This window comes from Salmo salar, chromosome ssa02 (genome assembly GCF_905237065.1).
Source record: "Salmo salar chromosome ssa02, Ssal_v3.1, whole genome shotgun sequence".
Classification (NCBI taxonomy): Eukaryota; Metazoa; Chordata; class Actinopteri; order Salmoniformes; family Salmonidae; genus Salmo; species Salmo salar.
Window position 1 is genome coordinate 21,776,837 of NC_059443.1, and position 70,438 is coordinate 21,847,274.

A 70,438-nucleotide genomic window follows, 5' to 3' on the forward strand; every position below is an offset into this window, starting at 1 on the left:
AGAAATTATAGATAAAACGTATCGGTGCTCATCGGCCATTGGACATAAACATTACACAACAAGTTGGAAATCTCAAATTCAACATTGAGTGGTTTTGAAGGAATAAGTGATAATGGCTGTGTGGTCCCAAATCTGGGATTAAGGGGCTATTTTCAAGTTTAAAATGATAAACATTCAACATTGGCCATGCTGTCAATGAAGCATGATTTCAATTGATTAACAACTGTTAACTCGGAGTCAGGAATAAACGAGCTCTGACTGGGAAAATATGTTTTGAACGGTCATCCAACTCAGAATTGTAAATTCGCCCTCTTTCTAGAGCTACGACCTGAAGATCAATGACGTCATCATGATTCAACCTTGTTTTTTTCCAAGTTCCCAGTTGTTTTGAAAGCACCATAAATCCAGAGAATGGCAGACTTTGATGACAAAATTTGCCCACAAAGGACCGCCGCGCCACCTTCCTGTTTAAGTGAGCACAGCACACCAAGTTGAGTCCAAAAATGTATTGCATGCTGCTGCATAAATGATGTAATATGCCATGGAGATATGTATACTGTAGCTAAGAAAGTAATACTAAGTGTATGTTGTGTAGTAAGATGTTATTAGTCCATGTGCCTCACCCTAATAATTTGGTATATTTACCTCTCTTAATTTCACCTGCTGTTCTGACTTGGTGGTGCACATGTAGCCTATAACCTGTTTTATAGAAATGGAATCATCAAATATTGTAAGAGATTTCATTGTCTGCTTATATGCTCCCTGTATTTATCCTACGGTTCTGACTTGGTGTACAGGGAGAACACTATAAGAACGGCCCATGTTCTGAATTCTGTCACTGTACATTTCAAAAGTGCTAAACAAATAGTTATATTGACTACGTACTTTCTAGCTCGCTCATTAATGTCTTAATAGAATTTACGTATTGCCTCTTATCCACTCGTCATCCTCTTATGCCATAGTTTGTACATCTCAATTGTCATTAGAAACCACATTTGTTTAAGCAAGTCAGCCATATCAGCTCTGAAAAGTACCCAATCGTCATACAGGAGTAAAAGTCAAGATACAATAATAGAAAATTACTCAAGTAAAAGTGAAAGTCACCCAGTAAAATACTACTTGAGAAAAAGTCTACAAGTATTTTGTTTTAAATATACTTAAGTATCGAAAGTAAAAGTATAAATAATTTCAAATCCCTTATATTTGTCACGTCCTGGCCAGTATAAGGGTTAATTGTTATTGTAGTTTGGTCAGGACGTGGCAGAGGGTATTTGTTTTATGTGGTTAGGGGTGGTGTTTTAGTAGAAGGGCGTTTGATTTATTATTTCCGGGGTTTTGGTTTATGGTCTATGTTTATGTATTTCTAGGTGTAGTCTGGTTTGTGTATTTCTATGTTAGGTTGATTGGGGTTTGGGACTCTCAATTGGAGGCAGGTGCTTCCTCGTTGCCTCTGATTGAGAGTCCTATATATGGGTAATTGTTTGGTGTAGGTTTTGTGGGAGATTGTTCCTTGTCTAGCGTGTATGAGCATGAGAAGACTGTTTGGTGATTGTGAGTTTGTTTTGTTGTTTTTTGTGTTCATTTTGAGTTAATAAATGTTCAAAATGAACAAACACAGTCCTGCTGCATTTTGGTCCCCCTTTACCGACGATAACCGTGACAATATTAAGCAAACCAGACGGCATCATTTAAAAAAAAAAACATTTTTACGGATAGCCAAGGGCACACTCCAACACTCAGACATAATTTACAAACAAAGCATGCCAGATCAGAGGAAGGGATGTTCTCTTGATAAGTGAGTGAATTGGATCATTTTCCTGTCCTGCTAAGCATTCAAAATGTAACGAGTACTTTTGGGTGTCAGGGAAAATGTATGGAGTAAAAAGTACATTATTTTCTTCAGGAATGTAAAAGTAAAAGTTGTCAAAAATAAAAATTGTTAAGTAAAGTACAGACACCCCCAAAAATGACTTAAGTAGTACTTTAAAGTATTTTTATTTAACACCACTGATTGTAACAGTGTATTCTCGATTATTCACTACTTGTTCTAATTCCTATTTTACATCAAATGCTCTCAGCCCTCATAAGTTTGTTTCATTCTACAGTATATATATATATATATATACATTTTAATAGTAAAAAATTGTATTGTATTTTTTACTATTAAAATGTTTCTTTATTATTCAAAGTATTTTAGAATAAAAAATAGATTTTGGGGGGCATGTAGGCATGTTTTATTTTATTTCTTAATTTTTTATTTAACCTTTCTTTAACTAGGCAAGTCAGTTAAGAACAAATTATTATTTTCAATGACAGCCTACCAAAAGCCAAAAGGCCTCCTGTGGGGACGGGGGCTGGGATTAAAAATACAAATAAATTAAATTAAAATATAGGATGTGGCGGATGAATCAGAATTAGTTGGGTAACATAGATAATTAAGATGTTTTATTTGCATAATATGCTTATTTGAGATACTTGTCATTAGAATGTATCCCTTTGGACTTTGGTGTTGGCAGTTGTACTTTTCCCTTAGCTGGGGCTCAGTTACTTGGGGCCCAGAGAGGGGAGAGGTCAGAATGGAACATTGTCTTCTTATGTGAATGTGTCTTTACCTATTCTTAAACCATGTGAAGGGATAGCGTGATTAATGGGGAACCAATTACTTGTCTCCACAATGTCTGTGCGCAAGTCACTCCCTCCTTTTCCATTTTGTGGGGAGGTGTGTGGCAGTGTCTGGAACCATGTATGTGTGTGTCCTCTTTTAGATCTTGCACTTATCCTGGGATAGTGTATGACCTAGAGGCTCACTCCCCTCAGTGAGCTTGTCCAGGAGTGGGGTCAAGAGGGGGTTTGCTTGAGATGGGAGTATCTAGAGTTGACTATTGATATATGCCATTGGATGAGTTGGTGTTTTTGTACAATGAAGTACCAGGAACGACATTAGAACCTCGTCAAGGGGACCAAACTGAATGATAATATATAGCGAATGCTATCTGGCTGTGGATACTCCTCTCTCAAGTAAAAGTCTTTCTTTGTGAACAGTCCCTAAATACCTGTGGTTTGTCGTGTCAAAGGGGGGTGGATCTTTGCTATTAAAGATCTCAGTTGCCATTGTGTTGACACTCTCAACGGTTCATTAGTAATGGTGAATCGTTGAAAGTCAAGTGCTAATGCAAAGCTCTTATAATTAAAGATGTAGTTTAAGTATAACTCTGACTGGTGTGTGAAGTTTGTCTCTCCTCATTTGGTAATACAGAAATTAGCAACCACAAGGACAATACACACATTACGACAAGAGAGACAACACTACATAAAGAGGGACCTAAGACCTAACAGACCTAAGACAACAAATGTTAAACCATTGACAGCCATTACAAATAACTATCACACAATAGGGAAGTGGGAGCGAAAGGTTCATGTTGAATGACAACAAAGAGTTTATTGAAGAATCCTTACTGTTGACCAATCACAAATGAAAGGGCGTAAACTTTGGCTCCGGACTTCAGCTTGCCTTCAGAAATGTTTGGTGTGCCCGAACAGCTAAAAATAAACTCACCGAAGTCCAAAACTCACTGTTCAAATAAACCTACCATTAAAATTATAGACTGATAATTTCTTTGTCAGCTGGCAAATGTACAAAATCAGCAGGGGATCAAATACTTTTTTCCCCCACTGTATGGAATCATGTAGTAACCAATATACTGTTAAACATATCAAAATATATTTTATATTTGAGATTCTTCAAAGTAGCCACCCTTTGCCTTGATGACAGCTTTGCACACTCTTGGCATTCTCTTCAAAGTAACCACCCTAGCGGTAAGCCCTTGGCATTAGTAGCCTGTAGTCAGTTGGAATACCAGGTCTGCATCTTACATCATGGTTCCCTGTTTTCAAAAACTGAATCTAAGGCTTTATTTAGAATGATTAAGACAGAAGCTTATACTATATTAATAAAACAAGTGATTTGAACAACAGTGCAGAAAGTGTGGTTTCACATAAATAAAACTATTTTCTAAGTAGTGTGCCTACAACAGGATTCAACCTCATACCCTCCCACCATGAATAGTTAGTTAGTTAGTTCCCTACTCTACTTGCTAAGCTACCGATCAGGTGAACATTTTGGTACAAAATCCTAACTATATTTGTAAGTACGGTGTCCAGAAGAGGTCAGTGTTTGAAAGCAGCTTAGAATCGAAGAAAGCGTCCAAACCACTGAGAAATCAGTGTGATCACGCATTTTGCAACACAAGGTTTGAAAAAGCAAGTGACCAAACAAAGCTTTGGGCGTCATTGATGAAGTATTTCTGATAAAGTGATACAAGCATAAGCACACCGCTTTGAAGGTAGCTGCTTAGCGATTTTGATGCATCCCTCAGAGCTCCAGTTTTAAACGTAACATCACTACTTACCAGTACCACCCATGACTGCGTTTGCAAGTGACCGAGACGTGGTTGTTGCATTCATTCATGTTCAGTTCTGTGGCCTTCACTAAGTGAATATGTTGTCATTGTTTAAGAAAATACATTACATATTTCATAAGGCCTGAAGCTCACATTATGCTGGCTTGCAAAGGGATGTGTAATTCCTATTGAAACCCAGCCAGATGGGGATATACAACAACTGGAATATTTTAGTCACCCACAACCTGCATTCAGAATGACTGACAGTGCTAGGGTTGGGAAGACTAAGATTTGAGACTACCTTAAACATCTAAACTGGAACAACCATTTCAGTAATGGGTGCAATAAGTCCAAGTAACAGATTAGAATAGTTTAGAAAAATGTATGTTATTTATATTTGAGTAGCATAAGATTAATTAATCAATCAATGTACATGAAAAACATACATTTTGAAAAAACTATTAAAATAAAATCCACCTTCAATAGAGCATGCTGGAAAATATGATAATGATGGGCGTGGTTATGGTTCAACTCTGGTTATTAACACCAACACTGGGGCTCTTTTACACCACTGAGTGTTAATTTAACTCTCTACAGTGTTCATTTAACTTTAGAATCAACACTACAAATGTTACACTGAACAATCAACACTAGTTAACACTGGCCAATTTGCTGTGTGCTATGAAAGGGACACATCTGCAAGTTTCCATACATTTCAAGAACCTTTTAGAATTCTGAAGAACTGTAGATGCCATGTCAAGAACGCCACACTTAACTCAAAGGTTCTTTATCAGGCAAAAGTTATCTAAGGAACCTTCAGAGCTAAAGAAGAACCATTTAAGAACCTTTATTTTTTTTCAGTGTAGATTGAACTAGATCACAGCCAGTCTAAACTAGTTTCTATAGACCTGACAGGTAAGGTGTCCATAGGATCATACAGCTGAAACAGCAGATATATGTTCAGGTAGACAAGCTCACCTCAATATGTGGTTTTTGATTACATACCAGCATTGAGACAATTGAAAGGTAGACGACTTTCGAACCAGTTATCTGAACGGTTCACTGAGAATAAAGACCAAAAAGTGTTGACTGTCATGATGTTGACATTTTTGACATGGGGGTGATGCAGGGGCTAAAAATGAGCCAAGGGGAGACCTATGGACCGTGGACCAGTCTCAGGACATCTGCCAGGTAAACTGAGTGTGGTGGTCAAGTGCAAGGCCAGAGCACTCTTTAGTGTTCGAGACGTTTTAGCAAAATGTCAAACAACCTTGGTTTACTGCTGTAAATTATTCCAATAAAATGATGGATCTTTCCAAAAGATAATGCTCAATTTAACTACTACTCCTTTCCACCATTTGGCCCCTCCCTCTCTCCTCCCTCCTCTCTCTGACATCTATCCTCCTCTTGACCTCCTCCCCTCCTCTTGACCTTCTCTCCATATATATAGATCCCCACCTGTGAATCCTCCTTCTCTTTCTCAAATCAGCTTGGTGTTACATGTTGTTGTTGTACCTGACTGTCAATTAGGAGTAAAGGACTAACTGTTTTCTACTGTAAAAGGTAAGTGGGTCGTTCCACCAATTCGGTGCCTTTTGAGAAGTGTAACTTGATAAAAAAATATATATTTCACAAAATGTTAACATTCTGTCATAATATTTTTTTCCCCATCTCAGGTGGTAAAATTAAATAAAAAATAATATACTAAGTGCCAAATAAAGTAACAGGGTTGACGATTTTATCTTAAATCAGCCATGAATCCCCTTGTGACAGGCAGAATTGAAGCTTGTTGTTTGCAACAGGGAGTGGCAATTGAATACAATAAAAGTGTAATTGTTAAAACATTTCTAGCCTGTCTACCTATGGGTAATAGTGTTGGCGTGTTGAGCTTGACCCGCTTAGTTTTCCACCACAAAACAACATAAAATGGCCAAAAAGAGTAGAACCAGCTCACCTGCTTTTACACTATGATTTGACTATTAGATGTTAAATGTTTCTTCAGAAAAAAAATATTTTAAAAGGAACAGTTACCAATTTTGAATTGAGAGTTCAGTTCACACAACAGGGTTGACCTTAAAATGAGGGACAGACATGAAATAAATAATAATTTTCAGAAATTACTTTGTCATGACTACAGTCAAGGCGAAAACTTAGAGAAATGTTTGGGTTAAGTGGGTGCACAGAGGGACATGTCAAAACACTGAATTTGGGCACTTTAGCAAGTCTTTATTCAAATAAAAAAATCTGATTTATTGACTTCTCCATGTGGTATGTATTAAAGCAATAAGAGAAGGAGAGAATGGCCTTTCTAAGGCTGTGTCCCAGATGGCACCCTATTCCCTGTTAAAGAGCACCATTTTAGACCAGGGGCTGTAGGGCTCTGGTCAGGAGTCATGTATTAAACAATCTATGGGGTGACATTTGGGACACAATCTTGGATATGTGAGCGGTTGTTTTCTGGAAGTGTATCAGTTCATTTTGTGTGTTGCTCAGTTGGTAGTACATGGTAGCCTTCCAACGTCAGGGTTGCTGTGGGTTTGATTCCCATGGGGGAATTCAGTACAAAATGTATGCACTGACTACTTTAATTTGCTCTGGTTAAGAGTGTCTGCTAAAACAAATAAAATGTTACAAATATTTTTTAAATGTCAAAGGCACTTCATTTACTATAACAGCCTCTTAAAATTCAATATTGGTGCACAATTTCTACTTGAAATATTGAAGGGATGCAAAAGGCACTCTTTTTGTGTAACGATAAGTATTTACCTTTTACATTTTACAGAACTGTTTAGAATAGGATAGAATAGAGAAAAACAACATTATTGTGGACATGACTGGAATGAGAAGGTCTGTATCTGGTTCAGCTCTGGTCTGTGGGATGGTGCTGACCTGAACGATCTGTCAGTTAGTTTGCTGACAGCTCTCACATTCTAGATTTGATTTGAGTCCCTAGTACATGAGGATAAAAATGTATTTCTTTATGAGTTAAGTCTGATGGTAGAACATCTCTCTGTTTCTGACAATCAATTTCTCTCTCCTCCCAGCCGTTTCAAATAGACTCACCATATGAAAGGATGGCCCCACCCTTGGCAAGATCTGCTCCAGGTGAGCTCAACCATTGGTGGAGCCAGCTTAGGTTCCGCCTCCAGAACAGGAAGGGGTGGAAAGAGACGCTGGATGAAACTTTTTTGCTGCAGAACAAAAGGTGAGTTTCCTATTGGTGAGTTTCCTATTGGTTCCACTTCATTTCAACCCAATAAATCTATGTGATGACATTGAATCCACATGGAAAACTTATTGGATTTGGAAAATGTCATCAACATAAGGGCATTTCGTCTTTTAACCTAAATCCAATGACATGGCGACATTTTTTGTTGATTTCCTGTTGAATTCACAATAGTTGACAACTCAACCAAATGTAAATCAAAATTAGACGTTGAACTGATGTCTGTGCCCACTGGAATGTGACATCAGAGCTCAGCATGTGGGAGAAGTCTGAGCTCAGAGATGATAGACAGTTTCCCACTAGTAATTACCAGCTGAAGGGGCGTTCAATTGGATTTTTCCCAGTCGTATGCTGATAATTACGACGTTATGAATGCAGTGTTTGAATTCTAACTGGCAAACACACTCTCTCTCCCATAGGACAAATGACATCCCTCTCTTCTTTGCGGCCAAAGAGAACAGTGCAGGTTGCATTAAGAAACTTCTGGACTGTGCATCCACTAACATCTTTGAGAGAGGTGCTCTGGGGGAGACCGCGCTGCATGTGGCAGTTCTGAATGATAACATGGATGCTGCTTTAGTTCTGATGGACGGAGCACCTGAACTCATCAATGAGCCCATGACCTCTGACCTCTTCCTTGGTACATATACTCTCACACACAATGAACAAACACATACTATAATATCATAAAACTCACACAGATATTAAATCACACAATAATATATTCTCTCTCTGTCGCGCTCAATCAGGCATGACACCTCTCCACATTGCCGTGGTGAATCAGAACGTTAACCTGGTCCGCAGTCTGATTGGTCGTGGGGCAGATGTGGCCACGTCCAGAGTCACAGGCCTGTACTTCAGGAAGAGAAGAGGAGGGCTGCTCTACTATGGTAAGATGACTGTTTGTGGTCTGTAAGGAGAAGAACAATGCATTTTGGGAAATGTGGTTATTTGATTCCGTTTGCTTTACTTTAGGTGAGCACATCCTGGCATTTGCGGCCTGTGTGGGGAATCAGGACATCATCTCCATGGTGATCAACGCAGGAGCCAGCACCAGGGCCCAGGACTCCACTGGTATGAAATGTTCCTCTTTCTTCTCCTCGTCCTCCCCCTCTTCTCTCTTCTCCCTTTTTCAGCAGTTTAATATCTACCTCTCTTCCCCCTAGGTAACACAGTGCTCCACATCCTGGTCCTGCAGCCCAATAAGACTTTAGCATGCCTGGCGTTGGATCTGCTGTTGGTACGTGACGTTGAGCAGGACCAGGCTGTGCCACTGGACATGGTGACCAACTACAATGGCTTAACGCCCTTCAAACTGGCTGCCCAGGAGGGCAACCTGGTGGTGAGGACAAATAGAGGGATAGAAAGAAAGGGACAGTGGGAGACATGGGAACAGTAAAAAAATAAAAAAAATAATACTTTCTCTCTCCCAGGCTTTCCAGCACCTGGTCAATCGGAGGCGAGTCGTCCAGTGGAACCTGGGACCACTGACCTCTAACCTCTATGACCTCACAGAGATCGACTCCTTGGTCGCCGACGACAACTGCTCTGTGCTGGAGCTCATCGTGGGCAGCCAGAGGAGAGAGGTACAGTACATTACAGTACATTACAGAACACAGTAATATACACTACAGGGAAACTGATGATGAGGATGATCTCTTCCCTCAGGCAAGAAGGATACTGGAAGTGACTCCTGTTAGGCAATTGGTCAGTCTCAAGTGGAACCTCTATGGAAAACACTACTTTAGGTAACAACACATACAGTGGATCATGTTCTGATGTTGTGTTTGAGATGCTGTCATTTGTTTATGTCTAATGTTGTAATGTAATTATTGTATTGTGTACAGGTTGTTGCTGCTGCTGTACCTCCTGTACATTGGGACCTTCACACTGTGTTGTGTGTATCGCCCCCTAAAGGACGCTCCAGAGAATTACACTGTATCTGACATGGACAAAACCATCCGCGTGCAGAAAACTCTGAAGGTGGGGGAGACATGAAGGCGTCTTCATATGACAGCCTGTGCGCAAACCTCAATCAGAGGTGTTCATATGAACCCTTTTTGATCCACGTGCCCTGTTCTCTGTCCCTGTAGGAGAGTTATGTGACCTATGGGGACAACTTGCGTCTGGCAGGAGAGATGATCAGTGTCCTGGGTGCCCTGGTTATTCTGCTACTGGAGGTAAAACATACATCACCCAATAGTTTTACATGTCACTTATATTTACACTGTAGATTAGATCACATTATTGGCTGTCAATATAATCTGTGTTATTCCCAATCCCTAAGATCCCAGATATGCTGAGAGTGGGGGCCAAGCAGTATTTTGGACAGACGGCCCTGGGGGGACCATTCCATGTCATTCTGTAAGTAAACCTTGGTGCCTATGTAGCCTTTATTACCTACCTAGTGATGTTGTTGTGTTTTGTCATGACTATGTAGTATTTATAACCTGTTTCCTCCCCAGTATTGCCTATGCGATCCTGGTGGTGCTGCTGTGTGTGTTCAGGGTCAGTGGGGTACAGGGGGAGACAGTTGTCATGGCTGTGTGTCTGGTGCTGGGCTGGTGCAACGTCATGTTCTTCGCCCGAGGCTTTCAGATGCTGGGGCCTTACGTCATCATGATACAGAAGGTATGTAAGGGAAGCAGACACACACAAGCATTAGCATGACGTTACTGTAGAACATATGGTTTTGCTGTTTTAATTCCCATATTAGACTGTTGTGGTGTTTTGTCTCATTTCGTCCTAGATTATATTTGGAGACCTGACCAAGTTCATGTGGCTGAGCTTCATCGTGCTCATAGGGTTTTCCACCTGTAAGTACATTCTGTTTAAGAGAAACTGTATTAGCAAATCTTGACATTTCAAATAAGCAAATTGCCAACAATTGTATAACATTTTTTAATAAAAATATTTTTATACCCTGGTTATTGTTATCCCTCCCTCCCTCCCTCCCTCCCTCCTCCCTCCCTCCCTCCCTCCCTCCCTCCCTCCCTCCCTCCCTCCCTCCCTCCCTCCCTCCCTCCCTCCCTCCCTCCCTCCCAGCCCTGTGGATGGTGTACATGACTCAGGACCCAGACTCTCTACCTGCGTACCGCTCCTTCCCCATCACTCTGTTCTCCCAGTTTGAGCTGAGTGTGGGTCTGATAGACATGCCAGTGGACCACACCATCACAACGCCCCCCATTGTCCGTGTGCTGCAGTGCACCTTTTCTGTGGCCTACCTACTGCTGCTCAGCCTGCTCACAGCCATGATGAGTGATACACAACGGAGAGTTGCCCAGGAGAGGGACGAGCTCTGGAGGACACAGGTGTGCCACACACACACACATTTTGACACACACACATGCACACACACGCTCAGGCACACACACTCATAGTCTCTCCTACATCAAATCAAATGTTTACATACTCCATCAAAAAAGCTAATAACCATGATGAAAGTATATACAGCATCCCAATCAGTGCCATTCTAATGATCCTTATGTCCTTTGTCCCTGCTCACTGTGTGTAGGTGGTGGCCACTACCCTGATGTTGGAGAGGAGGTTGCCCCGCTGCCTGTGGCCCCGCCTGGGGGTGTGTGGCCTGCTCTATGGCCTGGGGGAGCGGTGGTACCTCCGGTAAGACAACAACACTTCATCTAACTGGCCTATTACTGTACTCTCTGTCTTAGGTATGGTGGTGTTAACAGTGTTTCCCCATCCCCATCATATACAGGCTTTATATTATAATGACTCTCTTAATGTCTCCATTGCAGGGTTGAGAATCGCAACGACCCACTGGTGCAAAAGGTGCGTCGCTACGTGCAAGACTTCTCTAAGGATGAGGACCAGAGCAAGGAGCGGGAGGAGACAGAGAACACTGACACGTCAAAAGGACCTGGAAACAGGAAGTCCCTGGCATTCTGGCAGATGATTCGCCACAGCGCTCTGGGTTTAGACATGGAACAGGAAGAGGATGACCAGGAAGTAAGATAGATCTGAGGTTTAAGACAGCAAAACAGATCATTATATTGTTATTATATAATATATGTGTTATGCAAGCATGAATGCAAAGGCGTCATACCCATACGGAGCACACACACATTTTGACACACACACATGCAAACACACACTCAGGCACACACATATAGTCTCTCCTACATACTCCATAAAAATACCTGAAAACCATGATGAAATTGTATACAGCATCCTAATCAGTGCCCCCTCCCCCCATATTCTTCTAGTAAGTGGTTCCTTCCTAGGTGAACCACTGAGCAAAGACATGTGTGAAGACAGTATCATGAGTGGAGGAGGAGAGAGAGTGTCTAGTGACACAGAGTTTCATCTGATTTTAGCTGCCGGTGATGGGCAGGACTGTTGTAAATTAACATTGTTGATTCCTTCTTGACGAATAAATAAAACAAGCATTAAAGAAGTGCACCTTCAGAGGGGATGCTGATGACACTGACGAAGGCTGAAACGTTTGTCTATCTACCCACCCTTGAATGAAATAAATACTGAAAATAAACCTTGAATCTCTTTTTTTAGTGCGGACCAGCTAAACAATTTAGGAATTATATTACATTTTCCTACCGGAACCTGTTCTGAGTGCAGTGGTCTCAATAAGTTTCTCTGTCATACTAGCCACCTAGCAATTTTATAAAGTTTGTTTTAGCTAGCCAGCTAGATGGGTTCCCAATCTCACAACCTCGTAACCTGCTACCCTGTCATTTCAGGCTATCAATTAAGTTAGAATTGCTTTTCTAACTAGCTTAGCTGGCATGCCAGCTGGCAAGGTTGCTAGACTTTAGAAAATAAAAAATTGCTTTAATTCTTGTCTTATGATACAATACACACCACATGGCCAAAAGTATATGGACACCCCTTCAAATTAGTGGATTCGACTATTCCAGCCACACCCGTTGCTGACAGGTTTATAAAATCGAGCACACAGACATACAATCTCCATAGACACAAATTGGCAGTAGAATGGCACGTACTGAAGAGCTCAGTGACATTCAATGTGGCACCATCAGAGGATGCCACCTTTTCCAACAAGTCAGTTCATCAAATGTCTGCCCTGCTAGAGCTGCCCTGGTCAAGGGGAACACTACCTGCCAGAATGCATAGTGCCCACTGTAAAGTTTGGTGGAAGAGGAATAATGGTCTGGGGCTTGTTTTTCATGGTTCAGGCTAGGCCCCTTAGTTCCAGTGAAGGGAAATCTTAACGCTACAGCATACAATGACATTCTAGATGATTCTGTGCTTCCAACTTTGTGGCAACAGTTTGGGGAAGTCCCTTTCCTGTTTCCGCAAGACAATGCCCTGTGCACAAATCGAGGTTCACACAGAAATGGTTTGTCGAGATGGTGTGGAAGAACTTGACTGGCCTGCACAGAGCCCTGACCTCAACCCCATCGAACACCTTTGGGATGAATTGGAACGCCGACTACGAGCCAGACCTAATCGCCCAACATCAGTGCACGACCTCACTAAAGCTCTTGTGGCTGAATGGAAGCAAGTCCCTGCAGCAATGTTCCAACATCTACTGGAAAACCTTCCCAGCAGCAAAGGAGGGACCAACTCTAAATGAATGCCCCTGATTTTGGAATGAGATGTTCGACGAGCAGGTGTCCACATATTTTAGGTCATGTAGTGTACCAGTGTAGCAGTTGTACTAAACTCCTTAAGCATAAAAGTTCTTAAATAATCAATGTGCATCATTAATTAAAATGACAATTTAACAGGTAAAGAGGCATAATAATTATGGCTCTAGATTGCAGGAAAGAGCTGTTTCTGGTGTTAAAAAAAACGTCATTCTCCGACTTCCGGAGGGGGTTGACCCCCCACCCCTGCATCCTCACGTACTTCTTGCCCCTTCTAAAATAATGGGTGCATGGCGTCACTACATTTACAGTACCAGTCAAAAGTTTGGACACACCTACTCATTCAAGGGTTTTTATATATTTTTGCTATTTTCTACATTGTATAATTATAGTGAAGACATTAAAAATATGAAATAACACATATGTAAACATGCAGTAAGCAAAAAAGTGTTGGTGACTATCTCATGAAGCTGGATGAGGACTATCTCATGAAGCTGGATGAGAGAATGACAAGAGTGTGCAAAGCTGTCATCAAGGCAAAGGGTGAATACTTTAAATAATCTCAAATAAACAGATATTTTGATTTGTTTAACGCTTTTTAGGTTACTACATGATTCCATATGTGTTATTTCATAGTTTTGACGTCTTCTCTACTATTCTACAATGTAGAAAATAGTCAAAATAAAGAAAAACCCTTGGATGAGTAGGTGTGTCCAAACTTTTGACAGGTACTGTATATATGCAGTTACATGTCAAAAACAAAATATTTGTACATGGGTAAGACTGGGTTGAAATGTAGACTAGATTCATTTTAAATTTTCTTGGACCATGTATGTTACTTTATCATTCCAAGTAAAGCACATGAACAATTTTTAAGAGAAGATTTGACGAGACAGTATAATAACTGATTCTTTATTACAGGGACAAATTATATTAAACTTTTGTTTCTTTCAGGATTGTGAATCAGTACTTAAAACTTAATGATTGGTTAATGCACATAATCATTATCACATTCAAAGGCATTAAGAAAACATATAGAAAACATCTCAGCAGAACAAGCAAATGAGTGCAATATACAGTGTTAATCTTTTACATTAGTGCAAATTCTAACTGAAACTGGCAGGCCAACTTGATTGTTCTTCACAAGGCATAACTAACTGTAATGTGATTATATTTACCATCATTGGTTATACCTGGATGTCTAATGAATTATAACAGACTTAGGTCATACAGTGTATAATAATGGTTTAAAAAGGCTATTGATAGAGATGCGTAATCGTGGAATAAAAGGCTATGGAATAGGAGTGAAAGATAGATGGAAGTCTAAAGAGAATCCGTATTGACAGATTTCTTAGTTGGAATATGGCAGTGGCCACCAACCCTGCTGACCTACATGGTGTACAACACTTAAATGATTCAGCTAATCAAGGTGATTCATTGACTAGCTAAATCATGTGTCTTACTGCTGGGCTGTAACAAAAGCATGTACATCGTATAGATCTCCAGGACCAGGGTTGGTGACTACTGGCAGATGGTGAAGTCTGTCCTTTAGTGCCCCCTCTGGCAGATGTAGAAGCTGTACTGGTCACATGATGAGGAGCTCCAGCTTCTCTCAGGAGGATCTCTTCCTGTCAGTAAACCACAATCCCCTTGTCTGTGGGATCCTGACCAGTAACTACCAATGAGAGGAAAGGGAACAGCTCAGTACTGTCCATACTAAAACATTACAATTGTTTTCATTTCTGCCGTCTTGAAGGCCAATAATCATCATCATCATCGGTTGTCTCACCTCTGTCCCAGTGCAGTGTTGTTGACCCAAACCCAGTTCCTGGTTCTCTGTCTCAGGCCGATCCAGTACATCAGGTTTCCCTTCTTCGTTAGAAAGGTCTGGGAGAATACACCGTTTTTATTGGACTATTAGTAACCTTCGTCAATCCAACTGCTGTGCATGATTGTCATACAATTACTGTTGCTTTGCTATCATCATTACATGGTCACTGTTATACAAAGAAGAGAAACAAGAGGTAGAGAGGAGTAACAATTGTAGTAGAACCACCTGCACTGTTTTGTTTGTTATGACGGCCAGATCTGCCCCTCTCTTCTTACACTCGTCCCTGCTCTCGTCCCAGTTCATTCTGTCTCTGGAGAGGAAGTAGCAGGAGCTCTCAAAGTGCAGCCAGCCTTCATCACACATGTGGCAGGCAGGGACTGAAGGAAAGGAAGGAAATTACTCTTCAAGTACAACATGTAGTTCAGTTAATACATGATGTAGGTTCAATTCTTATTATTAGCGTGGTATGAAGTCAAAGAGAAAACACTGTAGTGGTACAATACATCTCAAAGCATTAGATCGATACATTGACAATATGTAGAGCGATATAGTTGAATAGGTTACATTAGACTAACACACTAAGGTAGTGGACTCACCCTGGCTCTGTTGTTGGAAGTATTGTGCTTGGCATGTCTGCAGGCTGCACACCTCAGTGGACTGGAACCTCTCCTCTTTAGCCTCAATCCCTTTTTCAGTCACTCTCCCCTTCTCTTTAGCCTCAATCCCTTTTTCAGTCACACTCCCCTTCTCTTTAGCCTCAAACCCTTTTTCAGTCCCATGACAGACTTGAGGCTGGAATGGAACTAGAGAATAATGAAGAAAGAAAGAATAAGAGAATGGAATCATATTACACATTTGTTTTGTTCTTTCTTGCATAGAAGGCTATCTAAACCAACATGCTGGATATTCTATCAAAATAAAATAATTTCATTTTACCAGGCAAGTCAGTTAAGAACAAATTCTTATTTACAATGACGGCCTAGGAACAATGGGTTAACTGCCTTGTTCAAGGGCAGAACGACAGATTTTTACCTTGCCAACTCAGGGATTTGATCTAGCAAGCTTTCGGTTACTGGCCCAACGCTCTAACCACTAGGCTACCTGCCGCCCCTAAAAGGAGTATTGCCTGTTTCTAAATCACTATTCTAGAATAGAATGTCTATGATACTCACATTTGACACAGAGGATGATGATGACGAGCAGTAGAACCAGACAGATGACAGACAGTAGTAAACACACTGTGCGGTACAGACCAACGTTCCCCAGGACCTGCAGGTCTAGACAAGGAAAGAATAGTCTTAAGGGCCATCCACACCAAAGACGAAAACAATAACATTATACACTGAGTGTACAAAGCATTAGGAACACCTTCCTAATATTGAGTTGGACCCCCTTTTGCCCTCAGAACAGCCTGAATTCGTCGGGACATGGACTCTACAAGGCGTTGAAAACATTCTACTGGGATGCTGGCCCATGTTGACTCCAACGCTTCCTACAGTTGTGTCAAGTTGGCTGGATGTCCTTTGGGTGCTGGACCATTCTTGACACACACAGGAAACTGTTGAGCGTGAAAAACCCAGCAGCGTTACAGTTCCAGACACACTCAAACTGGGACGCCTGGCACCTACTACCTACCATACCCCGATCAAAGACACTTAAATGTTTTGACTTCCCCATTCACCCTCTGAATGGCACACATACACAATCAATGTCTCAATTGTCTCAAAGCTTAAAAAACGTTCATAGCTGACAGCCGTTTTGCACGGTTTCCCTGTGGTTTTAGTCATCAATCTAGCAAGAGGTCAATATTTTATTAATGTAATAGTGTTTCCCCCCTAGAAAGCTATGACCTTTGGCAATTCAACCATGAAGGCCTGATTCATGCAGTGTCCTCTGAACAGTTGATGTTGAGATGTGTCTGTTGAACTCTGTGAAGCATTTATTTGGGCTGCAATCTAGGTGCAGTTAACGCTAATGAACGTATCCTCTGCAGCAGAGGTAACTCTGGGTCTTCCTTTCCTGTGGCGGTCCTCATGAGAGCCAGCTCCATCATGGTTTTTGCAACTGCACTTAAAGAAACTTTCAAAGCTCTTGAAATGTTCAGTATTGACTAACCTCCATGTCTTAAAGTAATGATGGACTGTCGTTTCTCTTTGCTTATTTGAGCTGTTTTTGCAATAATTTGGACTTGGTCTTTTACCAAATAGGGCTATCTGCTGTATACCACCCCTACCTTGTCACAACACAATTGATTGGTTCAAACGCATTAAGAAGGAAAGAAATGTATTCCAGGTGACTATCTCATGTCTCCTTGTTCGGGCGGCGTTCGGCGGTCGATGTCACCGGCTTTCTAACCATCGCCGCTCCATTTTTCATTGTTCCATTTGTTTTGTCTTGTTCCCTGCACACCTGGTTTTCATTCCCCAATCACACTACATGTATTTATTCCTCTGTTCCCCCTCATGTCTTTGTGTGAAATTGTTTTGTGTTACGTGTCAGTTTTGACACGCTAGACTGGTGTTCGTTTATTCCGTGTTTTATTCACGAGGTATGTTTATTTGTTTGAACATAATTATTGTGACTGTTTACACGTTTTGCACTTTTGCCATTTGGCTGGAGGTTGACGCAGTGGCGTCCGTCTGTTGGTTTCTCCTGCCTTAATAAAGTGTGCGCCTGTTCACAACTCTCTGCTCTCCTGCACCTGACTCCGCTCCCAGTACGCACACCATTGACAAACACAGCTGATTGGCTCAAAAGCATTCAAAAGGAAAGAAATTCCAAAAATGTACTTTTAACAAGGCACACCTGTTAATTGAAATGCATTCCAGGTGACTACCTCATGAAGCTGGCTGAGAGAATGCCAAGAGTGTGCAAAGCTGTCATCAAGGCAAAGGGTGGCTACTTTGAAGAATCTCAAATATAAAATATATTTAGATTTTTTTTAAACCTTTTTTGGTTACTACATGATTCCATATGTGTTATTTCATAGCTGATGTCTTCACTATTATTCTACAATGTAGAAAATAGTCAAACATAAAGAAAAACCCTTGAATGAGTAGGTGTGTCCAAACTTTTGACTGGTACTGTACTATAGGAAAATATGACCTTATACTGATATGCGCTGTTTGTCATTGATCATCATTCTCCCAAGTCGTCCTATATCAGCAGTGGTGAAAAAAGTACTCAAATATCATACTTGAGTAAAAGTAAAGATACCTTAATAGAAAATGACTATATTAAAAGTGAAAGTTAATCCAGTAAAATACTACCTGAGTAAAAGTCGAAGAGTATTTGGTTATTATTATACTTAAGTATCAAAAGTAAAATAATTAATAATGTCTATTTCCTTATATTATGCAAACCAGACGGCACAATTTGTATTACATTTTTTATTTATGGGTAGCCAGCGGCACACTCCAACATGAATTTACAAATGATGCATTTGTGTTTAGGTAGTCCGCCAGATCAGAGGCAGTAGGGATGACCAGGGATGTTCTCTTGATAAGTGCTTGACTTGGACCATTTTCCTGTCAAAATGTAACAAGTACTTTTGGGTGTCTGAAGTAAAAAGTACATTATTTTCTTTAGGCAAGTTTACTGTGCCCTCCTCTATGAGCAGCCTCTCGCAGCTAGAACCAAGAACGCCTTTTTGATTGTTTGTTGATGTTTTATCGTCGGAGGGACAGGGGAAAAATCGCTCTGAAAGTGACCGCAAACGATAGATAAATCTCGTTATCCACTGTTTTTGTAGTTATCGTTGTAGTGTGAACGCTCCTGATCACTTGAATTAGAATGATTTCAATTGTTTGATGTAATAGTTCGTTATAGGTATCGTTCTTGGACGGCCCTGGCTTTGTTATGTGGCATATGGCACAATCAGACATTTTATAAGCAATCACTACGAGCAACAATTGAAATCCTGCTTACCTTTCCCTTGCTGCTCCTTCACTTCAACCGATAACTTTGCGTTTGCCTCATCTGGTAATTTGGCATTCCCTCCACTTCCTACAATACGGCAAAACTTGATATACATTGCTGCTGTTCCTGACCCACCGACTGCGACTGTAAAGTACTGTGAAGGCTAAATGCACTGTGGTTTTAAAAAACCTCCCTCTCCGTCTCTATAGCAACGTGCCCCTTTTAGATTTATAATTAATTCCTGTAACACAATACTCAGTCTGTCCCAAAATCCTTTTGCTGCAGCTGCTACTCTCTATCTCTGCTGTGTGTGTGATAGAGACAGAGTTCTGAACAACAGTCTGGAGAGATATCTAGTCCTTGGAGAGATATCTAGTCCTTGGAGAGATGTCTAGTCCTTGGAGAGATGTCCATTCAGCCTTGCTGTGTTTCTCAACAATCGATTGGGCTTCCGCTTGGAGGTCTGCTATTGTCATGTCTCAGCCTTGATTGTGAGACAGACAAACAGGTCCTGCCCTGCCAGATGGCTTTCATTATGTTACAAGCTAGATAATATTCTCCCCTAAAATTTGACATTTTGGATCATTGACATTCTGTTTTTGTTATAACAATCTCACCTGTAACATGCAAACTGCAAGCTGCACACCACACACAAGATTAATAGTAGGCTAGACCAAGGAAATGTGTCGTAATCAAAATTCGGAAATGGGAAAACTGTACATTCACTGTAGTACTGACCACTATTTTTCTCACTCACACACGCTCTTTTAGTCTCTCTATATTCCTCTTTTTCCGCTATTCTTCCTCTCTTGCCTATTACATTTAGAAATAATGTTTTTTCCTGTGGCTCAGTTGGTAGATCATGGTGTTTGCAACGCCAGCATGGTGTGTGCAACGCCAGGGTTGTGGGTTCGATTCCCACGGGGGGCCAGTACAAAAACAAAATGCATGAAATGAAATGTATTTATTCACTACTGTAAGTCGCTCTGGATAAGAGCGTCTGCTAAATGACTAAAATGTAAAAATGTAAAATGTTTACATTAATAGGTTATTTTAGACCTCCATTTATTTAGGATTAGTTAGACATATGTAATAATCATGTAATAATATTATAATTATAATCATATTTGGGGTTTAGGCCAGGTATCTGTAAAGCACTTTGTGACATTTGCTTATGTAAAAAGGGATTTATAAAATATATTTAATTGATCAAATTTGATGAATATTATAATAACTGTGCTGTAGCCACCTGTACCTGATGTACCTGGTCTGTCTCTGGCACAGGGCTGGCCAGGAGAAGCTTCAGCATAAATGTCCTCTGATGAACTCTTCAGTTTGGAGTAGACTGTAGATTCAGCTTCCTCGACTGACAGACATGCAGACACAAATAGGTTATGTGGAAGCTTAGGACCAAATTAATCATCTCAGAACACAACAAAAAATAGCATATAGCCTAAGACATTTTTTTTTTTAAGGGATTGAACCTACAGTAAGAGAAATGTAAATATGCTAATGTATTCCGAGGAAAGCGGTGCAAATTTACCCCAGTAGCTCAAGTTTGGTGATGAAGATGTTCCCTTTCTTTACCTGAGGTCTCCAGCATTCTCTGACTCTCATCCACTTCCACCACTTTCCTCCTCTCTGGGGATTTCTTGCATCTCCATGATTCTCTCGTTTTCTGTCTGGGTCTCGAACTTTCTATTTCCCTGGAAAGCCTATAAGCCTGTTCAGCAAAAACTCCAGAAAGTTACTTGTGTAGCAAGTCTCCCATGCACAAACCAAAGATGTCTATTTAAATGATCTCCCTTACGTCTCTGTAGCTAGTGTCACTTGAATGCAAAATAAACAATGTGCAAAGTGATCCCTCCTGTCATTTACAAGTTACAACAAATTTACAACTTCCTCACTGATTTAACTTTGGCTCAATCAATCTTTTTTTTTTTATATAAAAGACGATTCGTCATTCCCACTCGCCATTACTGAGTGTCAGCAATTTATTTGAATTGGGATATTTATGGGAAATGAGACTGACAAAATGAATTGCACAGCATATCCAAATGGAACATCTTAGAACTTCTGCAAAAGACAAATACATGTCTTACATTCACAACTTGAGATGGGATGAGGACAGTTTGTGATGTGACAACACACATGCACACACAAATTTGCTCAAATACAACTTTTTTTTTAAATGACAAACTGCAGAACTAGCAAACCATGCATTTTGAATTTTATTTTCCACAAAAATTAATGATATTAATTTACAAAAAAAATACAATTTGCATTAAATACAAATGACTGGCTGAGAAACAAAATATGGAAATCAAGAGCTTTCCCCTTAACACTCTTCTTTTACTGAAATCTCTTTTTCATTCCCCCTATTTCCAACTACCCCATTATTTTTCCAATTCAGAATGGTTGAGAGTATACTGACACAGAATATGATCACCCCCAAAATACTGAGAAAACTTATACAAATCTTACCAACTAACTCTCCACCCCACCCTCTCTCCTCCCCACAGCCATCTCCTAAATACTTAATAAAGAATAATAGTGGTGAAATATTACAAAGAGCTCTCTCCCATCTCCTGTCTTTCTCTCTCTTTCCTCCTTTTTGTCCCGTCTCAGGCACCGTAGACGCTCTCATTACTGTAGGTCATGTATAGGAACAGGTCCTCTTCATGATGCTCCTGTGAGGGACCAGGGAGGACAGGGACAGGGAGGGAAATAAGGATTTAAAATGGCAAAAGCAGAACTGTTGATAATAACTGAAGTATGTACACTGAATAAAACATGATATTTTAATTGTAATTATTTATAACATAGGCAAAACCCACACAACACAATCTCAATGTAATGGAGTTGTGTCACTGATAGTGAGAGAATTCCTGGCATCTGGATCTGGCGTTAGGGGGTCATGGGGGTAGGATAAAAGGTTGTGTCAGTGTGCGTGTGTGTTTACCTCATAGACAGCAGAGAGAGGAGAACTGGATGGGGGAAGGGAGTTGTTGACGAAAAAGAAGAGAGCCTCCTCAGGTCTCATAGACACACGCTGTCGGATCAGGAAGCACAGTTGACCCACTGAGAGAGAAAAATAGAGAAATGCTCAGGCAGAGACTTACAGAACAAAACTAACACATTATCTAGACTTTCATTTCAAAAGAAGAGGAAGAGTGGCAGAATAGTGGAGAAAATAGGGAAGGTAGAGAGAAGGAAGAGAGGGAAGGGAAGAGGGTGAGAACAAGGTCATGAGTTGGGAGAGAGTTAATAATTGTGAGAAAGACAGACATCTCATCAGTTTTACCTGTGAGGTCAGAGGGCACGAGGTACTTCTTCTTGTCCAGGTCAGGAGCTCTCGACCTGGCAGCCCTCTCCACAATGATCTGGTTTAGGAGGTAACACAGTACTTGGTCAGTAATTACACACTGCACCATCATGTCCCATGCAACTGGAGCCAAGAAACTTGGCATGCAAGGCTAACATCCATGTATTGAACCCTATCTGATCTTAATAACACCTTACTAGCTTCCTTTCCCTTCATCCCTTGCCAGGATCACTTATCAGCTGATAAAAGCGATGGATAGGGTTTTTAGGCCCTGAAAATTCATTCACAATCATATGAGTGTGATGTCCTTTCAGATCAGTGGCCAATGGTCCTTGGAGAAAGGGGTTAAGGAGAGGAAGCTATCCAACACTGGCATTTATTCTGTTCACACTCACCGGTATCTTGTCGGGATGCTTGGCTCGCACCCTCTCACCCTCTGCCCTCCTCACCTCCAGTGGTACAGAGCGCTGGTACTGACTGTCCATCTACAGAGACACACAGGGACGGGCCAACAGTGGTTAACATTTGATAATACATCATATATGGATGCACCGTTGTCATTGCAACACCACTGTATCTGTATATTGTTGTTATTTGCAGTTGTGCATATAATAATGCAAGATAAAATATGTTATTTGATGTTCTTCAAACAACACCTATTCTTATGTGTATAGTCAATTTAAAAATCAAATATACCCTAGCCAGCTCTGACTGTATGTGTGAAGACTGGAGCCACTTATCAGCTGTAAACACCACCCTGTCTTGATATCAAGGTACACATGACCATGATGACATAATGGATCAGGTACACAAAAGCAAACTCGTCAGGGAAAGTCAGGTAGGCTATTTTATGAGGTCTTGACAACTCAATCATTTAAATCATGTAATGTATGTAGACGGGCCTACAATGTTTATAACGTTTCTCTATATTCTTTCAACTTTATAAACGTGATATCCATATATAGTCTTATATTTGCACTTGTTGGTAAACTAAATATTGAGATTGGATATAAAAATGTACAACATAGCCTACATTGCGTGAACACACTGGCTTGCTTTCTAGTGGATACATTAATTAGCTACACAGCTTATTTACAAACATCGTGAGATAGCCACGGTAACGTTAGCTAAAATGTATGATCATAATAGCTACAGGTTGAATTCTGCATAGCCCTGTTTAAATCACAGCCAACTACTGTAGCCTATTGTTGTTGTTTTTCAGACAATGGCAAAGTGGCCACGTCATTATTTGCAGTTTTGGGCTTGGTCAGCTGAGTAGGCGAAGGTTAACGTTAGCTACCTCCAGTAGCTAGTTTACGTTGCAAGCGGATGTTATGGCGAATCCTTATCGCTGGATGAAAAACGTATTCACATGGCATCCAAATGAGAGCAAATACCTGCCAACAAATCTTTCAAAGCCAATGAGCTATTACTGATATTTTTGCGAGATTGAGGAATATGCTGCACGATGTCGAAGCGAAGACAATGAATATTAAACTGTCAGACACTCACCTTCTTTGGAAACACGTAATAAAAACAAATACAAGTGAAAATTCCACGCCAATCGTTCCCACCGACTCTTCACGTAACCAACGCTATCATATAATGAGCACGACGAACAGTAATTTTGTATTAAATTATTTAAACGAAATGTATTCTTAAATAGCCGACTGTTCTAACTAGCTAGCTACTTCTTGCCCCAGAAACAACAACAAATACAGTCACGCCCAATTTGAGTGATTTAGACCAACGAACGTCCTTCGCGCTGATGGACAATATTTTTAACCACTCGGGCAGAGTTGGGAGACGGAGTTTCAGGTTATTTACAATGCTCCCATTGGAGTAATAGTGCTGTTTCCCGCCCCCCTGACTCGGTTTTTGCTTGAATGACGTTTTAGTCAACCAATTCAATTGGTGAAAAACTGGGCCAGGAGCTGTTTCCTCTACGTGCCAGACGTTGCATACAATTTGTCCTGTAAAAAGTACACCTTAAGTCAGGGCTGTAAACGGATCGAAGCGAAAGCAACGCGAACTCTTTCAGTGGAAATTGAGTCCCTAGAGAAAGCAAGAACAAGATGGTTGTCAGGAGTAGTGCAGTATTATCATAAGGAGACGTATACTTGGAAAACAGCGGAGGAATGGAGGGAAAAGAGAGGGAGAGGAGGGTGAGCTTGAGTCGGATAAAAATGGTGGAAAAAAGGGAGATGGTTTGTTAAAGAATGGTAGAAAGTGTAAGCAGAGGGAGCTGAAGACAGCAGGAGAAATGGAAGTGAATGAGGGTGAAGTTATCAGAGACCGAGGTATGCACCAAGGATCAGGAGAAAGAGGAGTTTGTGACAGGAGTGAAGTTTATGGAAAAAGTGGACTCTTGCCTTTTGGCTAATCCATTTGTGGTTTAACAGTGGTTGAAAAAATAATTGGGTAATGTTGAATCGGTGATGGTAACCAGAAGTGGTCTAGTGATAATTGTTTGTGTTTCTGTTGTTCAGAGGGAAAATGCTCTCCGAATAAAACGAATGGGAGCAAGAAAAGTGAATTGTTTCACTCTCAAGAAAAGGGCACCAATGAAAGGAGTGATTCCTGGGGTAGCAGTAAATATAAAAGTTGACCAGCTGAGGGGAAAGGTTTCCGGTGTATGTGATGCACGTCATTTGATGCGTCGCAGACAGGGTGGCAAGAGTGGGGAAACCGAGTCATTGTCTGTTCTTTAGAGTTTTGAAGATGAGTCTGCTCGACAAAGTGAAGTTAGTTATCCTGTGCGAGCGTATGTACCTAATACATTACGATGTTATAGGTGTCAAGCTTATGGGCATGTGGCAGCAGTGTGTAGGACGGAGGGTCCAAGGTGGGAAAAATGAGCCGAAGGGCATGAGACAAAGGAATGTGTAGCATTGGGGAAAGTAGTGGTATGTGTTAATTGTAGGGGTGCCCATGGGGCTGGGGATCAGAAATGTCCCGTGCGAGAGAGGCAGGTTGTGCTTTCCAGGGTTAGAGTAGTGCAGAAGGTGTCATATGCTGAGGCAGTGAAGAAAGTAGAGGAAGATTGATTTTAGGCCTAAAGTCCGTGGCGTAGGCCAAGTTCTCCTGCTGTTCCAATTTCACTATTTGCTATCAAAAACAAAAGTCAGAAAAGGAAAAAAGCATTTCACATAGGCCTACATTGATTTACAGGTGGAGGACAAGTAATATTCATGAGTATCGTCATTTATTTCCAAAGCATACTTTCTCAGTCTCCTCAACACAGACAGAACAGCTTATTTTGATCATTGCACCTCTTTTGCCATAAAATCTAATTGTGTAGGCTACATGCACAGTCCTGGAAATATATTGCACTTACAGCCCTTTCAACTTTCTTAACAATGTGCATGCAACCCCTCTCTTTATCTCATAGTCTTCTGTATCTCAAAAGGGATTAAGTATCCTTGCCTGGCTACTCAAACTCCTTGCTCCAGCCAAATGCTACGCCATGCCCACAGACATTAGTTTCTTCTCCGGATCTGAATCTGAGTACCTCCCTGGCGATTTCTAGAAAGCAAACCCATTCTAACCGTTCTGATTGGTCCCAGAAACCGATGGGTTGGGCCAGATCCAGAGCACACGTTGGTAAAGGGGCGAATAAAACGTTTGTCATTGGCTTTGATACTCTGATTGGTTAAAGATGATCAAATCGCTGATTACTTTGTTTTGTACAACACCCCTCATTTAGACGTCCCCACAAACGACTTCAACGATGGCAGTCTCAGACTGAAGTATGTAGTGAACATAGAGCAGCAGAAGTATTCAATTTGAGCCATCAGCCAATAACTACCCACCATAAAAGTAATTTATGAAAATCTTTGTAATATACACAAATAACACATTGCCCTGAATATATAGAAACATTTTGTTCAAAGACAATAACCTCTATTGCGAAACACTGCCATGGTGTATCATACCATGTCATTTTTTAATATATTTTTTTACCTTTTTACCCCTTTTTCGTGATATCCAATTGGTAGTTACAGTGTTGTCTCATTGCTTCAACTCCAGTACGGTCTCGGGAGAGGCGAAGGTCGAGAGCCAGGCGTCTTCCGAAACTGCTTGCTTAACCCAGAAGCCAGCCAATGTGGAGGAAACACCGTACAATTGGCAAACGAAGGCAGCGTGCAGGAGTCACTAGAGCATGATGGGACAAGGACATCCCGGCCGGCCAAACCCTCCCCTAACCCGGACGACGCTGGGCCAATTGTATGCTGTCTCTTGGGTCTCCCGGGTCGCGGCCGGCTGCAACAGAGCCTGGGATCGAACCCGGGTCTGTAGTGAAGCCTCGAAGCCTTAGACCGCTGCGCCAATAGGGAGGCCCCATACCATGTCTTTAAAGTCCCCAAGTTAAGTAGTTATAGATAAACTGCTTTCCTTCTCCGGGGCCACAGGACCTCAATCCACTGATGTTCTTAGATGGCTGATTTCCAATACATCCTGTAACAGTCCATCGACATTCATTGCCAGGGTTTGATTTACAAGGCTACCCTAGACACTCCCAGGCACCTCCAAAACCCTTCCAATAATTTACGTTGACACTCCTGTAAGTGTTAAAGGTATTCATGTCAGTCCAGTGCCTCTCTCTAAGGCACCCCCGTCTAAGGCACCCCTCTAAAGCCATTCATCCCCTTGCCGTTCATCCCCAATAAGCAGGCTGAGGCCGGGAGTGACAACTCCAGTCTGAAACACTATGTTTCATCCACTGTCCAAATCCACAGGTCCACAGTAACTCCACCACATTGATACACAGTGACTAGGATTCCCCCAGCACAGTCAGGCAGTGGATGGTTTGTCATACTGCAGCCGTGGCTGTGGTAATTTTTAGAGCGTCCAGCAGGTTGCGCTGCCGGACCCTGAGGCTGGCTATGGTTTCCAAATGGGACTCAGGAGTCCATCCTCTGTGTCTGTCTGACAGCCTGGTCCCCTCCACCCAACCTGAGGAATGACAGATAGAGGGAGAGAGAAGCAGGGAGGGGAGAGGAAAGAGGATGGACAGAAGGGAAAGAGTTTTAACAAAAAGCAACTAGAAAAGCAACACATTTTAAGCACTCAATAACACTGAGGTATGGAGATGTTGTGTCTTCCCACAACCAATCAGGAAGTGGGTGGTTCTGTCCTCATTACCGTCGCTGCTCTGCTGGTGGACGAGAATCACCTCAGCCTTCTCCAGGGACAGCTCGTCTGGTTGGTGGGCAACGAAGGCTCGGATGCACTGCATCTGTGTGAAGTCTGTGAGTGGGAGAGAACGTCAGAGGTCAAATATAGCAGGGTCAAGATGTCCTCATTGTCTGACCATGCTATGCTGAATGGCAATATAGCAATTTTCAACCCACCTTGTGCTGTAGAGTAGTCAATAACAGGATGGGGCCTGGAGACAGCAGAGATCCATCGCAGTTTATCACCTCTGAAAGATCACAAGAAAACACACTTTTTATACACAATCACACACACCTGTGGATTACTCTACTCTTTGTAACACTGTCATTCTTTGTAACACACACACAGTCACACACACACAACCCTCTCTGTCTTACTGTGTGTTGGTGCAAAGTAGCAGGGCTTTCTTGTTAAGGTGGAGGCGGAAAAGGTTCTTCTCTAGAGAGTGCAGTTTGACCCGACAGTTCTCAGCTCGCAGTTCTGACACTGGAGCATGGTCTATCACCGTGAACCTGCCCCCTCTAGAACGAGGGAGGAGAAGAGGAGAGGAGTAGAGCGTTAATAAAGCCCAATGATGAGAACATTGAAAAACTTGTCAATAAAAAATAATATCGGTCTGGATTTCCTAATGCTTGGTTTGCTTTGGTTGTTGTGTGAGTGTGTTTGTCTGAAGGGACTCACTCTTTGTTCAGCGACAGCAGCAGGTAGTCATTGAAGAGGTGAAGGTAGACACTCCTCTCTGTCTCCTTCAGAGAGAAATCCATAATCTCAGTCACCGGTCCCTCTCTCACCAGCCTACGAGACTGACTGACCAGGGGGAGAGTCTACAACACACACACATAGGTTAAACTCAGTTAAAGTTTGCTGCTGTACTTGTATTGTAACTTGTAATTGTGATCAGTTCAACACATATGTTCAAGGGACAGCATGTAATGCAGGGATCATGGGAGAGGTAGTTTATTACACACCCTGCATTCAAAGTCCACTCTGGCACTGAGAGAGACCAGCGACTCAATGCTCTTCATCTGAGTAATACTGTCATTGCTCTCCTGGATCAACTGAAAGACAGAGGGAGAGAAGAGAGATGGTTAACAGTTATCTCTTGGCTACATCATGTAACAGTGCACCACCGGGAGGGAATGGGGGTGTAACATACTCTCTCCAGTAGCTTCATAGCTTTGATGGCCTGGACCTCCTCCTCTGTGCCTTGGGCTGTTCTCTTCACGATGTTCTGAGGCAAAAATACAGAGACAAATGGGGAGAATGAGAGAGATTGAGAAGGGGAGAGTGAGACCGAGACGAAGAGAGGATTATAAGGAATCGCATACTTAGATTGTGCACTTAAAACATACACACACACAGCCACATAAACAGACCTGCACAAGGAGTTTAATTCGTGTGATCCTCTGGAAGGGAAGGATGAGGAAGGAGCGAAGAGGAAGGCGCTGACACACTGGACTGCGTTCCAATTTCTCCACTACCCGCCTGAACCCATGGTTCTCATCCCTGCAAGGCAGACAGAAAGAGAGAGAAAGAAGGTGCTGTTTGTAAGTCAAGGTAAACACATATAAACGTGCAGTAATACAAAGAGTCTGTCCAATCAGTGAACCCTGGGGGAGGACTCACATGAGTCTCTGGTAAGTGGCATCCTGATATGATTGGTTGGTGAGGTAGGGCACGTAGACCTTCTTGAAGCGTTGACAGTGGCGAGCAATGATGTCACACACGGTGAAGTGCATCATATCAGATTCCACCCTCTCTTCCAGCTTCGACAGAAAACTACGAGAACAACAAATACAGAGAAAGACTATGAGGTAAACGTTGACAGAAAAAAAGATAAAGAGGGGCACAGAGACTCCCCGTGACAATCAGCCTGTGGGTTTGCTTGATTGAGGAACGAACAAATAAGTCCCAGTCCTCTCACCTGTGGCTGATGGCTCGGACATCAGCCAGCCTGGAGAACAGCCAGCTCCTGTCCTGAGTAGTCAACAGCTCCCCGAGCTGCTTAGACTTGACAAAGTGATCCACCACAATGTCCAGACTACGACAGTACGACGCTTCCGAAGTTACAACCTCAAACTGCACCTGACAGGAAGAAGAAAGGAAGAGGAGAGGGGGAGATTACAGGCACTGTTCCAACTACCCCAAGGACCCATAAATCCAGGCTCCAGAAAATCAACATTAGCTACTAGATCACTGGCAAATGTCATCATCGACATCGCTGGTTGAAGGGTCAACTGTTTGTTTTTGTTTACCTCCTGCAGGCGTCTCTGGTCGTCAGTCAGCTCCCCAAACTCAGCACTGTTCCTGACCTCAGGGATCTCCTGCCACAGGCTGGGGGACTGGGTGAGGGAGATGGAGAGGCGGGGAGAGGAAGGCCTGGCTGGGGGGGCCTGGGGCGGCTGTGGTATGGGTAGGAACTTGGCACTGGTGCCACTGGAGGTAGAGCCAGAGTGGGACAGAGAGTGGGGGTGGATGACTGGGGGGAGACGGGGTAAGGGTCTGCGGGCAGGAGGGAGCGAGGGGGCCAGGGAGGAGGGTACGGGGGACAGGGGGACAGGGAGCTCCTCGTAGATGGAGAGGGCGTCAGAGCAAGACTGACTGAGGATCTCCCTGTTCTGAGCTGTCTCACTGTACTCCTGGTAGAGCTGGGAATCTGAGAGGGGGTGAGGGAGAGGGAAGAGAGAGAACGGAGGAGAGGTGGAGGGAAGGCAAAGAGAGGTAATGAGAGAGTTGAGTAGAGAAAGAGAAAAGTTAGACAGGGACAGAATGGGTATAGATGAAGAGGACAAGTGAGAGAGAGGCAGAGAAAGAGAGCAAAGGAGAAAGTGGAAGACAGTAAGAGTACAGTGAGAAGAAAAACGGAGTTAGGGGGAGAAATATCAAGAGAGGGAAAAGTAGAGAGAGACAGAGAAGTGGGTTAGCCAGAGTGTATGGTTTGCATTTTACACTTCTTGGAATGCTATGCTGTAGCAGCAACAGTTGGTTTTAATTGGCGTTAAGAGATATGAATACCTGCACAAACCTGCCTGTGGCCCTGGAGTGCACGCACACACACACACACACACACACACACACACACACACACACACACACACACACACGACTTTCCCATTTCATAGAATTTCACCATGACTCATAGACCTGCAAACCTGCTGCCATTTTGGTATGTTTAAACGATTGGGTTGGAAAGTAGAACTGAAAATGGAAGAAACCTACAACATGTTTGAGCTGGAAAACAATCTAGGAAGATACAAAAAGGGATCAAGCACACACTGTATACATGAGTAAGCCATTCACAGGAAGAAGTCTGTCTTGGGACTCACAGTACACTGCTATACAGTCATATCTAGTCCCAGTTTCAATCTGTCTGTGGACATGTTTGTTTAACAGTACCTTTACTGGCAGATGATATCTGTCTGTGGAAGTATCTTGTTTGATTTTACTGACTTTTTCATTTCAAATTACAAGGAGCATAGTTAACCTAGAAATACATGTGCCTTCACAGATTCCATACCTACATAGCCATAAACACAGACTAGCTCTCTCTGCTCATTGAAGCATAAAAGGTGCTATTGAACTAACATTATTATCATATTATTACATATAAAATACATTTCAGAGAAGTGGATGTGTGAAAGTGGAGTGCCTCAGGGATGAAGGGGAGAAATGAGAGGCAGAGCAGTAGAGGTAGAGCAGTAGAGGTAGAGCAGTAGAAGTAGTGCAGTAGAGCAGTAGAGGTAGAGCAGTAGAGGTAGAGCAGTAGAGGCAGAGCATTAGAAGTAGAGCAGTAGAAGTAGTGCCATAGAGGTAGAGCAGTAGAGGTAGAGCAGTAGAGGCAGAGCAGTAGAGGTAGAGCAGTAGAGGTAGTGCAGTAGAGGTAGAGCAGTAGAGGTAGAGCAGTAGAGGCAGAGCAGTAGAGGTAGAGCAGTAGAGGTAGAGCAGTAGAGGTAGAGCAGTAGAGGTATAGCAGTAGAAGTTGAGCAGTAGAAGTAGTGCAGTAGGGGTAGAGCAGTAGAGGTATAGCAGTAGAGGTTGAGCAGTAGAAGTAGTGCAGTAGAGGTAGAGCAGTAGAGGTATAGCAGTAGAAGTTGAGCAGTAGAAGTAGTGCAGTAGGGGTAGAGCAGTAGAGGTAGAGCAGTAGAAGTTGAGCAGTAGAAGTAGTGCAGTAGGGGTAGAGCAGTAGGGGTAGAGCAGTAGAGGTATAGCAGTAGAGGTTGAGCAGTAGAAGTAGTGCAGTAGGGGTAGAGCAGTAGGGGTAGAGCAGTAGAGGTATAGCAGTAGTGGTTGAGCAGTAGAAGTAGTGCAGTAGGGGTAGAGCAGTAGCGGTATAGCAGTAGAGGTTGAGCAGTAAAAGTAGTGCAGTAGGGGTAGAGCAGTAGAGGTAAAGCAGAGATACTCACTGTAAAATTTGGAGTTCCTCCTAGCCATTCTGATGGTATCCGTGACATTCCTGGACAGAGGGAGAGGCAGGAGTCAGGTCAGGGAATCGTCCACACTTCATCTACAGAAGTAGTGTGGTACATTTTATCTCTACTATTTTAACTCAGGCACTAACACAGCCTAGTGTTAGGGTTAAATTGCAGGCAACAGATCTAACTGTACTTATTGCATGCATGACATCAAAAGACTGACTCTATACATGGCAAGTGGCCATAAAATATGACAATGTAATAAAAACACACAGTCACTGTGGTAGCCCAGTGCACTAACATTACATATGCCCCCTCCCTCCCCACTGCTATCTTCTACTCACCTCAGGTCCACGTCTCCCCAGTTGAAGCACACCTCCTCCTCCTCATCATCTGGAAGCAGAACATATTGGTTCCAGTGTAGTCCAGAGAGATGGAGCAACATAACCCAATAATGTAATATACTGTGGCTGAGAACAGCTCAGCCCAATATGGCCTACAGAACAGAACAGTCAGAGCTGTTTTGGTTACAGAAACAAGGATTGGTTTGTTTGCAAAACTCCCCTGGCTGTGTTCCTCTCTAGGTGGTGTGCTCTAAACAGAACTACTGAACTGAAAACAGAGCTGGGATAGAATGGATAGAAGAGTAATGGAGAAGGAATGAGTTCTGGTTCCAGACAGTTTAACCCTGCCTATTTATTGTGAGATTCTGGGATTGCCACACTGTCCCCACCTCCACTGTCGTCCTCCCTTTCCCCCGCCTCCTTCCCCATTTCAGTGACTCAGCTGATGGCAGTTTCTTGTAAGTCTCCGCATAAAATCACTTCAATGAACTAATGATGAAATTCATACCTCAAGATAAGGAAATTTAAACAGCAAAACAGAATTCCACAGTTGTGGTAAGGTTGGGTTAGTTAGCATCAGAGGTTGGATCTCATTAAAAGTTTTGTGAGATCCCACATGAAAAAATACTACAGTTCACTATAGAATACTACAATACTTACTATAGAATGTTGTAACATACTGTAGAATACTATAGTAAATACTACAGTATTATCCAGAAGAAAAACACTGTAGTAAATACTACAGTAATGTCCACAAAAACACTACAGTCAGCAAAAACACTCCAGTAAATACTACAGTATATTACAATTTGCAAAAACACTACATTAATTTTGTACATACTACAGTTATTTTACTACAGTATTTATACTATAGTTAACTGTAAATAATACAGTATACTACAGTAAATACTACAGTATTCCAGTATTCTGCAAAAACACTACAGTGAATACTATAGTAAAGTCTGCACAAACCCTACAGAGAATACTTAAGCAAACAGGCCAGATGGGTAGTGGTATTGTCACGTCCTGACCCTTGTAAGAGGTCATTTTCTATAGTAGATGGGTCAGGGCATGACAGGGGATGGTTGCTTGGTTTTCTTGTTTTCTATTTCTAGGTTTTGTGTTCTAGGTTTTCTATTTCTATGTTGTTGTTTTTTTGGGTTGATCTCCAATTGGAGGCAGCTGGTCCTCGTTGCCTCTGATTGGAGATCATATTTAAGTAGGGGGTTTTGCCTTTTGGGTTTGTGGGTTGTTAATTTTGAGTAGTGTGTTTTCCTCACTTCGTCACGTTTTGTTGTTTTTTTGTATTTCTAGTATTTGGTGTATTGCAACGTTTCACTATAAATAAAAAAATGTGGAACTACAACCATGCTGCGCGTTGGTCCGATCATTCTGACAGTCGCGACAGAACAACCCACCACAAAAGGACCAAGCAGCATGGTAAGGAGTATCTGGATGAATGGACTTGGGAGGAAAGTTTGGATGGAAAAGGACCTTGGAGGCAGGCTGGGGAGTATCGACGCCCGAAGGAGGAAATTGAAGAAGCAAAGGGAGCGACGATACTACGAGGCGCTATATCCAACAATAGGCAAGGCGGAGAGGCACATTTTATTTGGGGGGGGGCATACGGGGAGTTTGGCAACATCAGGGGGGAGACCTGATCTAACTTCCCGTATCGGAGAGAGCCGTGGAGCAGACAGGAGCCAGTCAGGGAGTCAAGCGCGGAGCTCGACGCAAGATTACGAAGAGAGGTACTGGCAGAAAGAGCAATACGGAGCGGGCGTGCTGAGGAGCGAGTGGATGAAAGAGCAATGGGTTATGGTGTGATGCGCAATATATCTCCCATACGCATTCACAGCCCGGTGCGCTCGGTGCCAGCTCCTCACCGGTGTAGGGCAAGGATGATCATTCAGCCAGAAAGGAGTAGGCCTGCTCAGCATGCCCGGTCTCCAGTTTGCCTCCATAGCCCGGTACGTCCTGTTCCTGCTCCCTGCACTTATCCTGAGGTGCGTGTTACCAGTCTGGCGCCACCTAGGCCAGTTCCACGCATCAGACCTCCAGTGCGCATGCCCAGTTCAGAGTGTCCTGCTCCTGCTCCCTGCATTCGTCCTGAGGTGCGTGTTACCAGTCTGGCGCCACCTAAGCCCAGCCATGCCAGTACCACACATCAGGATTCCAGTTCACATTCCCAGTCCAGAGCTTCCGGCGACAGTTCCCCATCCAGAGCTTCCGGCGACAGTTGCCCGTCCAGAGCTTCCGGCGACAGTTGCCCGTCCAGAGCTTCCGGCGACAGTTGCCCGTCCAGAGCTTCCGGCAACAGTTCCCCGTCCGGAGCTTCCGGCACCAGTTCCCCGTCCGGAGCTCCCGGCGCCAGTTCCCCGTCCGGAGCTTCCGGCAACAGTTCCCAGTCCGGAGCTTCCAGCAACGTTTTTCAGTCCGGAACCTACTGAGACGGCCTACAGTCTGGAACCTACTGAGACGGTCTTCAGTCCGGAACCTACTGAGACGGCCTACAGTCCGGAACCTACTGAGACGGCCTACAGTCCGGAACCTACTGAGATGGCCTAAAGTCCGGAACCTACTGAGACGGCCTACAGTCCGGAACCTACTGAGACGGCCTACAGTCCGGAATCTACTGAGACGGCCTACAGTCCGGAACCTACTGAGACGGCCTACAGTCCGGAACCTACTGAGACGGCCTACAGTCCGGAACCTACTGAGACGGCCTACAGTCCGGAACCTACTGACATGGCCTACAGTCCGGAACCTACTGACACGGCCTACAGTCCGGAACCTACTGAGACGGCCCTCAGCCCGGATCCTACTGAGACGGACCTCAGCCCGGAGAATCCAGTGACGCTCCTCAGCTCGGAGCCTCCAGCGACGCTCCTCAGCCCGAAGCCTCCAGCGACACCTCCCAGTCCGGAGCCTCCAGCGATGCTCCCAAGTCCGGAGCCTCCAGCGGCGGTCTGCAACCCAGAGCCTTCAGCGGCGGCCAGCAGCCCAGAGCCTTCAGCGGCGGCCAGCAGCCCAGAGCCTTCAGCGGCGGCCAGCAGCCCAGAACCTTCAGCGGCGGCCAGCAGCCCAGAGCTTCTGGTAATGAACCTCCAGCGGCGGTCTGCAGCACAGAGCTTCTGGTAATGATCTACAGTCCGATTCTTCTAATAATGATCCACAGGTCGGTGTTACAGAAGGGGAGGGATCTGCGGGCAGAACGGGGGTTACGCCCGGAGCTGGAGCCACCTCCGTTGCTGGAGGATCGGAGGGATAGGAAGGTTCTGGGTTTAGCACCAGAGCCGCCATAGACTTTTGTCCCCCTCCCTACCCTCCCCTTGTGTTTTTGGTTGTTTTGTTGTTTTTTTGTGTGCAGTCGGGGTCTGCACCTTTGGGGGGGGGGGGTCACGTCCTGACCAGTCTAAGAGGTAATTTTCTATAGTAGATGGGTCAGGGCGTGACAGGGGGTGTTTGGTTGGTTTTCTTGTATTCTATTTCTATGTTTTGTGTTCTAGGTTTTCTATTTCTATGTTGTTGTTTTTTGGGGTTGATCTCCAATTGGAGGCAGCTGGTCCTCGTTGCCTCTGATTGGAGATCATATTTAAGTAGGGGGTTTTTCCTTTTCGGTTTGTGGGTTGTTAATTTTGAGTAGTGTGTGTTTCCTCTCTTCGTCATGGTTTGTTGTTTTTTTGTATTTCTAGTATTTGGTGTATTGCAACGTTTCACTATAAATAAAAAGATGTGGAACTACAACCATGCTGCACGTTGGTCCGATCATTCTGACAGTCGTAACAGGTATATGGCTAATATAGCATAGCTAAGGGTTGTTCTTATACACGACGTATCGAGGAGTGCCTGGATTTTTTGTATTTTTTTTTTTGTATTGACCCTATGGGCAAATCATATCCAGCCATCTCCTCTCTGGATGAACTGTAGCCCTGTATCTGTGGTGGTCTATTAGTCTTGTGTCACTTCCTGTTTCCGGTCACAACTTGCAGACTTGTTTACGTGCTGCTGTGCGTTTTGTTGCCGATCTTACTTTGCTACCTGACTACTTCACGGTTTTTACTTTTTCATTACCGTATATTTTTAGTTTTTCCCTCACTCAACTTTTTTCATTCAACTTTTTCACCCCGGAGGTTTTATCTGGACATGGTTCGTCAGGACTTCAAACAGCCGAAGCTAAGTAACATTAACATGATGCCTTCTAATTGCAGTCGTTGTACTTATAATATACAGGAGAACGATCGCCTTACGGCGAGGATAGCTGTGCTGCAAGCCCAGCTTCAGACGCAATCGTTAGGCAAGGGTAATTTCAGTGTAGGAAAAGATGAAACAGCGTCTGTGCCACCAGTAAGAACAGATAGTAACGTTAGTATAAACCCCTTCGCACGGTCCTCGCAGCCGGACAACTATCTCATGGCTTCTGGAGGGAAACGCTGTAGGAATGCTCAACCGGTGTCGCTTCTTCAGCCGACAGAAACTTTCAACCGGTTCTCCCCATTAAGCGAGTCGGAGTCGGAGGCCGAAACTTCTCTGGTCTCTACTCCTCCCGTTACGGGGTCTGAGCCGCCAAAGCCTTCCACCATTAGCTCTGACAAATTGAAAACCCTAGTCATTGGCGACTCCATTACCCGCAGTATTAGACTAAAAACTAATCATCCAGCGATCATACACTGTTTACCAGGGGGCAGGGCTACCGACGTTAAGGCTAATCTAAAGACGGTGCTGGCTAAAGCTAAAACTGGCGAGTGTAGAGAGTATAGAGATATTGTTATCCACGTCGGCACCAACGATGTTAGGATGAAACAGTCAGAGGTCACCAAGCGCAACATAGCTTCAGCGTGTAAATCAGCTAGAAAGATGTGTCGGCATCGAGTAATTGTCTCTGGCCCCCTCCCAGTTAGGGGAGTGATGAGCTCTACAGCAGAGTCTCACAACTCAATCGCTGGTTGAAAACTGTTTTCTGCCCCTCCCAAAAGATAGAATTTGTAGATAATTGGCCCTCTTTCTGGGACTCACCCACAAACAGGACCAAGCCTGGCCTGTTGAGGAGTGACGGACTCCATCCTAGCTGGAGGGCTGCTCTCATCTTATCTACGAACATAGACAGGGCTCTAACTCCCCTAGCTCCACAATGAAATAGGGTGCAGGCCAGGCAGCAGGCTGTTAGCCAGCCTGCCAGCTTAGTGGAGTCTGCCACTAGCACAGTCAGTGTAGTCAGCTCAGCTATCCCCATTGAGACCGTGTCTGTGCCTCGATCTAGGTTGGGCAAAGTTAAAGATGGCGGTGTTCGCTTTAGCAATCTCACTAGTATAAAGACCTCCTCCATTCCTGCCATTATTGAAAGAGATTGTGATACCTCACATCTCAAAATAGGACTACTTAATGTTAGATCCCTCACTTCAAAGGCAGTTATAGTCAATGAACTAATCACTGATCATAATCTTGATGTGATTGGCCTGACTGAAACATGGCTTAAGCCTGATGAATTTACTGTGTTAAATGAGGCCTCACCCCTGGTTACACTAGTGACCATATCCCCGCGCATCCCGCAAAGGCGGAGGTGTTGCTAACATTTATGATAGCAAATTTAAATTTACCCCAAAAAAAACAACAACGACGTTTTCGTCTTTTGAGCTTCTAGTCATGAAATCTATGCAGCCTACTCAATCACTTTTTATAGCTACTGTTTACAGGCCTCCTGGGCCATATGCAGCGTTCCTCACTGAGTTCCCTGAATTCCTATCAGACCTTGTAGTCATCGCAGATAATATTCTAATTTTTGGTGACTTTAATATTCACATGGAAAAGTCCACAGACCCACACCAAAAGGCTTTTGGAGCCATCATCGACTCAGTGGGTTTTGTCCAACATGTCTCTGGACCTACTCACTGCCACAGTCATACTCTGGACCTAGTTTTGTCCCATGGAATAAATGTTGTGGATCTTAATGTTTTTCCTCATAATCCTGGACTATCGGACCACCATTGTATTATGTTCGCAATCGCAACAAATAATCTGCTCAGACCCCAACCAAGAAGCATTAAAAGTCGTGCTATAAATTCTCAGAAAACCCAAAGATTCCTTGATGCCCTTCCAGACTCCCTCTGCCTACCCAAAGATGTCAGAGGACAAAAATCAGTTAACCACCTAACCGAGGAACTCAATTCAACCTTGCGCAATACCCTAGATGCAGTTTCACACCTAAAAACTAAAAACATTTGTCATAAGAAACTAGCTCCCTGGTATACAGAAATTACACGAGCTCTGAGGCAAGCTTCCAGAAAATTGGAACGGAAATGACGCCACACCAAACTGGAAGTCTTCCGACTAGCTTGGAAAGACAGTACCGTGCAGTATCGAAGAGCCCTCACTGCTGCTCGATCATCCTATTTTTCCAACTTAATTGAGGAAAATAAGAACAATCCAAAATTTATTTTTGATACTGTCGCAAAGTTAACTAAAAAGCAGCATTCCCCAGGAGAGGATGGCTCTCACTTCAGCAGTGATGAATTCATTAACTTCTTTGAGGAAAAGATCATGATCATTAGAAAGCAAATTACGGACTCCTCTTTAAATCTGCGTATTCCTCCAAAGCTCCGTTGTCCTGAGTCTGCACAACCCTTGCCAGGACCTAGGATCAAGGGAGACACTAAAGTGTTTTAGTACTATATCTCTTGACACAATGATGAAAATAATCATGGCCTCTAAACCTTCAAGCTGCATACTGGACCCTATTCCAACTAAACTACTGAAAGAGCTGCTTTCTGTGCTTGGCCCTCCTATGTTGAACATAATAAACGGCTCTCTATCCACCGGATGTGTACCAAACTCACTAAAAGTGGCAGTAATAAAGCCTCTCTTGAAAAAGCTAAATCTTGACCAAGAAATTATAAAAAACTATCGGCCTATATCGAATCTTCCATTCCTCTCAAAAAATTTTGAAAAAGCTGTTGCGCAGCACCTCACTGCCTTCCTGAAGACAAACAATGTATACGAAACGCTTCACTCTGGTTTTAGACCCCATCATAGCACTGAGACTGCACTTGTGAAGGTGGTAAATGACCTTTTAATGACGTCAGACCGAGGTTCTGTGTCTGTCCTCGTGCTCCTAGATCTTAGTGCTGCTTTTGATACCATCGATCACCACATTGTTTTGGAGAGATTGGAAACCCAAATTGGTCTACATGGACAAGTTCTGGCCTGGTTTAGGTCTTATCTGTCGGAAAGATATCAGTTAGTCTCTGTGAATGGTTTGTCCTCTGACAAATCAACTGTAAATTTCGGTGTTCCTCAAGGTTCCGTTTTAGGACCACTATATATTTTACCTCTTGGGGATGTCATTCGAAAACATAATGTTAAATTTCACTGCTATGCGGATGACACACAGCTGTACATTTCAATGAAACATGGTGAAGCCCCAAAATTGCCCTCGCTAGAAGCCTGTGTCTCAGACATAAGGAAGTGGATGGTGGTTAACTTTCTACTCTTAAACTCGGACAAAACAGAGATGCTTGTTCTAGGTCCCAAGAAACAAAGAGATCTTCTGTTGAATCTGACAATTAATCTGGATGGTTGTACAGTCGTCTCAAATAAAACTGTGAAGGACCTCGGCGTTACTCTGGACCCTGATCTCTCTTTTGAATAACATATCAAGACTGTTTCAAGGACAGCTTTTTTCCATCTACGTAACATTGCAAAAATCAGAAACTTTCTGTCCAAAAATGACGCAGAAAAATTAATCCATGCCTTTGTTACTTCTAGGTTGGACTACTGCAATGCTCTACTTTCCGGCTACCCGGATAAAGCACTAAATAAACTTCAGTTAGTGCTAAATACGGCTGCTAGAATCCTGACTAGAACCAAAAAATTTGATCTTATTACTCCAGTGCTAGCCTCCCTACACTGGCGTCCTGTTAAGGCAAGGGCTGATTTCAAGGTTTTACTGCTAACCTACAAAGCATTACATGGGCTTGCTCCTACCTATCTTTCCGATTTGGTCCTGCCGTACATACCTACACGTACGCTACGGTCACAAGACGCGGGCCTCCTAATTGTTCCCAGAATTTCTAAGCAAACAGCTGGAGGCAGGGCTTTCTCCTATAGAGCTCCATTTTTATGGAATAGTCTGCCTACCCATGTGAGAGACACAGACTCAGTCTCAACCTTTAAGTCTTTACTGAAGACATATCTCTTCAGTAGGTCCTATGATTACGTGTAGTCTGGCCCAGGGGTGTGAAGGTGAACGGAAAGGCTGGAGCAACGAACCACCCTTGCTGTCTCTGCCTGGCTGGTTTCCCCTCTTTCCACTGGGATTCTCTGCCTCTACCCCTATTACGGGGGCTGAGTCACTGGCTTACTGGTGTTCTTCCATGCCGTCCCTGGGAGGGGTGCGTCACTTGAGTGGGTTGAGTCACTGACGTGGTCTTCCTGTCTGGGTTGGCGCCCCCCCTTGGGCTGTGCCGTGGCGGAGATCTTTGTGGGCTATACTCGGCTTTGTCCCGGGATGGTATGTTGGTGGTTGGAGATATCCCTCCAGTGGTGTGGAGGCTGTGCTTTGGCAAAGTGGGTGGGGTTATATCCTACCTGTTTGGCCCTGTCCGGGGGTTTCATCGGATGGGGCCACAGTGTCTCCTGACCCCTCCTGTCTCAGCCTCCAGTATTTATGCCGCAGTAGTTTATGTGTCGGGGGGCTAGGGTCAGTCTGTCACATCTGGAGTATTTCTCTTGTCTTTTCCGGTGTCCTGTGTGAATTTAAATATGCTCTCTCTAATTCTCTCTTTCTCTTTCTTTCTCTCGGAGGACCTGAGCCCTAGGACCATGCCTCAGGACTACCTGGCTTGATGACTCCTTGCTGTCCCCAGTTCACCTGGCCATGCTGCTGCTCCAGTTCCAACTGTTCTGCCTGCAGCTATGGAACCCTGACCTGTTCGCCGGACGTGCTACCTGTCCCAGACCTGTTGTCCCAGACCTGCGGGAACCCTGACCTATTCACCGGACGTGCTACCTGTCCCAGACCTGCTGTTTTCAACTCTCTAGAGACAGCAGGAGCGGTAGAGATACTATCAAAGATCGGCTATGAAAAAGCCAACTGACACTTACTCTTGTGTTACTGACTTGTTGCAACTTCGACAACTACTATGATTATTATTATTTGACAATGCTGGTCATTTATGAACATTTGAACATCTAGGCCATGTGCTGTTATAATCTCCACCCGGCACAGCCAGAAGAGGACTGGCCACCCCTCATAGCCTGGTTCCTCTCTAGGTTTCTTCCTAGGTTTTGGCCTTTCTAGGGAGTTTTTCCTAGCCACCGTGCTTCTACACCTGCATTGCTTGCTGTTTGGGGTTTTAGGCTGGGTTTCTGTACAGCACTTTGTGATATCAGCTGATGTAAGAAGGGCTATATAAATACATTTGATTTGATTTGATTTGATACAGCCCTTAGCTAAGGTATATTGGCCATATACCACAAACCCTGAGGTACCTTATTGCTATTATAAACTGGTTACCAATGTAATTAGAACAGTAAAAAGTAATTTTGTCATACCAGTGTGAGACAGTCTGGTACCACGTCATTCAGACAATCAGCATTCAGGGCTCGAACCACCTGGTTTATAATATAGTATTTATACCATAGTATACTATAGAATTTTTTCAAGTGGGTATCAATAACTAAGAATTAACGTTTGTTTATATAACTGTCTTCAAATTAAAAAGTTTGAACTCTTCTGTCTGGCGTTCTTAAAGCTTTGGTTAGGTTGACAAAATGAGATGATTTGAGATGATCATGAAATTAGTTGAGCAATAAGATCATAATTAGGATATTCTAATGTTAATCTGTGTTAGGTGTTGAGCTGCTTTTCTCTTGATTTATTCCTCCTCTTTCTGTCTTTCTCACCTGACGCCTGGAATATTCTTGTTCTGCGATCCCTCGCATCTCCTCTTCCTTCTTCTTCTTCCTCGTTTCTTCTTTCTGTTGTCTTGCGGAACCCCCGCCTCCTATACCGAACATCGGTGCCAGAATCTTGGAAACTACAAGTGCTCTTCACCCCCCCTCCTCCCGTTTTTTTACTCTCTTCCTTGCCCTCCCTCATCCTCTCCTCTTCCCCTCCTACCCTCTTCTCCTCCTCCCTTTCCACTTTCCTCTCCTCAGTTGCCTCTCCCACTTTCCCCCTGTCGTCGGTCCAATCTTCTATCCTCCTTTCCTGCTTCCCCTCTACCACACTATTCTCTTCCCCCTCTCCCACAGTCCTCTCTTTCTCCCCTTCTTCCACCGTCTTTTCCTCTATGGGGATGATAGGTTGTTCTGAATCAGGGTTGTATATAAGGCTTGGGCAGCTGGTTGGTTTGTACAGGGTGTTGCTCACAGAGAGAAACAGATCTTCCTCTTTCTGGGCATTCGCTTCTTTCTCTGCATCCAGTATATGAACCTTGTCCACAACTTCGACCCCTTTCTCCATCTCACCCTCATCCTCTGTCACCATCTCTACCTGGATATGTATATGACTGTCTGTTTGTTTGTCCGCACACACATTGTTATCCTCCACCTCCTCTCCCTGTCTGTCTGTAGGTGTGTCACCATGAGTATTGTGTAGGGTCAGGGCAGCATGCATGTCTATGGGTTTGCCATCACCAAGCATAGCTGTGAGAGCCTCAGCATGCATGTCTGTTAGTTTCTCCCCTGTACCTCTCTCATCCTCCACCTTCCCTGGCTCTGCCTCCCGTTCAGCCAGCCTCGCCTCCACCGACTTCCTCCCATGCTTCGTCCTCTTCTGAACCGTGGCGTAGACGGTTGAGGCTCCTCCCCGCTCTGGCGTCTCATCCTTTTCTTCCTCTAGCTCCTCTTCTACCCTCTCGGTCCCTCTCGCAGTCTGGCTGACCTTTTGACTTCCCTGTGACTCTGGCTGGGGGTTGCCGAGGGCGTGTTCCTCCGAGCTGCCAAGGATCTCGCTCAATACGTTCTTGGCCCACTTCATTTGTGAGGCCTGGGAGTGGCGCTTGGCCTCCGCTTCTGTGCTCCAGGCTCCACTTATACGGATTTGGATGGCCACAGCTTCCTCTGGGCTCATCACTCCAGGGTTATTCTGGTCAGAGGTGGCTTGGTCAACTACAGGGACCCCATGGTGGTGGTACTCTCCACTGGGATGTGAAGATGGACCTATCTCTGGTTCTGTCCTCCTCCTGTCTGTTGGGTCCCTCTCTCTTATTTCTGTGTACTCTTTATGTCTTTCTCTCCACTCTTTGAGGAGTTTTTCGGTCTCAGAGTTTCTCCTTCGCTCTCTCTCAGCGTATGGGTTCTCCTCCATGACCTTCAGTCGTTCTCCACTGTCTCGTTCTAGGGTGGTGTGACTGACATCCACTATGGAGCTCTCTTCTGTGTCTGTTCTCTCCTCCTTTGGCACATGGATCTCATCTCTCACTATTTTTCTCTCATCCTCTGCCCCTTGGTCTCCATCTCTGGAAGGGTGTGTTATGTCACCACTGTCCCTATCACCATATCCAGGATTTTGATTTGTCTCCTCTGATTCCAAGTCACCCAAGACTGCTGTCTGATTGGGTTTTGACCTGGGCAATGTTTGTCCAATCACACAGAACACATAGGTGGGTTGCTTCTTCCCCTTTCCGTCATTCACCTCTCCCTTCACTGCATCATCATTTTGCTCTGTCCGCTCTTCTGTTCTTTCTCTCTCTCTTTCATGTCTTCTCCCCTGAAAGCCAACAGGTTGCCTTGTAACATGATTAGCAACCCCAACTTCCACGAATTCCTTGCAGTCCTCAAACTCCTCTTCTCCACCGCTGGACACAGTGATAAAGCCATCCTCAGAGGAAGGGATTCTATCTCTCCCTCCTTCCCACTCTCTCTCACTTCCTCCATCGCTCTCGAACCGTGCATATCTATCACTTCCTCCTTCTTCCTCTCTGTCACCCTCTGTGTTATCTGTCACATTCTCGCTCTCCGTCTCCCTGTCCCTTTGCCAGCGTTCCTCTCTCTCTCCATCGCTGTAAGTCTGGTGTTCCTCTCCTCTGCTATAACTCCTCCAGGCTTCTGTCTCATCATCTTCATCTACATTTAACCCTCTCTCCGAATACCTCTCCCTCCCTCCCTCCGTCTCAGTTTCTCTCTCTTCGTCTATGGACTTTCTTTGTTCCACCGACCTATCCTCTTGTCCTTCTCCCTCTGTCTTCCTCTCTTTTTCTCTGCCTGTCCTTTGTTCCACGGATCTGTCCTCTTCTTCACTTGTATCTCTTTCTCGCTCTATAACCTCATCCTCTAAAGAGGAGTCTTTGTTATATCTGACCCTCTGTGGTAATAACCACATCCTCCGTTGCTCAGCGCGCTTTGGTATCGTCTCCTCCTCTCCTTCTTCTCTCCCCCTCACTCTATCTGGTCTCTCTTTTTCACTAAACTCTCTCTGCCCCCTATCCACATCCTTCTCTCCCTCTGACTTCTTCTCTTCATTACTTTCTCTTCCTCTTCTCCATTTTCTTTCCCTCTCTATGTCACTGCTCCATTCTCCGCTGCTCTGGACTCGTGGTGGCACCCTTGGGGCTGTCTCACTCAGCGATCGACTAGCTCCGTCTGCTTCTCCCTCCCTTTTGGGATCTGTCTCTCTGTCCCTCTTCTCCCTGCGCCTCCTCTCTTCATCCTCCCCCTTGGAATATCTCTCCCTCTCTCTGAATCTTTCTCCATCCATCCGCTTCACTCTCTCTCCAGTTACATTGGACTGTGTTCCCTCCCTCACTTTCTCCGGGTCCCTCCTTTCCCTTAGTCCGTCCTCTCGTCTGCCCCCTTCTCTCACCTCATTCCTCTCTCTCTTCACTTCCCTCACTTTTCTCCTGTCCCTCTCTCTGTATCTTTCCATGTCGCTCTTTCCATCCCTGTCCCCTTCCCTCACTCTCTGTCTATAAGCATCTCTCCTTCCATCCCTCTCTCTGTATATCTCCCCCCCTCTCCATTTCTGTCTCTCCTTCTCTTTCTCCCTCACTCTATCCCATGCTGCGTTCCCCTCATTGTCCCCCTCACTTTTACTATGAGGATGTTTCAGTTCTCTTCTGTTGTCATCCCTCACTCTCTCTTTCCACTTCCCTCCATCACTGTCTCCCTCACTCCTGGTGTCCCTCTGTCCCTCTGTATTTCCTTCCCTCCTTCCATCCCTGCCCTCTCTATCCGAATAGTTCTGTGAATCTCCCTCTCTTCTTCTAACCTCCCTTTCTCCCTGCCGGAGTTTTGACCTCTCTCTCTCTCCATCCATATACCTCTCTCTTTTGCTCCATAGGTCATTGCCCTTTGAATCCCTCTCTCTTCTCCTCTCTCTGAAATCTGGCTCCGCTTCCCTCGCTCTCTCCCTCCGTCTCACTGTCTTATCCTCCATGGGCTTCCCTCCATTTCTCTCTCCGTCCTCCTGTGCCCTGATTCTCTCCTTCTCCCTCTCCCTCTCTCTGTACCTTTGGAAGTCCCTCTCTGCATCTCGATACCGCTGTATCTTTGCTGCTGTCTCTCGTTCTCTCTCCCAGTCATCCATCTCTGTTCCCTTCTGTCTCTCAAATTGTCTCGTTCCTTCTTTCCCCACATCTTCCTCCACAAATGCACTCATTCTTCTGTCTCTCTCTTTGCTATTTTTTATCATTCTAGGAAATGTGTCTCCTTTCTTTCTCTCCTTTTCTCTGTCTCTGTCGTTCCTAATCTCCAGATTTGAAGTAGGTCTTCCATTGGTACGTCTCTCTCCCGCTCTCCCCCTTTCTCTCTCTCTCCATTCCCTTTCCTCCTCCCTCCCTCTGGATATGGGGGAACACTCCTTCTCTCTGTTCCTCTCTCTTGGTCTGGGTTCCATCTCTTTTCTTCTATTTCTTGTTTTGTCCTTCAATCTCTCCATTTCTCTTTCTCTCCTCCATTCCTCCTCTCGGATCCTCTCCCTCTCTCTGTCTGTCCGGGCCACAGTTCCAGGTCTGGGACTTGTTTCGCGGCAGATCTGGCTGATTGGCTGAGGGTTCCGGTAGGAAGCGCTTTGATTGGATGGATCAAATGTGTCAAAGGGAGTCAGACTGGGGCGTTTCGTTCCCATGGTAACATACTTTTTTTAGAACCTGAAAGATGGTAATATTCTCTCATTAATGTATAATTCATCATAATCTGGACATTCTGCAAGGATACTGCTACAACCAATAGAATCACTTGAAGTAGCAACACTTTCAATCACTAAATGGAGATAAAGGAATGTTGGAAGGTGGAAGGTTAACAACAACATTAGGCCTATTGTGGCCCTCAAACACTGAAGCTGAATAGTGGCCTAGTGTCTTTACCAGCCCTGACCAATGCTTCACTATTAATTTATTCAAATTGGAAGTAAAAAAAAAAGTAAATTACAAAAAGGGGAAAATACTGTAACTATAATACAACACAAGTCCAATGTGTTATAACTGTGGGTGTTATGATGATAAGAATCACAGGCAACAATGTGTTTATGCGACCAATTTGAGACCACAGCATCACAACCTTTAGTCAGACAACAGTTAATAGCCAACCCACAATAGCCAACCCTGTATTTTAATACACTTTAACTCAATGGATTCTACTGCTAACTGCTTGAGGTGGATTTTCCCTTTAAATGATCTTTTCCCTTTAAGCTTGGAGCACCAAGTATCTATACAACAACACAGCCAACAGCAAAGTGTTGTAGAAAATTACAGAAACAGCCCAGCAGATTATGTGACACCTGGGAACACTGATTTATTGAACGCAGCACAGCACACGTCTGCATAGCACAGTCCACATAACATCGCTCAGCACACCAACTAACCCTAAAACAGGACTCCCTTACACACAATGAAAACACATCTAACACATAAACCACTAGACAAATTAGCCATGAATCAATGTTAGAACTGTAGAATGACTGGTAGATCAGTAGAGAAACACAGTAAAGAGATCTGAGGGACTCACCTGAGTTTAGTACGCTAGGGAGCTCTAGTCTCCCTTCTCTCTGCAGCTCAAGGATTGCACAACACAAGCAATCCTCCTTCCTCTCCAGATCTTGCTGTTTCACCCCTCCTCCCTCCTTCCCTGCTCAAATTCCCAAACAAGTCTGAACAGATTTACACTTATCTTCCCCCTCTTTTTCTCTCTGTCTTGTCTTCACAGCCACTGTTAATGAACAGAGGAATCTGGACAAAGCAAACGAAAGGCCACGGACTGTATCCCACAAATCAATCTGTTCTCCTTCCTCCCACACTGACGTGATCAGTTACTGTTGACCCCGAGATAAAGCTCGCTGACTCTCGCTGACTCTCTCTCACTAAATACAGGAAGTACACCTCCTGGGTGTCTCTCCCTTGTCTGTGATTGGTTGATGCAGGATTGCCGGGTGTGTCTGCATAGCACACTTAAGGCAGGTAAGGGTTGTAGATTCTAGAATCAAGGAAGGGGGAGGGGAGGCAAAGAGGAGTGAGAACACACTCACACAGTGATTCAGCAAACAAACCACCAACACAGCCTACAGCAGGCTTATAGAAACTTCCCTAACATTCCCTGGAGAAGTAGTAAATTGGGAAAGAACTCCAAGTTCCACAGAAAAGGAAAGCTAGTTCTTCAGATCGCAGTAACAGGATTGGGCAATGACAGAAAAGGAAGAGTGACTTATATTCATGTCAGCTGTACTGTCAGCGCTGCTAGGGCCAGGAGTTTACCCAGACCACGTGACCTAATTAAGAAACCTTGGTGCCCGAGTCATTACAAATACCAATGATTTAAGTATGTAAACAGAGTATTTTTATTAACCATGTGTCACGTCCTGACCAGCAGATGGAGCGGTTGTTTTAGTTTTGGGGTCAGGACGTGGCAGTTTTGTGTATGGGGAATGTTTGTATTGTTGATTGGGACTTCCAATTGAAGGCAGGTGTGTTGAGTTGCCTTTGATTGGAAGTCCTATATAGGTGTGTGTGTTTTTCTTTGGGGTTGTGGGTGGTTGTTTTGCACTGCGTTTTTAAGCCTGCAAACTGTTGCTGCTGTCATGTTTATTGTTGCCTGTGGATGCTTTACTCCTTTTGTTGGGTAATTAAAGATGAGTATTCACATACCTGCTGCGCCTTGGTTCATTTCTGAAGACAGCCGTTACAGAACCACCCACCAAAGGACCAAGAAGCAGAAGAGGAGGAAGCCACGGGAGGAAAAAATGGAGGAATGGACCTGGCAGGACGAAAGACAATTCTGGGAGGACAAGTTAAGGGAGCTAAGGAAACCCGAGAGGCACCCCCAATAATTTTTTTGGGGGGGGCACACGGGTAGCTTGGCCAGGCCAGGGAAGAGCCGTAAGCCAGCTACCCGTGACTACAGGGAGGTGCGTATGAGGTGGATGGCGCCATGTTACGCTGAGGTACGCACCATCTCGCCTATACGGACGCACAGACCAGTTCGCCCAGTACCAGCGCCCCGCAGGTGCCAGGGCAAGGTGAGCATTGAGCCGGAAGGGGTGATGCCAACCCTACACTCAAGACCGCCAGTGCGCCCTTTCGGTCCGGTGTTTCCCGCTAGACGCACTAGCATGGAGGTGCGTGTCTCCAGGCTGGCAGGTCCAATACCAGCCCCACGCATCAGGAGTCTAGTGTGTCAGCCCAGCCTCGCCAGTCAACAGTCACCAGAGCTGCCCGCCAGTCAACAGTCACCAGAGCTGCCCGCCAGTCAACAGTCGCCAGAGTTGCCCGCCAGTCAACAGTCGCCAGAGCTGCCCGCCAGTCAACAGTCGCCAGAGCTGCCCGCCAGTCAACAGTCGCCAGAGCTGCCCGCCAGTCAACAGTCGCCAGAGCTGCCCGCCAGTCAACAGTCGCCAGAGCGGCCAGACTGCCCGGTTCTGCCAGAGCGGCCAGACTGCCCGGTTCTGCCAGAGCGGCCAGACTGCCCGGTTCTGCCAGAGCGGCCAGACTGCCCGGTTCTGCCAGGGTGCCCTGCCTGTCAGGATCTGCCCGAGTGGCCCTCCTGTCCTCCGGTCCAGCCCGAGTGGCCCTCCTGCCCTCCGGCCCAGCCCGAGTGGCCCTCCTGCCCTCCGGCCCAGCCCGAGTGGCCCTCCTGCCCTCCGGCCCAGCCCGAGTGGCCCTCCTGCCCTCCGGCCCAGCCCGAGTGGGCCTCCTGCCCTCCGGCCCAGCCCGAGTGGCCCTCCTGCCCTCCGACCCAGCCCGAGTGGTCCGTCTGCCAGGGTCAGCCCGAGTGGCCCGTCTGCCCGGCGCAGCTATCGGCGCCACCAAAGTGGGCGACGCCGAAGGTGGCGCGAGGTCCACGTCCTGCACCTGAGCCACCTCCAGGATAGGTGGGTTGGGGAGGGAGGGTGTAGCACAGTGCCGTCGGTGACGGCAGCCACCCTCCCTTCCCTCCCTTATTGTTTAGGGGTTATTGTTTATGGGTTTTTTGTTGGTGTTTTCTGTTGGTAGGTGCATTCCGGGGTCTGCACCTTGAGGGGGGGGTACTGTCACGTCCTGACCAGCAGATGGAGTTATTGTTTTAGTTTTGGGGTCAGGACGTGGCAGTTTTGTGTATGGGGAATGTTTGTATTGTTGATTGGGACTTCCAATTGAAGGCAGGTGTGTTGAGTTGCCTTTGATTGGAAGTCCTATATAGGTGTGTGTGTTTTTCTTTGGGGTTGTGGGTGGTTGTTTTGCACTGCGTTTTTAAGCCTGCAAACTGTTGCTGCTGTCGTGTTTATTGTTTCCTGTGGATGCTTTACTCCTTTTGTTGGGTAATTAAAGATGAGTATTCACATACCTGCTGCGCCTTGGTTCATTTCTGAAGACAGCCGTTACACCATCAGGAATTACTGGAATCTATAAGATCACGAAATAATGTACATTCATAAGATAACGTGTCAGATGTATTGTAATGCTCCTTTCTGCTGCTATTTTCTGGGCTTGGGTTCGATGAGGGTGGGGTGTCAGAGTGGAGGGAAGCTACACCCCCTCAGGATGGGACACAGCAATCAATGGCAATTGAATGAGGAAAATCGTTTTTGGGGGAAAGAAACTAATCATCAAGTCTGTTGAAAAATATTTGTGGAGAAGCAACTATATTTTCACATCTGTCTGTTCCACCTCTAGATAATCCTATTCTACCCTCATCCCAAGATCAAACATACCTGGAGTGCAAGCACTCTGTTTAAACCAATAAATGAAGTGGTGGGCTACCTCTAATCCTTTCATGTAAATGCATGAAGGAGGATGCTAATTAGGTTACAGTGACAATCAGACAGAGAACAGGTTTGGGTTATATCACCATCACACAGTGATCAGTGAAGAAACATTGTTGATTCTGGAGCATACTTTTGTCTATTCCATTGTGAGCTTGATGTAGTTATTTCACTGTCAGCTGAGTTTCCTCTGAAGAGTGGAAAGAATGGTCATCATCTTGAATTTAGTGACACATTCAGCCATGGTAGACATCCATGTGACTTCCCCCTACATCAAACATCTCTCCTGTTTTAAACTGTGTGTATGCTATCAGACCTCTGATCTGTGTGATGATGAACATGACTGGTCCATTCAGGCCTTAAACATATTATTTATAAATAAAGACAGACAGTCTTATTGTATTTTAGATCCTATGTCAACTATATCATCCTGAACCTATATCATATTTTAAGATTCTGCTACTCTGTTTATCTATGCATAGTCACTTTAACTCTACCTACATGTAAATATTACCTCGACTAACCGGTGCCCCCCACATTGACTCTGTGCAGGTACCCCCTGTATATAGCCTCGCTATTGTTATTTTACTGTTACTCTTTAATTATTTGCTACTTTTATTTTTTACTTAACACTTATGATTCTTAAAACTGCATTGTTGGTTAAGGGCTTGTAAGTAAGCATTTCACTGTAAGATCTACAGTTGCATTCGGCGCATTTGACAAATACAATGTGATTTGATTTGAAGCTGTGCATTGCTGAAGCCATAAATGTCACGTCCTGACCAGTAAAAGGGGTTGTTTGTTATTGTAGTTCGGTCAGGGCGTGGCAGGGGGTGTTTGTTTAGTGTGTTTCGGGGTTTTTGGTTTATGTTCTATGTTTTCTGTTTCTATGTGGTTTTCTAGTTTTTCTATGTCTATGTTAGTTTTGTCAATGACCTCCAATCAGAGGCAGCTGTTTGTTGTTATCTCTGATTGGAGGCCATATTTAAATGTGTTTGTTTTCACTTGTGTTTGTGGGTGGTTGATTCCTGTTTAGTCTATGCACCTTACGGGACTGTTTCGTCGTTTGTTTTGTGTAAGTGTTTTGGTTTCCTTCAATAAAAGAAGATGTTCACTATACCCGCTGCAGTTTGGTCCACTACCTATAACGACGCTTGTGACAGAACCACCCACCAACTAAGGACCAAGTAGCGGAGGAGGGAGCAGCAGGAGAGCTACTTTGAGTCGTGGACATGGGAGGAAATAATGGATGGAAAGGGACCCTGGAGGCAGGCAGGGTAGTACCGGCGCCCGAAGGAGGAGTTGGAGGCAGCAAAGGCTGAGCGACAGAGGTATGAGGCACTATATCCTCCATTTCAGGAGGTGAGGAGGCAGCCCCAAAAAATGTCTTGGGGGGCGGCACACGGGGAGTTGGATTAAGTCAGGCAATAGGCCTGAACCAACTCCTCGTGCTTATTATGGGGAGCGTTTGACGTTGAGAGCACCGTGCTATGCGGAAGTGCGCACGGTCTCGCCCATCCGCACGCACAGTCCGGTACGGTTGATACCAGCCCCGCGCAAGTGCTGTGCTAGAGTGGGCATCCAGCCAGGGAGAAGTGCGCCGGCACAGCACATCTGGCCACCAGTGCGTCTCCTAGGCTCAGGCTACCCTGCGCCTGCTCTACGCACGGCAGCCATCATGCCTCAGCACAGCCCAGTTCGCCCTGTGCCAGCACTCCGCCCGTGCAGGGCTACAGTGACAATCCAGCCAGGACGGGTTGTGCAGGCTGTGCGCTCCAGACCTCCAGTACGTATTCAAGACCCAGTGTATCCTGTTCCTGCTCCTCGCACTAGCCCTATGGTGCGTGTTACTGTTCTGGCACCTTCAAAGCCAGCCCCACGCATCAGGCCTCTAGTGGGCCTGCCCAGTCCAGTACGTCCTGTTCCTGCTCCTCGCACTAGCCCTGAGGTGCGTGTCATTAGTCTGGCGCCTCCAAAGCCAGCCCCACGCATCAGGCCTTCAGTGCGCCTGCCCTGCCCAGCCCAGTACGTCCTGTTCCTGCTCCTCGCACTAGCCCTGTGGTGCGTGTCACTACTCTGGCGTCTCCAAAGCCAGCCCCACGGATCAGGCCTTCAGTGCGCAGTCCCCGTCCAGAGCTTCCGGCGACAGTTCCCCGTCCAGAGCTTCCAGCGACAGTGCCCCGTCCAGAGCTTCTGGCGACAGTGCCCCGTCTAGAGCTTCCGGCGACAGTTCCCCGTCCAGTGCTTCCGGCGACGTCCTACAGTCCAGAACCGGCAGAGACGGCCCACAGTCCGGAGCCTGCAGAGACGGCCCACAGTCCGGAGCCTGCAGAGACGGCCCACAGTCCGGAGCCTGCAGAGACGGCCCACAGTCCGGAGCCTGCAGGGACGGCCCACAGTCCGGAGCCTGCAGGGACGGCCCACAGTCCGGAGCCTGCAGAGACGGCCCACAGTCCGGAGCCTGCAGAGACGGCCCACAGTCCGGAGCCTGCAGAGACGGCCCACAGTCCGGAGCCTGCAGAGACGGCCCACAATCCGGAGCCTGCAGCGACGCACCTCAGCCCGAGATCTCCAGCGACGCACCTCAGCCCGAGGTCTCCAGCGACGCACCTCAGTCCGAGGTCTCCAGCGACGCACCTCAGCCCGAGGTCTCCAGCAACGCACCTTAGCCCAGTGCCTTCAGCAGTGGTCTACAGCCATGAGCCTTCAAGGGGGGTGGGCAGGTTAGAATGGGGACTAAAGCCAGAGCCTGAGCCACCTCGGTAGTTGGAGGATTGGGGGGGTGTAGCACGAGAACCGTCGGTGGCGGCAGCCACCCTCCCTTCCCTCCCTTTAAGTTTGGGGTTATTTTTGTGTTTTTTTGTGTTTCGGTGCATCCGGGGTCTGCACCTTTGGGGTGGCGGGGGTACTGCCACATCCTGACCAGTAAAAGGGGTTGTTTGTTATTGATGTTTGGTCAGGGTGTGGCAGTACGTTTAGTGTGTTTCTGGGTTTTTGGTTTATGTTCTATGTTTTCTATTTCTATGTGGTTTTTCTAGTTTTTCTATGTCTATGTTAGTTTGGTCAATGACCTCCAATCAGAGGCAGCAGTTTGTTGTTATCTATGATTGGAGGCCTTATTTAGTTGTGTGTGTGTTTCACTGATTTATCGTTTCACTGATTTACACTGGCTAAAGTAATGGGAAAACACGAGCGAATGGCGAGGGTTTAAATTCAGAACATCTATTACTGTGTGATGTTTGTTCGTTCTTGCCACCCTTACCAAGAACTTCCCAACTACAAATTCCCAAATCAGCTTGTCACGATCGTGATAATGGACGGACCAAGGTGCAGCGTGTGTTGAGTTCTACATCTTTATTTGCAGTGAAAACTTAAACAAAAAAACAATAAACATACAACGACCGTAAACTCCGTGGTGCTGAATGCACTCACACAAAACAATATCCCACAAACACAGGTGGGAAAAAGGGCTACCTAAATATGATCCCCAATTAGAGGCAACGATTACCAGCTGCCTCTAATTGGGAACCATACAAACCACCAACATAGAAATAAAAACACTAGAAACCCCCCCTAGTCACGCTCTGACCTATACACCATAGAGAACCCAGAGGGCTCTCTATGGTTAGGGCGTGACGCAGCTGACAGGGTTGTGAAGCCGTCAAGGGAGGAATATGACCACTACTGTGCTGCTTCACAGCAAGCGAAATGAGGAATCAGGAGAAAGAGTGCGCTTGATTGAAATGGAAAAGCGTCACGGTAGCTATTGATAAAGAAGAACATCAAGACAAAACAGCTGCTTTACAAGTGGGATGCATTGTTGAGCGCTACATTCAGAGGGGTTTGTGCTGAATGTACAGAGATTGTGACAGATGGTTAAATGGCGTGCCTTGACACGGCAAGAACAAGATGTATGTCAGAAGTGTAGTATTATAAAATCAAATGTTATTTGTCACATGCGCAGAATACAACAGGTGTTACCTTACCGCGAAATGCTTACTTAAAAGCCCTTAACCAACAATGCAGTTCAAGAAATAGAGCTAAGAAAATATTTACTAAATAAACAAAAGTAAAAAGTAGAACAATAAAATTACACAACAATAACGAGGCTATATACAGGGGGTACCTGTACCGAGTCAGTGTGCAGGGGTACAGGTTAGTCGAGGTAGTTTCCACATGTAGGTTGGGGTAAAGTGACAATGCATAGATAATAGACAGCTAGTAGCAGCAGTGTAAAAACAAAGGGGGGTCAATGTAAATAGTCCGGGTGGCCATTTGATTAATTGTTCAGCAGTCTTATGGCTTGGGGGTAGAAGCTGTTTAGAAGCCTTTTGGTCCTAGACTTGGCGCTCCGCTACTGCTTGCTGTGCGGTAGCAGAGAAAACAGTCTGACTTGGGTGACTGGAGTCTTTGACAATTTGTTTCTGCCTTCCTCTGACACCGCCTAGTATATAGGTCCTGGATGGATCTGGGTCCATGCCAAATCTTTTCAGTCTCCTGAGGGGGAAAAGGTGTTGTCGTGCCCTGTTCCTGACTGTCTTGGTGTGTTTGGACCATGATAGTTTGTTGGTGATGTGGAGTTATGGGAATTTTTTATCCCAATAATGCATTTAATCTTTAACCAATTCAACGAGGTTTGTAAGACCCTTGATTCACTAATAATTGGGCAAAGTCTCAGATTTTATAAAGAAAAGTTCAACGATCTTTATTCATGAGAGCTCTAAAGTCAAAAATGAGGACTCAGTCCTTTTATAATACACACATACATTCCTATCTTTAGACCACTCCCTTCTCAAACAACCAGTACTTTTCCACTAACCACAAAGAACCATAAAAGTTGCCTCATTCTTCAAGGCTTTCACCTCCCCTCCCCTATTGGGATCCTCTTGGTTTGAAACCCTCTAATGATTTTCTATTATCTACTCTACAACTTCACTCTGTTTACATCCCTACTAAAGAATATAACATCATAGTATTACACTACTAACAGATCTACCCCCATCCTGGTTTTATCTTCTCATAATTATCAAACTTTTCCCCCTATCCTACAATTTCAGAGTGGAACACTTAAGTCATTATCCTAACACATACAAATGATTCTAACATGTGGACACCAAGGAACTTGAAACTCTCAACACGCTCCACTACAGCCCCGTCGATGTTTCCTGTAATCCATGATCATCTCCTTTGTTTTGCTCACATTGAGGAAGAGGTTATTGTCCTGGCATCACACTGCCAGTCCTCTGACCTCCTCCCTATAGGCTGTCTCATCATTGTCAGTGATCAGGTTGTGTCGTCAGCAAACTTAATGATGGTGTTGGAGTCGTGCTTGGCCACGCAGTCGTGGGTGAACAGGGGGTACAGGAGGGGCCTAAGCACGCACCCCTGAGGGGCCCCGGTGTTGAGGATCAGTGTGGCAGATATGTTGTTGCCTACCCTTACCACCTGGGGGTGGCCTGTCAGGAACTCCAGGATCCAGTTGCAGAGGGAGGTGTTTAGTCCCAGGGTCCTTAGCTTAGTGATGAGCTTTGCAGGCCCTATGGTGTTGAACGCTGAGATGTAGTCAATGAACAGTATTCTCACATAGGTGTTCCTTTTGTCCAGGTGGGAAAGGGCAGTGTGGAGTGCGATTGAGATTACGCCATCGTAAAGAGACTTATACTTGGAATACGGAGGAGGAATGGAGAGGAAAAAGAGAGGCAGAGGAGGTCTAAGAGAGGGAGGGAGGAAGATGGTGAGCTTGAGTTGGTTAAAAATGGTGGAAAATGGAGATGGTTTGTTAAAGAAGAATGGTAGAAAGTGTAAGCAGAGTGAGCTGAAGACCGGAGGATAAATTGAAGTGAATGAGGGCAACGTATTGGAGGTGGTAGGTGTGGTGAAGTTCTCTGAGCCTGAGGATTGCACCGAGGATCAGGATAAAGATGTCTGTGACAGAAGAGTCATTGTCTTTCTTTTGAGTTATGATGTTAGGTCTTTGCCCGACAAAGTGACGTTAGGATATATAAGCTATCCTGTACGAGCTTTTGTGTAGAATACATTAAGTTGTTACAGGTGTCAAGCTTATGGGCATGTGGCAGCAGTGTGTAGGAGGAAGGTTCCTAGGTGTGAGAAGTGTGCAGAAGGGCATGAGACAAAGGAATGTGTAGCATTGGGGAAAGTAGTGGAATGTGTTAATTGTATGTGTGCCCATGGGGCTGGGGATCAGAAATGTCCCGTGCGAGAGAGGCAGGTTGAGGTTTCCAGGGTTAGAGTAGTGCAGAAGGTGTCATATGCTGAGGCAGTGAAGAAAGTACTGTAGAGCAGGGGTGTCAAACTCAAATACCCAGTGGGCCAAAATGTAAAACCTGAACAAAGTCGCGGGCCAACATTGAACAAATGAACCTTTTAATATGGACCCAAACAAGTTTTGCTTTAACATTGAATATGGAACAAGCATCGCTTATTACCATACAATATATAATTTAATAGTGGAGACATGCAAAATCTAATTTCAAATGAAAAAACACATCAATGGCATTCATTTATTAAATAAATAAAATTTAAATAAAAATCGTATGCCTCTTTTCTATTTGCAGCCTTCTGATTTAAATACCAAAATAAACTTTTTCCACTGGCTAATAATTTTACAAATAAAATGATTATAAATCAATCAACCATTCAAGCCCATGCCTTGTAGCAAGAAAAAGTGCACAAAGAAAACGTTAATTATTGCACACTGATCTAATCTGATGTGCCAAAGCCAGATACCTGGCATCTCCTCTTGGATGCTAGTTCATCAATGTCTGGGCTCAGGCTCTGAGCTGAAGAAATCCTCAATATCGAGCGAAGGTGTTCATCAGTCAGACGTCTCCTGTGAGTTGTTTTGGTCATCTTCATCGAGGAGAAAAGTTGCTCGCATAGATAAGTGCTGCCGAACATGGAGAGCATCTGAGCAGCTTGGGTGCGGAGCTGAGGCATTGTGTCAGGGATGAACCGTGGAAACTGTGCGGCGCCCACAGCATCATACTTTGACTTCAGTGTGTCGTTGCACTGGAGTTCAATCAGCTCCATTTGGATGTTGGTTGGTGCATTTTCCACATCAACTGCGAAGGGATTACTAAGCAGTTCAAACCTACATTTCTGGACATCGAAGTCGGCAAATTGCCGGCTAAACTCAGCGGCGAGAACACTGAGTTTTTCAGCAAACTGTGCGCATGGGAACACGGCGGTAGAGATCTGCGCTTTTATGGTTTGGCAGCAGGGAAAATGGCAAGGGTTTCCTTGCAGCATCTGATTCTCCCACAGGCACAGTTTAGTTTTAAAGGCCCTCACTGCAGCGTACATGTCTGTGATGATGCGCCCCCGCCCCTGAAGCTGCAGGTTCAGCGCATCGAGATGGCTCGAGATGTCACAGAGAAAGGCCAGCTCACACAGAAACTTTTGCTCCCGGAGCTCTGCTGTATCCTTCCCTTTGGTTTCCAGGAATTGACATATTTCCTCACGCAGCTCGAAACATCTGTTCAGTACTTTTCCTCTGCTTAGCCATCTCACCTCTGTGTGATACGGCACGTCTGCGTATTCCGAACCACACTCCTCTAGAAAAAATTTCATCTGGCGGTGATTCAGACCTTTGGCTCTTATAAAGTTAACTACCTGTGTTACTGTGGTCATAACATGTTCCATCTTTAGGGCTTTGGCACACAGTGATTCCTGATGTATGATGCAGTGGTAAACAGTTAGCTCACCTGCACAGTTCTCTTCCCGCATCTTCTCCCGAACCATGCCCACCAGTCCACTCTTTTTACCGCACATTGCTGGCGCACCATCTGTCGTTAATCCAACGAGTTTATCCCACGGCAGCTTTATTTCAGTTACACATTTGGAAACCTCCTCAAAGATTTCCTTTCCTGTGGTTGTGCCATGCATTGATTTGAATCCCAATAGCTCCTCCGTAACACACAGATTTGAGTCCACTCCACGGATGAAGACTGACAGCTGAGCAGTATCAGATGCGTCGCAGCTCTCATCCACAGCGAGGGAGAACGCAATGAAATCTTTTCCCTTTTCCATCAGCTGGTCATACAGATTGGTGGCAAGATCACATGTGCGATCAGCTACTGTGTTCCTGCTCAGGTTCACGTTTGAAAATGCTTGCTTTTTCTCTGGGCATACGAGGTCACAAACTTTCATCATGCACTTTTTCACGAACTCTCCCTCATTAAAGGGCCGGGCTGATTTTGCGATCTCTGCTGCCACTATATAACTAGCCTTTACAGCAGCCTCACTTTGTGATGTGGCTTTTTTGAACATATTCTGTTGTGAAACCAAACTTATTTTCATCTCCTCTACTTTCTGGCTCCTTTGAGTCATGTCCAGGTCCTTGTATTTGTCATGGTGTTTCGTTTCATAGTGTCGTCTAATGTTGTACTCCTTACTTACAGCCACGTTGACTCCACAAACAAGACAAACAGGTTTGTCTTTTACATATGTAAACAGATATTCTGCCTCCCACTTGTCCAGAAAGCTCCTGTTTTCTGCCTTTCTTTTCGCCATTTTTGGGAAGGGATAGCGCGCTGACAGTTGTAGCGTCTATGTTGCTATGACTACTGTCACAGAGGAGAGGGCGTTTCTGGGTCCTGTCCTGATTGGCGCGCGAAAACAACAGCAGAGCATTATGGGATTCGTAGTATTAGCGGTGAATGCGCTGTATAATACCGGCGGGCCAGCTCTAGTAGTAATTTGGTATTGTCTCGCGGGCCAAATATAAGAGTTTGACACCCATGCTGTAGAGGAAGATGGGTCAAGTGGGAGGGATCCTAAGAGGAGTGGTTCTGAGTAGAATATCTGTACCAGTACAGAGGGATAAACCAACAAGTGATATGTTTCAGTAAGACTGGATTTTGGGGATTTATAGCAATGGTTATCAACTGTACTGCAGGGATGGAACGTAAATCGCAGAAAATTGAGGTTGTGGTGGCAGCTGCAGAGAGCTATTTGGGTGTGCAAGATTTGATGTCAGAATAGTTACAGGGTGTGTTAAGTGTTGGTGTCCCATCCTTTCAGGCTATTGGCTTGAAGTAGGACTAAATATATTGAAATAGTGGAGAATGGTATTTTTAGAAAAAGTTGAATGTTAGATGGTAGGGTATTTGTTCGTTTTTTCCCCAAGCAAAGTATAAAGGAGTTATACTCCAGTCTAGTAGATGGCGGTAATGCAACATTTATTGGATGCCAACCGCTGTTAAACTTAATCGAAGAAGAACGCTTTTTTACCGAGCTCCGCACCAAACTTCAGAAAGATTGTGAAAAAAAAACAAGTTTACAGTCATTACTATTTTTATTTGTTCAAGATATAAGAACTTTCCTGTGACTGGAATAAGAATTGGATAATTTATTTTGGTATGTCCACGTGAAGTCGTGACAAAAAAAGAAAGGAAGAAGTTAGCCGTTCTATTGCTAATCAACAAGAGAGGAACGTGCTTATAGACAACTGCCATAACTACGCTTGCCCTATGGATAATATCATGCTTTCGAACGCTGTTGAAGATGACGAATTCCCCTCTTTACCGGTTACTCCGTGCAAACCTCCACCCTCCAAAAAACCCAATATGAACTCTGACATCATGGCTACCCTCTCCTTACTCATCAACTCCAAGTCTGACGCCATTGAGAAAATGGTAGGCGCAAACACCATGGTTATCGAAGCCTTGAAAAAGACTGGAGTTTGCATGTGGTGAAATCGAGGATGTGAAAACAAGAGTGGCAAAAGTTGAAAAAAAGTGTGGAAAAGAATAGCAATGTCTACCATAGACGTCTCACTGATCTGGAACAATATACAAGAAGATGGAACCTGAGACTCTACGGCGTGCCAGAGGTGGAGAATGAGGATGTGCGAGGAGAGGCTATCCGCATCTGCCAAGAAGTTATGCCTGCAGAGAACAACAAAGTTGGTGATACCATCGACGTTGTGCATCGCCTCGGCAAGAAGCAACAGCAAAACGATTCAAGACCAAGGGGTATCATCATCCTCTTCACTGCCAGATTCTACAGGGATGCTGTCTGGAAAGCTGCTAGGAAGAACGCCTTCCTTCAGAGCCATGGTATGCGTTTCGCCGAGCATCTCAGCCCGGAGGACATAGTGTCATGACGTTGGCCTGTGGGTAAGGTTTATGACCCCCCCCATAAATACCTTTCTCCCTTCCCTCTCTCTCTGACTCTACTGAAGGACTCTTGAATAGCCTTTGTTAAACATAGAGAGTCTGGGATCATCAAACAAGTGGGGGGAAAGGAACCATATTTCAGTAATAGAACCAGTTGAAAATATGCGTTGGTACTTAATGAATATGATGTCAGTTCGGTTGTCATCTGAGTTATTATGACCGATGACAAACTGTATCTGCAAAAGTACACATTCTAGTTATCAGATTCACATGGAATTGTTGTGCAATTTAAATATGAAACTATTTGTGTAAAGATTAAATGTACTTTTAGCTTCCAAATTAGAGAATTGGGTTTTCATAAGGTTAGAGCCCTGCTCAATCAATGGCCCGCCCCTGTGAAGAGACATGGGTTATAAACTATGAAACACACACTTCTCTCCCTCCACTATATAAGCCCTTGACGAAAATGTAACCTTCTGTTCCGAGGACGATAGGACGACGGTACATACGTTAAAAAGGACTAACATGTCAACTACAGAACTAAGCCAACCTCAGCGTGAGCTTTGGCTGTGAATGGTATGAACTTTGAAATATTATTCACTAAAGACTTGAGATATACTAGCCGTTGAGTTAGCAACAGCAGCTGTAAACGTGGGCTAGGAAAGGACGGACGACGTATCCAGTCTAACACACAATGAAGATACTACAACGTATCCAATTTACCACCAGAGACATTCTTCTGAGGACAGCAAGATCTCTGTTGGGCAACACGACCAGCATCTATGACCAACCTACCGAAGCGCAGCTCAGAGTAAATAGTTATTGCATTTCCCTTTTCCAAATGGGTGGTAATTTAGAATGCATAAGATACTGTATTTACGAAAGCTTAGCTTCTCCCTTTGTTCCTGTTACTTTCTCCCCTCGGGTGTAGTTCGTCTGAGGAGGAGACGTAAATGTCTGTACCTACGCACACAAGGTAAACTAGATGGATGGGGAAGAAATGTGGGGTGTAATGAGCGGAAATAACCAGACAACAACCAGAACTCAATGTTAGCCCTCGGGGGATGTTTAGTAAAGTAATTAAGCAAACAATATAAAACACCCATAAAGAACCAGTAATAAAACAAAAAAAACAAAAAAAACAGGGAAGGTAAGAAAAGGGAATGTTTGGGATCGGGGTCCAAGTAATGAAAATAAACAAAAGGTCCCTCCTCTTCTACATACCTAATCCTTCCTAACACACTCTAAACCCTAACCCACTTTCCTACCTGGTTCCAAAATAAAATACAAGGGTGACACCCGCCCGGCTAACCTAGTGTGTAAAACAATGGGTTATCTACGTGGGAATGTACACCCATGGGCAGATCTACCTTTTCCCTTCTCCAGGACCTAGGTATGTGGAGTACATCAGGAGGACAGGCTGAAACACAAACAAAGATAAATGTAAACAACAAATCATCAAATCCTCAACTAGCAAAAAACAAAACAAGTGTCCTCTCTCTCTCTCTCTCTCTCTCTCTCTCTCTCTCTCTCTCTCTCTCTCTCTCTCTCTCTCTCTCTCTCTCTCTCTCTCTCTCTCTCTCTCTCTCTCTCTCTCTCTCTCCCTCTCAGAGCTCACACGGCAAACAGTTATCCTCTCGTCAATCAGCTACAGCTGCCAGGACTCCGGACTGAAGCCACACCCACCATCGTCAGCCGCAACTCAGTACACCTGTAATGCCCAGAAACACAAACACACTACAAAGGAAAATGGGGAGCAAGAAAAACGCGTCACACGTAACAGTTCCTCAGTCTTCCCGCTCTTTCATTCAAGCCCAACCCCCTCTCTTTGTGTAACCAGCCGTCATACAGGTTCCGTCCACCAGGGACGTTTTCTGTATGACATAATTTGCATTCTGTGTATATGTAATTCTGTGTGATTAGTTAGGTATTTAGTAAATAAATAATTAAACCCAATTTTGTATTGCTGATTCAACTTGTTAGCCAGGGTTCGTGAAGATAACCAAGAATTTACAACTTTCAGATGAGACTGAAATAAGATGATGATTAATATTGACTGCTATTGATGTAAAATATTACTAGGTCTTTAAGAGTTTATTCGGAAGATAACAGCTCTATAAACATTATTTTGTGGTGCCCCGACTTTCTAGTTAATTACATTTCCATGATTAGGTTAATCAGGTAATATTAATTACAGAGAAAGGATTTTATAGAATAGCATGTCATATCACTTAATCCGGCATAGCCAAAGACACGACAATAGAAAGAAGGAACAAGTTGTGGACAACGATCAAGAAAGCCCAAAATGAGGGAAAGGCTGCTTACTTCGGCGGAGGACGAGGCTTCATCAACGGTTCAGAAATCCATATTCCTCCCTAGAATCTCCACCAGAAGGAACAGATTGATGGTTTCGGCCATGGTATTCTCATTTTCCTTGTATTGATTAACGTTACCTAACAAGCATCAGGTGAATATTTTTATTAGTTTGTTCTTGTATGACCAGAAGGCCTATTTTGTTTACAAACTTACGAAGAAGACTGAAAGTTGTATTTATTTTTTATGTAAATAGTAACTAAGATAATGTTTTAAAGGGAATACAGGTCTGCTCTGACTTTACACGGTTATTGTTCTATTTAGTTATTAATACTTATTTCCAAGTGAAAAAGGTCTTAGGAACATGTACAGTGAGGGAAAAAAGTATTTGATCCCCTGCCCCCTGACAAAGAAATGATCAGTCTATAATTTTAATGGTAGGTTTATTTGAACAGTGAGAGAGAATAACAACAAAAAATTCCAGAAAAACGCATGTCAAAAATTGTATAAATTGATTTGCATTTTAATGAGGGAAATAAGTATTTGGCCCCCTCTCAATCAGAAAGATTTCTGGCTCCCAGGTGTCTTTTATACAGGTAATGAGCTGAGATTAGGAGCACACTCTTAAAGGGAGTGCTCCTAATTTCAGTTTGTTACCTGTATAAAAGACACCTGTCCACAGAAGCAATCAATCAATCAGATTCCAAACTCTCCACCATGGCCAAGACCAAAGAGCTCTCCAAGGATGTCAGGGACAAGATTGTAGACCTACACAAGGTTGGAATGGGCTACAAGACAATCGCCAAGCAGCTTGGTGAGAAGGTGAGAACAGTTGGTGCGATTATTCGCAAATGGATGAAACACAAAAGAACTGTCAATCTCCCTCGGCCTGGGGGTCCATGCAAGATCTCACCTCGTGGAGTTGCAATGATCATGAGGACGGTGAGGAATCAGCCCAGAACTACACGGGAGGATCTTGTCAATGATCTCAAGGCAGCTGGGACCATAGTCACCAAGAAAACAATTGGTAACACACTACGCCGTGAAGGACTGAAATCCTGCAGCGCCCGCAAGATCCCCCTGCTCAAGAAAGCACATATACATGCCCGTCTGAAGTTTGCCAATGAACATCTGAATGATTCAGAGGACAACTGGGTGAAAGTGTTGTGGTCAGATGTGACCAAAATGGAGCTCTTTGGCATCAACTCAACTCGCCGTGTTTGGAGGAGGAGGAATGCTGCCTATGGCCCCAAGAACACCATCCCCACCGTCAAACATGGAGGTGGAAGCATTATGCTTTGGGGGTGTTTTTCTGCTAAGGGGACAGGACAACTTTACTGCATCAAAGGGACGATGGACGGGGCCATGTACCGTCAAATCTTGGGTGAGAACATCCTTCCCTCAGCCAGGGCATTGAAAATGGGTCATGGATGGGTATTCCAGCATGACAATGACCCAAAACACACGGCCAAGGCAACAAAGGAGTGGCTCAAGAAGAAGCACATTAAGGTCCTGGAGTGGCCTAGCCAGTCTCCAGACCTTAATCCCATAGAAAATCTGTGGAGGGAGCTGAAGGTTCGAGTTGCCAAATGTCAGCCTCGAAACCTTAATGACTTGGAGAAGAAGATCTGCTAAGAGGAGTGGGACAAAATCCCTCCTGAGATGTGTACAAACCTGGTGGCCAACTACAAGAAACGTCTGACCTCTGTGATTGCCAACAAGGGTTTTGCCACCAAGTACTAAGTCATGTTTTGCAGAGGGATCAAATACTTATTTCCCTCATTAAAATGCAAATCAATTTATAACATTTTTGATATGCATTTTTCTGGATTTTTTTGTTGTTATTCTGTCTCTCACTGTTCAAATAAACCTACCATTAAAATTATAGACTGATCATTTCTTTGTCAGTGGGCAAACATACAAAATCAGCAGGGGATCAAATACTTTTTTCCCTCACTGTGTATGTAAAAAAAAAATATTAAATTTTTTTATGATCAGTTTTCACATACGCTAAAATAGTAGGTACCCTTTTATTTAAATGATTATTTTGTATTTTATTTCTCAGAATAGTTCCTGATTACACTAAAGAGAGTTTTTAGTCTCTCTTACTACAAAGAACCCTTGGTTTGGTCTTGAACATAATTTTCTGTTGAGTTGAATTTCAAAAGCTGGATAACATCAAGCTCAGAGTTTATGGAATAAGCTATTTTCACTTTAAGTTGACTTAAATGGTGAGATCTCGGTTCCTTATCGCTTACATTCACAGCTCCTACGTTTGACTCATCCTACAACATAATACTTTTATATAATCTTTGTTGTTTTGTCTTTGTCTATAGTTTCTCTTAATGCTGGGGGTTACAAAACAATGTGAAGCGCAAGGAGTTATTTTTATTTGCTAAACAGTTTCGAACAGATTTCAGCTTTTTTCAAGAGTCTCACTCGATTTTGGCTGATGCCAACTTCTGGAGGTCACAGTGGGGCAACGATATTTGGCTTTCCCATGGATCTGAACACTCTGCTGGTGTCACTACAATGAAAAATACCTTTTGGTGGTAATATTCTACACTCGGAATGTGACCCCTTTGGTCACTTTATTTGTCTTGTGATCAGTTACAATGACATTACACTCATTACTGTAAACTTATACGGGTACAACACCAAACATGAGAATGATGAGTTGCTTGAATCTATAGAGAAACATATACTTCATTGGTTATCTAAATTTCCGAATTCGTTATTATTGATAGGAGGGGACTTTAACATTACTATAGATAATTCAACTGATAGATGGCCCCCAGGTAGGCCAACCAATCAGAATTTGGGTTTAATTATTTTTATGGAAAAGTTTGATCTTACTGATATATGGAGAGCGAGGTTTCCGGCTGACAGATCATTCATTTGGAGTAACAAAACAGGTTCCAGACAATCCAGAATAGATTTTTGGCTTATATCCAAATGTATTGATGATGAGTGTGTTACTACAAATATTTGTACTACTCCCCTCACAGACCACAGGGCCATTTACATTGATATCAAAATATTTACCCCTGATACTAACCTTGGTAGAGCATCCTACTGGAAGCTAAATAGCTTGTTATTAAATAATGATGTAGTTAAGTTTGAGGTGAAAGATCTGCTTTCACACTTTTGGGAAAGGGCTTGTGAAGAAAAATCTTATTTCAAGGACTGGGAGCTCTTAAAATTTGAGCTGTCCAAATACCTTAGAAAATGTGGTAGTAATATTGCTAAGACCAGAAGAGCTGAGGAGGAAAAGGTGATCATTAAGATACCTTCCCTTTCTCAGTGGTCCCCAGCCGGCCTCTCGGTGGGAGGAGAAGATGGAACTGATTGAGTTATAAAATAAACTGGATAATATATATAGATTAAAAGCAGAAGGAGCCTTTATTAGATCTAGGAAAAAAATTGATTCAGGAGGGAGAACATAATTCATCCTATTTCTTTAGACTTGAGAAATTTCACTCTACAAATAACACTATCCATAAGTTAAACATTGATGGTGTTATTACAGATGACCAAAAATGTATCGCTAAATACTGTAGCAATTTTTACTGAAAATTGTATAGCTCTACGTACTGTCAGGAATCCACAGATATGTTTTTTGACTCACTGAATAATGTTCACTCTATCGGTGATATAGAATCTAAACAGTGTGATGGACCCATCAAAGTTGAAGAGATTATAGAGTCAATCAAACATCTAAAGAACAATAAATCACCAGGTGTTGATGGAATTACATCAGAATTTTACAAATGATTTTCTGAACAAGTAGCTCCCTTCCTATTTGAAGTATTTTTAGAGAGTATTAAAAGCAATGTTCTCCCTCCTACAATGAGTCAGGTGTTAATAACACTGATACCTATGCCTAAAAAAGAAGTGCTGCTCATCGATAACTGGCGTCCAATTTGTCTTCTTAATAATGACTATAAGATATTAGCCTTACTACTTGCAAAAATAATTAAAGAAGTCCTGGATGCAATCTTTGATTAACCACAGTCTGGCTTTATGAGGAACAGACATATTTCTAACAATATCAGACTAGTATTAGACATACTTGACTACTCAAACCTAATAACCGAGGATAGCTTCATATTATTTTAGGATTTTTATAAAGCATTTGACACAGAGCATCAGTTCCTCTTCCACTCCCTTGAGAGACTTGGCTTTGGGGATTTTTTCTGTAAGACTCTCTATACAAATGGTAACAGCTCTATCAAATTGAAATATGGCACCTCACATAGATTTGAGTTAAAGAGAGGAATTAGGCAAGGTTGTCCTATCTCTCCATACCTGTTTTTATTAATCACCCAACTTCTTACAAATTCTTTAAAAAATAGTCCTGTACAAGGTATTTCCATAGCTGGTAAAGAAATTATTATAAGCCAGCTGGCTGACGATACTACACTTTTCCTGAAAGACACCAACCAAATTCCCGTATCAATCAATGTGATACAATCCTTTTCCAAAGTGTCTGGTCTATATCTTAACATTAATAAATGTGAACTCATGCCTGTCAAAGATTGTGTGACACCTTCATATTATGGCACTCCAGTGAAAGAAGAACTTACATATTTAGGCATAACCATTACAAAGGATCAGAAGTCTAGAGGCTTATTAAATTTTAACCCTCTTATTAAAAACACCCCAGAAGAAGCTAGATCAACGGCTACAGAAGGACTTATCTTTAAAAGGAAAGTCCTAATATCCAAGGCTGAAGGTATCTCTAGACTAACATATGGTGCTCTATCTTTATATCTTGATGGTAAAATAAGCAAGGAGATAGACCAGATGCTTTTCAACTTTCTGTGGAGAAACCGTAACCCATTACATTAGGAAAACTGTTGTAATGAACACTTATGAGAATGGTGGGCTGAATTTTCTGGACTTAACTACCTTAAATAATACTTTTAAGATCAATTGGATAAAACAATTCCTAAGAAGACCCACTTCTATGTGGAATTTTATTCCTCATCATGTCTTCTCTACTTTTGGTGGCCTTAACTTCATGTTGGTTTGCAATTATAATAGTAACAAAGTTCCAGTGAAACTTTCTGCTTTTCATTGGCAGGTTTTCTTGTCATGGTCCTTAATTTATAAGCATATTTTTTTCTCCACACAGATATTATATATGGAATAATCGGGATATATTGTATAAAAATACTTCTTTGTTTTTAGAATATTGGTTTCCGAAATAATATCCTATTGGTGAGCCAACTGGTAAATGCAGAGGGTCTTTTACTTAGTTATAAGGAATTCTTATCACTTTACAAGGTCCCTGTAACACCTAAAGATTTTGCAATTGTTTTAGATGCCATTCCCTCAGGTGTTGCTTTATTATTCAGGAAAGTGTCAAGACCTGACCCTCAGAGCCTACCTTCCATTGACCCTGTTGATTCATCAGTAGGAGAGATTTGTTTCTCTTTTGGTCCATTCAACAACAGAACGATACAAACCTTATTTCAGCAGGATGTTGTATCTATACCTTATGTCATGCCTTATTGGAATGGTTTTATTGATAATATCTGTTGGAAAAAAATGTGGATGTTGCAACACATACCTACTTGTTAACAAAATTAAGGAAGTTTCCTTTAAAATTATTCAGAAATATTATCCTGCCAACAACTATATGAAGAAGTTAAAGGAAAACATCAACTCAAATTGTTCCTTTTGTATTGACCACCCAGAAACAGTGTTGCATCTTTTTTGGCATTGTATTCATGTAAGAAAACTTTGGCAAGACATCAGTAGATTTATAATTGAACACATTTATGAAGATCTTACACTATTGTGGAGAGATGTACTTCTTTGATTCTTTACCTACGATAGAAATAAGCTGAAACATTTTTATGTAATTAATTTCATTATTCTTTTGGCCAAATTTCATATTCACAAATGTAAATTTACAAACAAAACACCACATTTTCTTACCTCACAAAAAGAAATTGAAATGTATTTTAAGACAATTAAATACTCTACTTACAAAAAAGCTGTTAGAATTCTAAGTGTATGTATGTCCCTGAAGGTCCTTGTGTAACGTGATATTGTACCCCCTAGCCTAATTGTCCTTTGTATATTATTTATATATACTTGTGTTCCCACATGTACTTTCTGTATTGACTTGTTGTTAATAAAAAATACAAAATAAATTAAAAAAATGTTTCCCATGCCAATAATGCCCCATGAATTGAATGGTTAGATCAATGAGACAGTTAAAAAAAAAAAAAAAAAAAACTATGAGACAGTTATTTCACTGGCTGTATAAATGTGAAAAATTCGCTTCCTCAGTGAGAGGTATCCCACTAGCGGATAGTGGGAGAAGATGGAACGGTATGGATTTTGGCCGAGATCCTGCAAATATTATCATCAATTAAACATTTGATCTCAATACAGTTTTCTGTTCCCAAAACTAGCATCTGTTATGAACAGAATAGACAAAATTTTGTAGACTTCACCCTATTTCATAAGTTTTAAAAAATCGCGCTGTTTAGGAGTGCAAATGCGAATTGAGTTATTGCACACGCACACTTTACAGTAGGCGTTCCGTAACGGAAATAGGCAGATGTATACTAGAACGCGCCAATAGGATATCGCTAGCGCGTGCTTGGTTCTGCCCACTACGACTCATTTGATCCCATTGGAAACGACAAGCTGTGGTCTGTCTTGGTTTAGTTAAATCTTTGCTACAGTCAAATGCGTTTCCTTGTTTAGTTCCACTTCCGCATCTGACATAAAGTAACGCTAGACGCTGTATAATGATTTTATAGCATAAATAGTTTGTATTAAAGTACATTTTATAGCGGACTGTTAAAGGACATGGTTTTGTAATTGTGCGTGATCGAAATTGATTACCAGGTCTGTTGCATTTGCATGACAAAACAGGGGACACGGTGTGCCATTTAACTAGCTTAGCTTGCTTTTGCTAGCTACTTGATCAGAACAGCTAGATTGTAGCCACTTCAACCTACGCTAACGGAATAGCTGGCTACATCTTTTCAGAATGAAGGTATGTCTAAAAGTTGTTTGTATTACAATATCAGCCGAGGCTAGGGGTGTATTCAGGATGCGTAACGTTCTACAACGTTTCAAAAGTTGCATGACAGCTGCTTTGTTAATTACGGCTTTATCTATTTCGCAATGATATCCGACATCTACCACAGTGTTCATGTCAAGCTCGTTTCTGTAATTGAACGTTCAATTCAACACAGTTTACGTTCGACAGTTTTGCCTTGCGCGCTCACGGAACGTTGCAGCAACCATCCTGAATGCACCTTAGGTCAGGGGTGTGCAAGTCAAGATGGCGGGATAGTTTCATTTCCTGCAAACAGAGATGTTATGCCGCGTTCAAAACAACGGTGAACTCAGAAATCGCTAACTTCCGAACGTTCAAGACAACTGGAAACTCGAAGAAACGAGTTCCGATCATTAAACAAAACTATTTTTTCCAACTCCTAGTTCCAACTCGGGAACTATAAATAGGGCCTCTCTAGAGCTCCGACTTTCCGACCTATAGATCAGTGACGTCATGATTTGACCTCGTATTTTTCCGAGTTCTCTTGAACGCACCATTCGTGTAAGCC

The 70,438-nt window shown here is 43.8% G+C and overlaps 6 protein-coding genes across 11 annotated transcripts in view; 2 read left to right on the forward strand and 4 right to left on the reverse strand.

Annotated features, from left to right (window-relative positions):
• The first annotated feature begins 5,831 nt into the window (after nt 1-5,831).
• On the forward strand, nt 5,832-12,136 carry LOC106576839 (transient receptor potential cation channel subfamily V member 6). Its single transcript, XM_045700038.1, has 16 exons — nt 5,832-5,963; nt 7,445-7,605; nt 8,046-8,266; nt 8,376-8,516; nt 8,602-8,700; nt 8,793-8,968; nt 9,060-9,212; nt 9,295-9,374; nt 9,474-9,609; nt 9,720-9,806; nt 9,914-9,990; nt 10,092-10,257; nt 10,376-10,442; nt 10,672-10,937; nt 11,141-11,247; nt 11,385-12,136. Exons 2-16 carry the CDS (start codon nt 7,475-7,477, stop codon nt 11,602-11,604), a joined length of 2,127 nt encoding a protein of 708 aa, XP_045555994.1. The 5' UTR covers nt 5,832-5,963; nt 7,445-7,474; the 3' UTR covers nt 11,605-12,136.
• Nucleotides 12,137-14,111: 1,975 nt separating this feature from the next.
• Nucleotides 14,112-19,137, reverse strand: c209e (CD209 antigen-like protein E). The gene is given in 6 exon segments (NM_001141449.1): nt 14,112-14,889; nt 15,004-15,101; nt 15,271-15,422; nt 15,642-15,848; nt 16,218-16,322; nt 18,973-19,137. Coding segments are annotated over 6 exon segments (795 nt in total). The 5' UTR covers nt 19,079-19,137; the 3' UTR covers nt 14,112-14,762.
• Nucleotides 19,138-21,176: 2,039 nt separating this feature from the next.
• On the reverse strand, nt 21,177-24,074 carry LOC106576832 (gamma-aminobutyric acid receptor-associated protein-like 1). The gene is made up of 5 exons (XM_014154285.2): nt 23,801-24,074; nt 22,684-22,773; nt 22,268-22,346; nt 21,926-22,044; nt 21,177-21,653 (listed from the first exon to the last, which is right to left on the reverse strand). Exons 2-5 carry the CDS (start codon nt 22,771-22,773, stop codon nt 21,588-21,590), a joined length of 354 nt encoding a protein of 117 aa, XP_014009760.1. The 5' UTR covers nt 23,801-24,074; the 3' UTR covers nt 21,177-21,587.
• Nucleotides 24,075-25,476: 1,402 nt separating this feature from the next.
• LOC106576827 (rho guanine nucleotide exchange factor 5) lies at nt 25,477-47,524 on the reverse strand. 5 transcript variants are annotated; one of them, XM_045700075.1, is made up of 16 exons: nt 47,166-47,524; nt 42,981-46,309; nt 42,912-42,932; nt 32,223-32,271; nt 31,870-31,919; nt 29,722-30,122; nt 29,391-29,551; nt 29,093-29,245; nt 28,843-28,972; nt 28,623-28,697; nt 28,435-28,524; nt 28,148-28,290; nt 27,844-27,987; nt 27,643-27,713; nt 27,434-27,538; nt 25,477-27,244 (listed from the first exon to the last, which is right to left on the reverse strand). In XM_045700075.1, the coding sequence occupies exons 2-16, from the start codon at nt 46,285-46,287 to the stop codon at nt 27,102-27,104; spliced, it is 5,043 nt and encodes a 1,680-aa protein (XP_045556031.1). In that variant the 5' UTR covers nt 46,288-46,309; nt 47,166-47,524; the 3' UTR covers nt 25,477-27,101. The 5 variants fall into 5 exon arrangements, with proteins under 5 accessions (XP_045556031.1, XP_045556014.1, XP_045556021.1 ...); XM_045700058.1 differs by having other exon boundaries at nt 42,123-42,932; XM_045700065.1 differs by having other exon boundaries at nt 42,912-46,309.
• A 9,411-nt stretch (nt 47,525-56,935) lies between these two features.
• LOC106577040 (general transcription factor II-I repeat domain-containing protein 2-like) lies at nt 56,936-58,923 on the reverse strand. The gene has a single exon (XM_014154723.2). It carries the CDS (start codon nt 58,921-58,923, stop codon nt 57,112-57,114), a length of 1,812 nt encoding a protein of 603 aa, XP_014010198.2. The 3' UTR covers nt 56,936-57,111.
• A 10,569-nt stretch (nt 58,924-69,492) lies between these two features.
• The window catches only part of LOC106576801 (cation-dependent mannose-6-phosphate receptor), a 12,211-nt gene continuing 11,265 nt past the window's right edge, over nt 69,493-70,438 (forward strand). Inside the window, exon 1 of one of the 2 annotated variants that reach the window (XR_001322015.2) lies at nt 69,493-69,864. Coding sequence is in view for 1 of the 2 variants with exons in the window: in XM_014154229.2 (XP_014009704.1) it covers nt 69,859-69,864 (6 nt within the window). In the remaining variant the exon portion in view is untranslated. The remainder of the gene's footprint in view (nt 69,865-70,438) is intronic. The other variant, XM_014154229.2, reaches the window with a different exon arrangement.

Coding starts and splice junctions, on each gene's coding strand:
- LOC106576832 (XM_014154285.2), bottom strand. CDS start 22,773: ATGGACAGTCAGTACCAGCGCTCTGTACCACTGGAGGTGAGGAGGGCA. Junction 22,347..22,683: donor AGCATCCCGACAAGATACCG/GTGAGTGTGAAC, acceptor CTCCTAAACCAG/ATCATTGTGGAGAGGGCTGC. Junction 22,045..22,267: donor CGTGCCCTCTGACCTCACAG/GTAAAACTGATG, acceptor TTTCTCTCTCAG/TGGGTCAACTGTGCTTCCTG.
- LOC106577040 (XM_014154723.2), bottom strand. CDS start 58,923: ATGGCGAAAAGAAAGGCAGAAAACAGGAGCTTTCTGGACAAGTGGGAG.
- LOC106576839 (XM_045700038.1), top strand. CDS start 7,475: ATGGCCCCACCCTTGGCAAGATCTGCTCCAGGTGAGCTCAACCATTGG. Junction 8,267..8,375: donor GACCTCTGACCTCTTCCTTG/GTACATATACTC, acceptor GCGCTCAATCAG/GCATGACACCTCTCCACATT. Junction 9,610..9,719: donor GCGTGCAGAAAACTCTGAAG/GTGGGGGAGACA, acceptor CTGTCCCTGTAG/GAGAGTTATGTGACCTATGG.
- LOC106576827 (XM_045700054.1), bottom strand. CDS start 46,287: ATGGGAACGAAACGCCCCAGTCTGACTCCCTTTGACACATTTGATCCA. Junction 31,920..32,222: donor TGGGGAGACGTGGACCTGAG/GTGAGTAGAAGA, acceptor CCCTCTGTCCAG/GAATGTCACGGATACCATCA. Junction 28,698..28,842: donor GAATTAAACTCCTTGTGCAG/GTCTGTTTATGT, acceptor TTTTTGCCTCAG/AACATCGTGAAGAGAACAGC.